This window comes from Eleutherodactylus coqui, chromosome 10 (genome assembly GCF_035609145.1).
Source record: "Eleutherodactylus coqui strain aEleCoq1 chromosome 10, aEleCoq1.hap1, whole genome shotgun sequence".
NCBI classification, from domain to species: Eukaryota; Metazoa; Chordata; class Amphibia; order Anura; family Eleutherodactylidae; genus Eleutherodactylus; species Eleutherodactylus coqui.
In genome coordinates, this window is record NC_089846.1 from 15,936,915 (window position 1) to 16,009,003 (window position 72,089).

A 72,089-nucleotide genomic window follows, 5' to 3' on the forward strand; every position below is an offset into this window, starting at 1 on the left:
CGCCATCTGCGCTGCGTCCTGCGGACAATCCCCTCCCGCGTGAACGCTCCCTTCGAGTGTCTGTAACCTGTGATCTATATTTGGGTGGGGCGGTAGATATGTATGTATTACACATGTACAGTAATGTCGCCCCTCATGAGGAGAAACATCTATGGAGATTCCTGTCACAGATAGAAGCACTGTAGAAACCACAAAAAGGCGCGCAGAGCAGCCGCCCGCAGCAGCCAATCATATGACAGCTTGTTCACAAGTTAACATATGAACCCAGTCATTTGATTGGTTGCTATAGGCAACAGCTGTAGTTGCCGCCAGCACGGGAGTACTGGGAGGTTTACCAAGGGGGCGGATGCTTCTCTTGTGACGTCACCGCATAGCGCCTCCCCTCAGCTGTAGGTTCCCTCCCAGCATGCAGTGCGCTGTTGTGACGTGGTCACCGTGTGCTATTGTCACCATCATCCCTGCTGGAGTCGGCGGGTGACACCGGGCACCGGAGGAGGTGCGGGGCCGCTGTACACCGAGGACAGCCGGAGCGCAGTATGTGTATGCAGGGCACGATTGTTGTTGTACTGCAAGCTATTTTCTCTGTTATCAGCCACAGTTCTCATAGGACGGATTAGTTCTCCCATAAAACAGTCTGAGACTATTACTGGGGAGTGGCTTGTGTTGTTGTTCTCAGTTATCAGCCACTTTCTTTTTTGTTGACATGAAAAGTTTAGTTGTTCGGCAGCGACTGCCCCCCCCCCACCCGGTGGCGTAAGAGGCGCGAGAAGAAAAACCGCAGGTGGGAGGGGCCGATAGAAATCAATGGGCTGTCAGCACCGCGGCTAACGCCCGTGTGGGTGAGCCCTGACGAAAGTGACTGTCAGGCGAGGGATGTACGGCCGCGTCGCCCGGCTTGCGCCATTGTTATCTAAGTGATGCGATCTCTCTGTTGCGGCGGGATGGTCAGAAGTAGCGCAGCAGGCTGCCATTTTTCTGCACTGTTGCGCCAACTTGTGAGTCGCGGCGTGATCGCGTTTCATGATTTGTGATGCCGGCCAGCGATTATTATTTTTTTTTTCCCCGCGACAAAGTAGCCTGTGAAGCCCCGCCTACTGCGGCAGAGGCTGCTATTATAGGGGTCGCCCCGCGACGTTATCCTCTGCATACATGATGGGGGGCCAACTGCTGGGAACCCTACAGATTCCGACAACGGTGGGCAATACAGCTGCGCCATTTCTTTCAAAGGGACCGCTAACCACCGGTCTCTCTCTGGCGGCCCGGGGGAATACATGGAGCGGCGACACACGCAGCCGCCATTGTGTTTATTACAGGACGGCAGAGAGACTGTCAGGATTGGTGGAGGTCTCACGACTCGGACCCCACTGGTCGGCTACTTCCCCCTATCCCAGGGGGCCGGACCCCACCGGTCGGCTAGTCCCCATCCTAGGGGCCGGACCCCACTGGTCGGCTACTTCCCCCTATCCCAGGGGCCGGACCCCACCGGTCGGCTAGTCCCCATCCTAGGGGCCGGACCCCACCGGTCGGCTACTTCCCCCTATCCCAGGGGCCGGACCCCACCGGTCGGCTACTTCCCCCTATCCCAGGGGCCGGACCCCACCGGTCGGCTACTTCCCCCCCATCCCAGGGGTCGGACCCCACCGGTTGGTTAGTCCCCCCCCCCCCCCCCATCTCAGGGTCGGCTAGTAGCGTGCGATGGCGATATACATTTTTTCCCCTTTAACACTCCTATAGAAAATAATCAGCGTTTTTTTTTTTTTTAAGAATTGCAGAAATCTAGGACCTCCGCGACTTTCCCCAGGCCCTGTCACCCCTGCGCTGCGGCTCCGCTCGGCCGTCCCTCTCGCTGCTCCATGTTGGGACCACAGAAATGGAATTAGATGTGATCTAAATGCTCCTCCTCCATCCTGAGTGGGCGGAGCTCCATCTCTGGACCGTGGACTGTATGCGCTATTCTGCATAGTACGCTGCCGTATACAGTGTGACCGCCATGTATCTGATGACTTCTGTTCTCCGCAGGACGCCAGGCGGCCCTTGAAGCATGTAGATTCCATCTTCTAAGACGCACCGATCTGCCGCCGACGTCTCCAGGTTCTGCGCCACAAACTTTGATTCGCTGCCCAAGACGCCTCCAAGATGAGCGCCGTGGAGCCAGACGCTGCGCCGCCACAGACTAACGCCTCTACCACCCCGGCGGCGGATGATGGCATGACATGGTGGTACCGCTTGTTGTGTCGCTTCGCCGGGGTCCTCGGGGGCATATGTAAGTACTGAGGTGTAGACCCCCAGGTACGTGGGTTGGGGGGTCCCTGCGGTTGTGATTCTAAGGTGCCGGGTGAGCTTATTGGCTGATACCATCGAGTAATAGTCTGTATTGATCGCTTCTCTACAGATTGTATCTCTGTGGTGTCAGTCAAAACGGCAAAAGCTCAAGTAGCGCTAGAGGGGCAATTACATAAAAAGGGGGCTACTGGAATAGTAGTTAGCAGATGAGCTATATACAGGTGTGCCAAAAGTCATGGGATAGCAGTGTGTAATTCATGATGAAGTGGGATACATTAGGGGATGCCACCTGTGTAAGTTGTGGGTGAGGGCTCCTACCCACTGGCATTTTTTTTTAATGCTGCGTTTTTTGGGGTTCTTTTTGCGCAAATGTCAGTGGGACTTTCGAATGTTAAAAATCGCAGCAGCACAAACGTGTTAAAAAAACGCAAGTGTGCAGGAGCCTTGAGGATGCACCCTGGGCAGCGTGCCCATGGAGGATGGTGGGCACCAGAGTTGTACAGGCATAAGAAGACCCACCAGATGCCTCTGTCACCACCACAACACCAGACACAGCGCCCCATCTGGGCTAGTAAGGTGTCTACATGGACCTCAGAGGACGGGCAACATGTAGCCTGGTCCGATGAGCCCCAATACCAATTGTTTCGGGCTGATGGTAGGCTTTGGATGTGGCGCAGACCCCATGAAAGCTCGGACCCCAGTTGTCAACAAGGCACTGTGCAGGCTGGTGGTGCCATACTGGTGTGGAGTTCTCATGGCACGGGTTGGGTCCACTGGTCTGCCTAAACCCATCACTGACCGGTGCCCGCTACGTGTCACTGCTTGGTGGCCATTTGCAGCCCCTTATGGACTTCATGTACCCCCAAATGATGGGATAGTCCAGCAGGATAATACATTGTATCATCGGCCCCCAGGTTCCTACCAATGCTGCGTCCTACACGTTCACATGACCTGAGCCCAAATGAGGATTTATGAGATGAGGTGGAGAGGAAGGACTAGTCACACATGACACCCCGCACCTATGTATACCCCGGAGCTGTGGGGGCGGCCATCAGACGGCTCAACCTCCCTCCAGACGTCTTCTGTGCCACGTCAGGTTGCTGGAGGGGTGCTACACAGTATTAGTCGCTGTCCCATCACTTCTGGCACGTCAGTGTATACATAATATACAATATACTTTTCATATATTGGATGTTCAGTAGATCTGCATCCATCTGACTTGCGTATTGTTGGATCATGGGGTTTTCTGTACGAGCGCCTGCATACAAGAGATCCGGGTGGAATCTAGAAGATCCTGTTGTCTGGGATCCCCCAGATGTCCTGAGTGAGGCGGAGTGTATATACCGTGTATCTGCAGCCGCACGTTCCCTCCTGTCATCCGTTGCTCGTCCCGCTATACTAGACACCGGGTGGTGACGTCACTGTTCTGTGGTGACCCTACAACTCCTAGTATGCCGTGGTATCCTGCGGCATGCTGGGAGTCTGGGATTCACCCCCGCCGGAGAGCCGCAGGTGGCAGACTACTGCTTTAAAACCCCGCAGTTTCCCAGGGTGCCACTTTCCCTTTCTATTGGCCGTATCTGCCCTGTTACCACCTGACGGTATGCGGGCGGCTGGCAGCGCTGTGAGCAGCCGCCGCTGCTGGTGATCCGCCTTATCTGATTGTGCACTTGGCTGCCGTCCATCTGTGCCGGGGATTAGAGAAGGTCAGGTAGGATATGTGTCACCGGCCGCGCTGCCCCCCTGTCCCTCCCAATATATTAGTAATGGAGATCTCGTTACTATTATTATTAGGAAGACCCCAGCGGGGGATATTATATTAACCCCTTCATGTTCCAGGAGGTACAGTTGCATCATAGAGGATCAGGGTTTTACGGAGCGGGATCGACTCACAACTGACACCCGCTAGCAACAGCTGATCGCCGCTGTTAACCCTTTAAATGCCATTATCAATTCTGACAGTGGCATTTAAATGCCCTGATCAGAGTTCAGGGGTCCTAAGCGGGCCCCCCTGTGATTAGATCAGAGTGCTATTCGGTAATCATGGCCTTTTAAAGGTTCCCCCAGGACTGCCATATCCGATGCCTGTATAGACTGCCTAAAAACACGTAGAAAAGAGTTTTAAAAAGTTTTATTTTTTTTTACCATTGCTGATCCGCCGGCCCGCTATTGGGCCAGTGGGGCTGGAGGTCCGCATCAGCGGTCGGGATCGGAGTTTTAATAGACTGGTTCACTCCTAGTGAAGTTAATGGGAATGAAGCCACCTATGACACTTCCAGTCCTGACCACCGATGGCTGTCTGGCCCCGCCGCACTGACAGCGGGCCGGAGGATCAGCTGATCATCTGGTATCCCAAGCAGCGGATCCCCACTGATCAGCTATTGATGGCTACAGCCTGAGGATAGGTCATCAATAGTAAAGGCCTGTAATGCCCCTTTAAGACCTCAGTCACATATTTGTATTGTTTTGCGCCACCCGAAAAATAGCATTAAAAAACAGATGCGCCGGATGCAGCACGTCAGAAGTGAGTGGCATCAGATGGTCCCCGTTAACTAGAATGGGATCTGTCGGGCGGCCTTCCATTGCCTGTTTTGTGCCAGATCTGCGACGGGGGCTCCGAATAGACCCTCCAGTGCAGATGTGAGCTTATGATGGTGGAATGACCCGGCATACCCTCTACCACTGTGTGCCAGGATTGTGCCAGTCTACCTCTGACCAGCTTGATTTGAGCCAGATTGGTTGCTATGGACAGACTTCCTAATAACTCAATTTTTGGGTGGGGAACCCCTCTTAACGATTGGTGTGAAGTTGTAAAATCCCGTTTAACCCTTGCAGCCTGCAATAACAGTGCGTCCCCCGTGCCGCGTCTTCCCACGCTCCGCGCCCGCCTCCCCGTGCAGCTGATGTTACACTTGTTAAGAATACCGATCTTTGTTCCCCTGCTGGGTGCTGTCAGCTGAGAAGGGTGGGAGTATCGTATGTAGAGGGGGCCATGCACTATTAATGAGCACGCTGCGGGTCGGCACAGCCATTAGTGTCATTGTCCCCGCGCTCAGCCTGCCGTTAAACTGCATTTATATGCACATAATGATGGCATACCATGTGGGGGCGCTCTGCCCCGTGGATTCTGCATATGTGGGGATGCCTATAAAACCAGACGTTCTTATCAGTTGGCCCTTAAAGGGGTTGTCCAGGTTGTGGAAAGTGCATCTGGACGGTTCGCCATAGTGTAAAATAACCAAGCAGCTCATATTTGCTTCTCCCCGCTCGTCTCCCGCCGGCGGCTCCGGCTCTCCCTGCTGGCGTCATCTGTACAGGCTGCAGTCAGCATGAGCCGTCTCCAAACCAGCTGCTGCAGCCAGTAGCATTCTGCGGTCATCCATGAGAGCTGTCGTTGGCTGCAGCAGCAGGTTTACAGGACGGCTCCTGCAGCAAGGAGACCCGGAGACGAGCGGGGAGAAGGGAGTATCAGATGTTTTATTATTTTAGCGCGTTATGATGCCCTTTATATATCTCGGACAACCCCTTTAATTAAAAAATTAATAAGTTGGCGTCCTACAGTGACATTGCGTCAATCTATAATCTGCAACTTTCTAGGTTACTTTGTGCTTTCCTTTCGCTGTTTTGAAGATCTCTGCTTGCTGTCAGACAATATAAGCATCCTTGTTTGTCTTCCAAGATTGAAATCTTGTGCCGACCCTCCCATACAAGGACTTATGACTGGGTAACGAGCCACCCCTCTGACCTGATTAGGATGGGTTTTTAACCGCTAAATCGGAATAAAGAATGCTCCCGTTCACTGACAGCAAGTGGAGATCTTGAAAATGGTGCGATCTTGGTTCACAAAGTTGCAGAACTTTAAATTTCTAGAATGAATAAAGGGCCGTTCTCATGAATACTGCTGGGGTAAGTTTAGTTCAGCCATACGCTTTCTATGCAGCGCCCACTAGAGGGGAATTATAGTATTACACGCCAACAATTCAAATGACTTGCCATTTGTGTCGTACATGCACAGAGTGGCCTCAGGCTCCCATGGCAAATAAATGGGCCCTCTCGGTCTCATCATGGAGGGGGGACATTCAGGGGACAGAGAGAGCCCTTTGCCTATTAGGCCATTTAAATGCCGCCATCAGTACTAATAGTTGGATCTAAATGGTTGACAGCTGGGATCAGAATGATCTCTGATCCTGGCCGCTGCGGTTGGGTGTCAGCTGTCAAGCACATCCCCCGCCCGGTATGGAGTATACTTGGCTCCTGGGCTCGCTCCATACAAAACCCCTGCACACATCCAATGTACGTGTATGTATGTGTATGTATGCGTTTAAAGGGTTAATTTTCATGAGCTCTTATTTCGTTGGACCGGAGCAGAGGTCCCCAATCTGTGACCCTGCAGGTACTACGGATAGGTGATGAAAGTCAATTTTGGGAATAACCCTCCAGCATGTGTACATTAAGATCCCTGCACTTACCGCATGCTTGCAGACCATTCTGCCGCTGCGGAGCATAAACCTGTCTGTCCATGATGCATAGATGGAAACTGCACTGTAAACGGATGTAATGTGGGACACTGCTGACTGGATATTATATAGAGACTAGAAATTATTAGGAAATTATATAGTACCAGTGTTTCTTGTGACGCAATGCGTGCCGCACACGGCTCTGCTAAATGCACGTGCCGCACACGGCTCTGCTACATGCACGTGCCGCACACGGCTCTGCTACGTGCACGTCCCGCACACGGCTCTGCTACGTGCACGTCCCGCACACGGCTCTGCTACGTGCACGTCCCGCACACGGCTCTGCTACGTGCACGTCCCGCACACGGCTCTGCTACGTGCACGTCCCGCACACGGCTCTGCTACGTGCACGTCCCGCACACGGCTCTGCTACGTGCACGTCCCGCACACGGCTCTGCTACGTGCACGTCCCGCACACGGCTCTGCTACGTGCACGTCCCGCACACGGCTCTGCTACGTGCACGTCCCGCACACGGCTCCGCTACGTGCACGTCCCGCACACGGCTCCGCTACGTGCACGTCCCGCACACGGCTCCGCTACGTGCACGTCCCGCACACGGCTCCGCTACGTGCACGTCCCGCACACGGCTCCGCTACGTGCAAGTCCCGCACACGGCTCCGCTACGTGCACGTCCCGCACACGGCTCCGCTACGTGCACGTGCCGCACACGGCTCCGCTACGTGCACGTGCCGCACACGGCTCCGCTACGTGCACGTGCCGCACACGGCTCCGCTACGTGCACGTGCCGCACACGGCTCCGCTACGTGCACGTGCCGCACACGGCTCCGCTACGTGCACGTGCCGCACACGGCTCCGCTACGTGCATTCTTCATACAACAGGGATTAAAAACGGCACAGCAGAGTCCTGCATACACTGATAACTCCCTGGTCATGTGACTCTGGACTCCTCCCACACAGCTGACTGATCACGTGACGGTGACATAATGACAGGTCCTGTAAGCACACGGCTGCTGTAGGTGTTCATTAGTATTCCATCCCCTACAAACTCCAGTGGCCTCAGTTGCTTTGGAATACTAACGTACACCTAGACGGACCACAGCCATGTACTTACAGGACCTCTGATGACATAATCATGTGATCGAGGGCGGAGCATGTAACTCAGGATGAAGAACCTTTGACGTCATGGGATCAGGGGTGGAGCATGTAACTCGCTCACTCTTGCTCCGCCCCTGATCATCTGGAGTGAATTATATGCTCTGCCCCTAATCACATGACGGTGACGTCATCACAGGTCCTTCATCTGGAGGTCATCCTGAGTGAGCGAGTTATGCATCCCCTGCAAACCCCCACGGCATCAGTTGCTATAGAATAGGACCTGTGATGACATCACTGTCATGTGATCAGGGGCGGAGCTTGTAATTCAATGACTCAGGATGAAGACCCTTTGATGACGTCACCGTCATGTGATCAGGGACGGAGCATGTAACTCACTCACTACACTGTGTGTGTAATGTGTATAGTCAGCATGGATGTATGTCATGTAGCAGAACTGTGTTTGTAACGTGCACATGTCATGTAGCACAGCTGTGTTTGTGACGCACATGTCATGTAGCACAGCTGTGTTTGTGACGCGCATGTCATGTAGCAGAGCTGAGTTTGCAACACAGACAGATGGTTGTTAGTATTTTGAAATGAGCCCTGAGTCTTGTTTGCTCTTATCTTGCAGCATGCGCCATAGCTGGCCTGTGGAACTGCGTCACCATCAACCCAATGAACATTGCAGCCGGAGTCTTCATGATGTGAGTCTATACAGAATCTAATGTGTATAATCCGTATTACAGGCTGCAGCTGCCTTCACAAATCTGCTGGTCGTTTTTGGAAACAGCAAGCGTGTCAGGCAGTTTTTGTAGATTTTTCATGTCATTGAGCTAGTAGAGAATTGTGGAAGGTTTCGGCTATGAAGCGTGCCGAATTATGAATGCAGCTCTGGAGTATAAGAACTATCTCAGGATCTGGGCTGCACCAACTGGGCGCTGAATACTTCCCACTGAACTTTAGAACTCTCCAGCTATGTTTTCGCAATACCTTGGAGTCATACTTAGTCCTGGGTGGAGATAATGGTCTGTTTTCACCCAGCAATTGTCCGGTTGTGCTACATTCCGGTGTGCGGCCCATCATGAGAACAGCCAGCGTCACCTGATTTATTATATTATAGCCGCCCAGCCATGTACAGGTCTGCAGAGTATGAATACTTTTAGTAACAGAAGGGTTAATAGTTTATTTCTGTCAATTAACAAATTGCAAAATGAATGAACAAAAGAGAAATGTAATCCCATCAATATTTGGTGAGGCGCCCTTTACCTTTACACCACTATCAGTTCTTCTAGGGACACTTGCACACAGTTTTTGAAGGAACTCGGCAGAGTTATTCCAGACATCTTGGAGAACTAACACAGATCTTCTGTGGATGTCGGCTCGCTCCAGTCCTTCTGTCTCTTCATGTAATCCCAGACAGACTGGATGATGATGATGATATCAGCACTCTGTGGGAACATATCATCACTTCCAGGACTCCTTGTTCTTCTTTACTCCAAATATAGTTCTTAATGACATTGGCTGGATGTTGGGGGTTGTTGTCCTGGGCAGAATAAATCTGGAGCCAATCGGATGCCTCCCTGCTGGTATCACATGATGGATAAGTATCTGCCTGTATTACTCAGCACTGAGGACACCAATATATCCTGACCAAATCCCCAACTCCATGTGCTGAAATGCAGCCTCAATCTTGCAAGTAGCCTCCACCATTCTTCCCTGTTGCCTGTAGATACTCATTATTATACCGCTCTCCACCATGCTTCACTGCTGCCTGCAGACACTCATTATTGTACCGCTCTCCACCGTGCTTCGCTGCTGCCTGCAGACACTCATTATTGTACCGCTCTCCACCGTGCTTCGCTGCTGCCTGCAGACACTCATTATTGTACCGCTCTCCACCATGGCTTCACTGCTGCCGGCAGACACTCATTATTGTACCGCTCTCCACCAGGGCTTCACTGCTGCCGGCAGACACTCATTATTGTACCGCTCTCCACCAGGGCTTCACTGCTGCCGGCAGACACTCATTATTGTACCGCTCTCCACCAGGGCTTCACTGCTGCCGGCAGACACTCATTATTGTACCGCTCTCCACCATGGCTTCACTGCTGCCGGCAGACACTCATTATTGTACCGCTCTCCACCATGGCTTCACTGCTGCCGGCAGACACTCTTTATTGTACCGCTCCCCAGCCTTTCACCGAACAAACTGCCTTCTGCTACAGCGAAATATTTCACATTTTGACTCCTCAATCCAGAGCATCTGCTGCCAATTTTCTCTACCTTGTTCCTATGTTGTCATGCATAGATCAGTCACTTGGCCTTGTTTCTACGTTGAGGTATGATGGGTTTTTGGTCGCAGTTCTTCCATGAAGACCACTTCTGGACAGACTTATCCGAGCAGTAGATGGGTGTACCTGGGTCCCACTAGTTTCTAAAAGTTCTGATTTGATGGGACTGCTTGACATCTCCCGACTTAGAAGGGAGGTAAGCATTATGTGTTTTTCATTTGCTGCAGTAAGTTTACTACGGTCTTCACCGTTGTCCATTTCTTTGTGCTTCTTCAAAAGAGCTTGAACATCACATCTTGAAACCCCAGTCTGCTGTGAAATGTTTGCCTGGGGGAGACCTCGCTGATGTAGAATTATTACATTGTGTCTTGTTGCTGTGTTAAGTCATGACATGGTATATGCGTTGTGACCTGAAACTGTCTTCCACAACCTCACCTTTGTAGCAGAGTTTGGCTGTTCCTCACCCAGTTTTAAGCCTCCTACATGGCTATTTCTGTTCCGTTAATGACTGTATTTCAACCTACATATGAATGCTGATCATTATCACTGGTATTGGTATAATTGGTTAGTCATACACCTGAGTATAATCCTACAAAATCCCTGACTCTGTACAAGAATAGCTGCTGTTGTATGAAGGTAAAGGGCGTCACACCAAATGCTGATGGGATTTACATGCCTGTTTTGTTCAGTCACTTTGCATTTTGTTAATTGTTGAATATGAACTATTAACACTACTATTTTTGAAAGCGTTCTTACTTTGCAGCATTTTTTTACACACCTGCCTAAAACTTTTACACTACTGTGCATTATGTCATTTCAATTTCTTTTTTTCCCCCTCCCTTTTACCGTATATACCGGCGTATAAGACGACTTTTGAACCCCGAAAAATCTGCTCTGATGTCGGGGGTCGTCTTATACGCCGGTTATACAAAAAAAAAGAAAGTGTCAAAAAAAAAAATCATTACTCGCCTCCCCCGGCGTTCTGCGGCGCTGCTGCAGGCTGTCGCTCCCTCCTGGTCCCCGGCAGAGCATTGCTTTCTGGACGCAGGGCTTGAAATCCCCGCCTCCAGAAAGCTAATACTGTGATTGGCTAACACACACCGTCAGTCAATCACAGCCATTCAATGACATCATTGAATGGCTGTGATTGGCTGAAGGCGCACGTGTGTTTTAGCCAATCATAGCCATTCAATGATGTCATTGAATGGCTGTGATTGACTGACGGCGTGTGTTAGCCAATCACAGTATTAGCTTTCTAGAGGCGGGGATTTCAAGCCCCGCATCCAGAAAGCAATGCTCTGCCGGGGACCAGGAGGGAGCGACAGCCTGCAGCAGCGCCGCAGAACGCCGGGGGAGGTGAGTAATGATTTTTTTTTTTGCTCCACTGTATTCCTGGCGTATAAGATGACAGTTGGGGGGTCGTCTTACACGCCTTGTACGCCGGAATATACGGTACTTCTTGAGACTGCAGTAACCTTGTCTTGACACCGGGTGATGCTGCAAGTCTCCTAATGCATATAGTCTCATGTACAGGCACAACTTTCTTTAGTATCCTCCTTCTGTGTTCTGTTTTATGAGAACCTGAAAGTAGGTATTCAATTCCCCTGCAGACAGCGCCTCTTGAGGCGAAATGATGCATTACACAATTTTTGGGCCACAGTTGGGCCTTCTGTGTGGTGCCAGTTGTAGTTGGCTTCACGATCAGGTGGTTGGGATGTCGCTGGGTAGGCAGAGCTCATGTTTGACCATCATTTTCAGGACTTTTTCACTATAACCTTTATTATTAGACTTATTATAAACCGATTCAGCCGGGCTTAGAGGAGACAAACATACAGATTCTATAAATACCGCAAACTATCCAGTAATGGGCGATATTCCCCATGACCCCACTAGGAATATAGTCAAACTACTAACGACCACTTGTCCGTTAGTATGTATGTATGTATGTATGTATATGAGTGAGTGTTTCTCATGCTCTGCCCCCTAGTGGCATCAGAGCTCAGCACCCTGGCAACATCATAGCAGGTCCTAACACACTGAGAATACAACTAAGCCGTTATTATATCAGACACAACTCAGCGGTCCTGACAGGAGATACCAACCTACTGCCACCACAGATATCCGGCGGGCTGAAGGAACTGTGGTGACGTCACTGCTGTGGGAGGAGCCATTCTGGAGTTTGGTATTACTGTATACTGGATAAGCCAACAGAAACTACCAGGACCTGTGGTGATGTCACTGTCATGTGATCCCCTGTTAGGTGGAGTCAGGGATCACATGCCCAGGGGCTCATCACTGTCTCCCGGAGCTGTGTGTGTCATGTGTACAGTCAGAATAAATGTAGTAGAGCTGCGAGTGGCTGTTTGTCTAACGTACTGTGTGTGTAATGTGTATAGTCAGCATGGATGTATATCATGTAGCAGAACTGTGTTTGTAACGTGCGCATGTCATGTAACACAGCTGTGTTTGTGACGCACGTGTCATGTAGCAGAGCTGAGTTTGCAACATGCACATGTACTGTGGCACAGCTGCGTCTGTCACGCAGATGTCATGTAGCAGAGCTGTGTCTGCTGGGACGCGCACGTCATGTAGCAGAGCTGTGTCTGCTGGGACGCGCACGTCATGTAGCAGAGCTGTGTCTGCTGGGACGTGCACATGTCATGTCTGTCTGGCGCATGTCATGTAGCAGAGCAGAATTTGTAACATGCACATGTACTGTGGCACAGCTGTGTCTGTCACACGCAAGTAATGTAGCAGAGCTGTGTTTGTACCATGCGCATGTCATGTACCAAAGCTGTGTCTGTGACGCGCATGTCATGTAGCAGAGCTGTGTCTGTCAGGCGAATGTTATGTAGTAGAGCTGTGTCTGTGACGGGCATGTCGTGTAGCAGAGCTGTGCCTGTGACGGGCATGTCGTGTAGCAGAGCTGTGCCTGTGACGGGCATGGCGTGTAGCAGGGCTGTGCCTGTGACGGGCATGGCGTGTAGCAGGGCTGTGTCTGTGACGGGCATGACGTGTAGCAGGGCTGTGTCTGTGACGGGCATGGCGTGTAGCAGGGCTGTGCCGTGCATTGCGCCACCAGAAACGCTGGTACTATAATTTCCCAATAAGTGCTAGTCAGATATAAGAGGAGCAGGAACTATTTCTTCACATCAAAAAAATGTAAGGATGCACAAGAAAGCCTATAGTCCGAATCGCTCCAACTAAGTAGTCACCCTAAGGTGGCGGTATATAGAAGGGGGCGAGTAGTGCTTTCCAGATGACCAAAATCTTGAAATGAATTAATCTGAATTAGAATCTATGAACTAATACGGACTTAACCCATCGCAAGATTTTGGTCATCTGGAAAGCACTACTCGCCCCCTTCTATATACCACCACCTTAGGGTGACTACTTAGTTGGAGCGGTTCGGACTATAGGCTTTCTTGTGCATCCTTACATTTTTTTGATGCGAAGACGTAGTTCCTGCTCTTCTTCTATCTGACTATCCATGATCGGGAAGTCAGAATGTTTGTTTTGGGTTTGTTGTCGTCTCCAAAGGGTTTTCTGTGCTCCTCATCCATCGGACTGTTTTAGGTGATAGTTGTACAATAACACTATAGGTACTCACAGAATTTATATATTCCTAGTGGGGTCATTGGGAATATCACCCATTACTGGATGGTTTGCGGTATTTATCTGTGTGGGTCTACATAATCTGTATGTTTGTCTCCTCTAAGCCCGGCTGAATCGGTTTATAATAAGCCTAATAATAAAGGTTCTATGTTAAGAAAAGAATGAAGACAGTGAAGAAGTCCTCAGAGGTTAAAGCTGATTCTTCTGCTAGAGTGAAGCTATCCTCCTCAGGACGGGTGCGGCTCCCAGGGGTTCGGATACCGTCCTTCTATGGGCTAGGAAAACCCTTTTACAGAATGACTAAACTGTTTACACGTCCCAGTGACCTGTCAGAGGTTTTGATCGTTGGGGGTCCAAGTGCTGAGACCCCCACTGATTGCTAAAACAAATGGGCAGAAGCGCTCAGCTGAGTGCTTCTGCATGTTTTAGTGATCCGTGGGGGTCTCTGCACCAGAACCCCCAACGATCAAAACCTCTGACATGTCACTGTGCCGTGTCAAAAGTTTGGAAAAAGTTTAATTACCCCTTAATGAGAGGAAGAACGTACAATTAAAGGGGTTGTCAAACACTTACTTTTTTTTTTTAAAGTAGGGGAATGCTGTAAAATAAAAACAGAGCCTAAACTCATCCATCGCCCCGTTGGTTCAGACCAGCGCTCTGGTCCCTTCCGGGTAGTGCGATCACATGATGTTTTAAGCACATGACCACTGCGGCCAATCGCTGGTCTCAGCAGTACCAACACTGAGGCGAGTGATTGGACACAATGGTCATGTGCTTAGATGGCTAGTGAGCTGTCGGGAGGCGAGCAGCGACCGACGGGGTCTGAAGGGACTGGAGCGGTCAGGGCCCTATGATTCCTCTCTGATTAACACAGTCGTTGCTCCTTGGGCCGTAGGTAGGTGCCGAGTCCATGATGTCTAGTCTTGTTATACTGTATCGTCTCTCTGACTGTTTCTCTGACTGTTTCCCCCCTGCAGGGTGAACGCGCTGGTCCTGTTCCTGTGTGAGGCGCCATTCTGCTGCCAGTTCATCGAGTTTGCAAACACGGTGGCAGATAAAGTTGATAAGTTCAGACCCTGGCAGAAGGCCTTATTCTACTGCGGGTACGGTAATACACTGACACACACTGCAAGGCTTCGCTTTGGGGTATGTTTTACTCCATAGCTGATATTGCTCTCTGTTATCAGCTAAATTGGATTATCGGGGAGGAAATCGTCAATCACTTTGATAGTGTGGGACTATTCGTTCCATCGGCAGTTACAGGCAGATCCTGTACTTACAACACATTGTGCATTTCTTTTCCACAGGATGGCGCTATTTCCCATATTTCTCAGTTTCACTATAACCACCCTCTTTGGCAACGCTATCGCCTTTGCAACCGGAGTGCTGTACGGATTATCCGCCTTGGGGAAGAAGTAAGTTATTACCAAGCTTTTTGTTTCCCCCCGGGAGGCAGGGAATGTGGGGGTGGTAGTATCAGCCGGAGAGCCACGGCTGCTTATTGTTTGTACCGCTGTCTGGGAAAGCTGGGTGACAACCAATATAACTGCTATTACAGCTCATACAAGGCTAGCCACCCAGCTTTTCTAGATTCCTGAATGGCAGATGTGACTAGTAGTGCAGCAGGAGTCATGTCCCTACTTAACCCACGTGAGGACACGGCCTAGTTTGGTACTGAGGGATATTTTTGGATTTTCATTTCCTCTTTTCAAAAGTCATAACTTCTATATTTTTCCCTCGCCATGGCAGTACGAGGGCCGGTCCGCTGCGTGGCGAGCTGAGGTTTATTGGTACAATCTTGGCATAAATATAATCTATTGTATAACTTTTTTTTCAAATTTTTTTTTTGATGGGCGCAGGGTGAAAAAACTCATTCTGCCTTTTTTTTTTTTTTTGCTTATTGCATTTGTTATGACATAACTTCTTTTTTTCTGTGGTGTCAGAGCGATTGCAACATATTCCTTTTAGGTTTTTCCACTTTTTTGCAATAACACTTTTTATTCCTTTAAAAAAAAGTGCTACATTACATGTGTTTGTTTTTTTTTACCATTTTCTTTTGTCCTAGAAGGCGACTTGAACATGCAATTGAATGATCGTTAGGATAATACACTGCAGTACTTCTATAATGCGGTGTATTATCACTATTAATTTACATTGACAGTCGTGGCAGACCCAGAAACCAATGCTAGGCTTCCGTTTGCCATGGCAGCCTATCAGCCTTCTCGGATTTCACAGTGAAGAGTCAATGATGTCAAAGGGAGGTCCTTTTAAAAGGTTGTGACCTGGCACAGCATGTGAGTGGACACAGAGAGAGCTCTGCTATTGGTTGGTTTCCCGACCTATATCGTGATCCCACTAGCTGTCAGCATATCTGGCACTCCAGCTACCACTCTGTGGCAGTTTGGTGCAGCAGTGACCCGTCCCAAGGACAAAATTGGGCGTGCTGCTATTAGGTCCTGGTCCCAAGACAGTGCCATGGCACAGGTGATAAACAAGCTGCTGCAGTCCTCCAACAGGCAGTGTGCGGTGTCTTGAGTGCCTGAAGTGCTTTGCACATACCCCACAGCGGAAACTGATGAGCACCGAGAGAACAATGTGTCAGCAGACACTACCTTCAGTGGGCGCATATTGTTCCTATCTTCAAAAAAAGGGAAGAAGGTGGATCCAGGAAACTACAGGCCTGTGAGCCTGACTTCTGTATCAGGAAAGCTCTCTGAACAAAGAATTTAAAACAGCGTGAATACAAGTCCTTGGATGAGAGTGTAATAATTAACTAGAGCCAGCATGGGATTGTAACAAACAAGTCATGCCAGATGAATCTAATTTCCTTCTATGACAGTATCACTGACTGAGTCGATCAGGGAAATGCGGTGGATATAGTATATCTTGACCTTAGTAAAGCATTTGACAAAGTATCTCATACCATACCTATTGAAAAAATGACCAAATCTGGGATTGACAGGGCAACTGTGAGGTGGATTCACAACTGGCTGAGTGATTGTACTGAAAGAGTGGTCATAAATGGCTGCGCATCTAAGTGGAAGAATGTATCAAGTGGGAACCACAAGGCTCTGTCCTGGGCCCAGTGTTGTTCAACATTTTTATAAATCATCTGGAGGAGGGAATTGATGGGAAACTAATTAAATTTGTAGATAGAAAGCCAGGAAGGATAGCTAACACTGCAAAAGAGAGGGGATTCAAAAACATCAAGAAAGGCTTGCACAGTGGGCGGCGACTAATAGAATGGTATTTAACAAGGAGAAATACAAAGTCCTACATCTGCGCAAAAAAATTAAAAAAGCACATAAAGAATGGGAGGAGTTGGGCTAAGCAGCAGCACATGTGAAAAAGACTTGGGTATACTAATCGATCATAGACTGAACATGAGTCAACAGTGTGATGCAGCAGCCAAAAAGGCAAACACAATTCTGAGAAGCATAGAGTCTAGATCACATGAGGTCATTATCCCCTCTACTCTTCCTTAGTCAGACCTCATCTGGAATACTGTGTCCAGTTCTGGGCACCCATAGTTAAAAAAGACATCGACAAACTGGAGCAAGTTCAGAGAAGAGTTACCAGGATGGTGAGCGGTCTGCAGACCATGTCCTATGAGGAACGGTTAAAGGATCTGGGAACGTTTAGCTAGAAGGCATTGCCATCATACGGCATAACTTGCAAAAAGTAACAGAGCGTACTGGCGAGGTGGAACAAAGCGTGGGCTCATTAGAGGAATAAGTTGCGCAGAACGTTCTAGATGATAAAAACTTGCAAACAATCTCCTCCTTACAGGCAAAAAACAATAATTTGAAGAACCGGCTGCAACAAAATAATATCAAGATAAGTGGGACTTCTAAAAAGTAAGAGGCGCAGATCGTACTTTCTTCAAAAAATGGCTCCTACTTAAATTGGGAAAAGAGACTCTTACCCACTTATTTGCCATTGAGCAAGAACATCATGTACCAACCAGACCAATGCCACCGGGTCATCCAACTCGCCCGGTTCTCATCAAGTTACTACATCATCGCTATAGGGATATCGTCTTACGTAAAGCTTGAACGTGTGCAGATCTTACTAATGGATCTAAAGTTTCTGTATTCCCTGCTGATGGCAGAGGTGGAGAGCAAGGCCTATGGATGTCAAGAAAAGGCTTTGAGGTTCGCATGTAGCTTACTCTATGATGGACCCTGCAAAATTGTGAACAGCTGCTTTGGGAGCGACACATTTCTTTGACAGCCAAAGGCGGCATCGATGTGGCTTGATCAACATGAAGGGGGACGGGAAAGGAACTTGTTATTTGTATAGCGCCAACGTATTCCGCAGCGCTTTCAGGTAATTTATTACCTCCCCCCCACCACCACCACCACCACCAAGCTGGGTACTCATTTTACCGACCTCGGAAGGATGAAAGGTTGAGTCAACTTTGAGTCTGCTATCTGAACCATGTAGGGATTGAACATGCAACCTTCAGGTCGTGAGCGAGAGCTTAGGCTGAAGATGACACTTTCTACGAACGTACAGCCTCTCCAGGACTTCATCATAAGAGGGGCTGCCTTCTAATGTGGGCAGTATAAGCACTTTGTGGGTCTTTTCTTCCTGGCTCTGTGCAGGGTGCCCGATGTGAGATGCCCACTCTCTCGGGGAGAGAGGATGAAGTATTGTATTATGTCAGTTCTCTACTTTTTTAGTTTTTATTGCTTGAGAGGGAGATGACTGTAGAGAGTTGTGAACTATCTTCTTAATGCGGCTCCTGATAGCGCTATGTAGATGTATTTCCACCTTGGCTAAGTCTCTCTAATAAGCTGGAATGTACGGAGGATGGCAGATGCCACACAACATGCTGTATGTCCATATCTGCAGCAGTATCAGCCTGCCTTAATCTGCCTACAGGAGACCCAACTCTCCGCTGACAGAACACATTTACAGCATAGACGCATAGCCGCTGGGTGGAGTACGGAGGCCATGACACTTTCTCCACATACTCCAGAGGTGTGAGTGTCTTAGTCCATAGAAATATTCCATTTCAATGTTTGCAGTGGAGATTGGTGCCAAAGGACAATATACATTCATTGTCAAAAAATATCCATCCCCCAAGAAGGAGTTGTCGGAATGAAACTTTCTATGTGATTGTAAAGTTGATATAAGTAAAGGCCCATTTACATGGAGCGATGAACGCTCAAATGAGAGTTTGAGTGACAGTTTTAAGCGACCATCTTTGCATAACTCTTAAGTAGCTAATTAGCTACTTAAGAGTTAATGCAGGTGAAGCGGGATACTGCCGAGATAGCTCCAAGAACAAAGCGGCTGTTTTGTATATGCAAACAGCTGCATTGTTCTCGGAGCTCTCCGCTAGTGTCCCGCTGAGAACTGCCAGTGGAATACAAGCTGAAAGAATACTAACAGCGCTGCCCGCTGAGAATCTGTGTGCGGCGCTGATGAGAGTCATCAGTGATTTCTAGCTTGCCGGAAATCACCGAAGAATGAACAGTGCACGATGGCAGAGCATTTAGACACAACGATTATCGCTCAAAAGATGGCTTTTGAGCAAATTTTGAGAGATAATCGTTGTGTCTAAATTGGCCTTTATGCATCTTCGGATCTATTCCATTACGCCTGAGGAAGAACCCTGCGTAGGTTTGAAGGTTCGCTATAACCTCATGTCTTTTTGTTAGCCGTTAAAAGGGATCATATCTTCAAGATGACTTGGTTTATCTTGCTGAGAACATTCACACAAAGGCAATACATGTAATAGGCACTATAAGACTAAATGTCCTTCAGACTTGCTGGCCTGTAGGGGGCGTCCTGAGCCCAGTCACCTTGTGTGCCCTCACACATCCCCTGATCCTAACACCCCCTAACAGTCTGGTCAGACGCTTCTCTCTACTGGTGGTCTTTAGGGGGCATCCTGAGCCCCATCAGCTTGTGTGCCCTCATCCACTGGTCCCAACACCTCCTAACAGTCTGTACGGAATGGCCGGTGGGGGCAATTCATGCATACGACCATCCAGCTTCTCCCATCCCAATAATGCGCCTCTCTCAGACTCTGGTAACGGGGTGAAATCTCTTCTCTGCGTCGTAGAGGCGTCTAGTGGTCAACAAGCTCTACAAGCGGAAGAAGAGGTCACTACACACAAGGAGCCTCCGAGAGCCTCTTATAGGCCAAGGGGGGAACCACTTATAGGGCCTCCGGTGACAGACTGTTCATCTAAACGAAAATCAAGAAATGAGCAGCATTTGTGTCTTGTCAGAAGATTTGCGTTGACAGAGACCCCGGCTGGGGTTGAAACGTTGTAATATGTGTCTCTGGAGTCAATAAAGGAGCATCACAACAGATGCAAATCTTCTGACAAGACACTCGGCTATGCTGCTCATTTCTTGATTTTTGTTTGGGGTGATCTTATTTGGACCTAGGAGTCAGGTCTGAACTTTGAGCTTTGCATGGTGACTTCACCTTCCACTAATAGTGGGATCTTCTGGAAGTGCTGCTGCGACAACTTTCTTTGAAAGACCGTCCATCTAATCACCACAAGTCACATCATTTACAGATCTGCCTGAGATGGAACCACATGCTGGGTTCTGTAGCAAAATGACAACTTCTTCTGGGGGCCGGATTTATTTTTTGGCGTAGAGTGTATATTCTTACTATGAAGTGTACAATTTGAGAGTTATCCTTGTCTCCTTTTATATTCCTCTTCATCATCTGAGAAAATCCCTTTGCGGGGATTCTGACCTTTTCAGCAAAAGTGCCAGAACTGCAGTTTCTTATAGAGATTTTAACACTGCCGACTCGAATTGGGACAGACGTAGACCGGATGTTCCCCTGACAGCTGTAGCGTCGACCGAACTTCACCATCCTGGGGAGAGGCAATATTCGTTCTGTTCCCAAACTTACAACTTATTGTCTAGGATAGACCTATTTTTGGGGAATGACTTGATACTTCCCCGAATTACCCAGGTAGAGTATTTAGCGAGATCCCTTCCAGACCATTCCCCTCTAAAAGCCTCATTCGTGTCAGTGAGTTACGCTCTACCTTGTGGAAGCTAAACCCGTTGTGGCTTCAGATATTAATGGGCGAGGGGATATGTCCTTTTATATGAATGTGGGCTCTGTCTCTCCAGACTGTCTGGATAACAATGAAGACATACCTCAGGGGAGTTTCCATACAGTCTATATTAGTAGGGTTAGGTCCAATTCCCGTCAACCCGACTCCAAAGTATTTGCGAGTTTTTGGCGATGCCAGGGCCACTTTCCCAATGTAACCCTAATCAAGATACCCACAGTCCGTTTCTGGCTGCACAAGAAGTAGCTAATGATACTCTATCGCAAGCCGCCTCTCGCTAACCGTTTTCTATGCAGCAGAGATATTTTAGGTGAGGGAAACGCAGAACATTTGTTGTCTTTAATGGCGTGCGCCCATAGGGGGTCCTCTTATGTCTGTGCACTGCGATCCAAGGGCTGGTATTTAGTGTCCGACACCCTTGATATGTTCCAACTTTGAAAAGTTATGTGCCTCCAAAGTAAGCCCAACAGACGAGCACATAGAGGAACATGTGGCAGAGTTGACTATTCCTACATTCTCCTCCAAAGACGTGGAAGTCTTTGATGAGCCATTAACTCTGGAAGAACCCTAGGCACCATGGCTAACGATAGATCCCCTGGCCTGGATGGTCTACCGTCCGAGGTGTACAAACAATGCAAAGTGGTGCATCCCCAGCTATGGAAAGTATGTGAAGACTCTCCACAGTCCGATGCATTGTCCGCCTCTATGTGCGAACTATTATAGCGGTAATTCTAAAACTTGGTAAAATCCCGGAGGCTGCAGATTCCTATTGGCCAATTTTCTTATTAACAGCGGACATAAAACGCTTACCAAAAGTGTTCGTGAACAGGCTGGTCCGTGTGGGCACTTCTTTAATACATCCGAACCCAACCAGATTTATGCCATCTAAGGCGACTTCAATCAATATTCGGCGATTATTTCTTAGTACGCGGGTTATCCTCGCAATGTTTGATTCAGAGCCAGATCCTCGTTGGATGCCGCTAAGGCTTTTGACAGTGTGGAATGGAGATACCTGTGGCACGTCTGGAAAAGTAGGGGTTTTGGGACACTCTTTTCGTCCTGGGTGCAATTGTTCTATACATTCCCCACTGCTCTGATATGGGTAAATGGAGAGCTTTGTAGACCAGTGTTTTTCAACTCCAGTCCTCAGGGACCACCAACAGGTCATGTTTTCAGGATATCCTATAGTAAGAACGCCTGTGGCAATGTCTGAGGCACCGACAATAATTACATCACCTGTGCAACACTGAGGAGATCCTGAAAACATGACCTGTTGGCGGTCCCTGAGGACTGGGGTTGGGGAACACTGTTGTAGACAATGCACACTGTACAGGGGCGCTGGGCAGGGGTGTCCATTGTCACCCTTGCTCTTTGCCATAGCTATAGAATCGCTGGCTACTGCAATCCAGTCTGCCTGAGAGATTATAGGCTTAAAATATGGCAGCAAAGAGGAAAGATTGGCATTATACGCCAGTGCCATGTTGTTATTCCTAGGAGATACGGGACGTTCTTTGGAGGCAACTACCACCCTTATTAGGGATTTACAAGTAATTGGGATAAGTCTGTACTCTCCTTACATCTCTTGTAACCTCCCCCAATAGCAGTTGGACAGGTAATAAAATGTGTCCCGCGGTTCCGATAGTAACATAGGCTAAAATAAGACATAACATACTATGACCATCCAGGTCAGCCTATTACCCCACCCAATGTTGATCCAGAGGAAAGGGGAAAAAAACAATCATGTTGACAACCATTTAGTGGGAAAAAATTGCTTTCTGACTCCAATCTGGCAATTGGAATAATCCGCGGATCAACAACCCTTTTTGAAGTTCTTAATGATACTTGGGGCCCTTTTACATCGGACGGCTTGTTAGCGCAGCTGCCCGACAGGTCATCAGAGCAATGATCGCTCTTGTGCTTCTACACCCGGTCATCGCTAGTGAATGGAGGCGGAGCGGGCTGGGCATCATTCCGGTCCGCCCACCTCCATTCACAACCAACAGGCGGTCATCCATAAGTGAGCAGCTACTTGTTTACACGACCGATCTCTTGTACATGCAGAAAATGAACAACGAACGAGAAGCGAACAAATTCCAATTCATCTTCAGTCGGGACGCGTATTTACGTTACCAGCCTGAGTAAAAGGGCCCTCGGGCGTTGGTGCCCACCTAAATGTGCAACCCTTATAAGGCTCTTTTTAGACGAGCCGATTCTCGTTTGCGCGGGTGAGTGACGTCATCGTTCGTTGGCTCTCGTGCCGCCTGTTTAGACAGGCAGGTACAGCGTTGCTGCGTTCGGATGAGAATTGTTCAGAAGCGTTCATTCGCTGTATAAGTGAATGAGAGGGACTCAACAACGCTGTTTAAATCGAATGATAAGTGAATGAGGCAACAATGGTTTTTATGCTGCTTAAAATGAACAACGAACGAAAAGTGGCCGCTTTCGGTTTGTCGCTCAGTCGTTGGCGGTGTTTAGGCCGATTATCGGTAACTTTCGCTTGTATGAATGATTTTTTCTAATGATCGTTACGTCTAAAAGCACCCTTAGCTGAAGTCCAACAAAAGATGCCTGCCTGGTCTGAACCGATGCTTTCAGTAGGGGGGGCCGGTGAGTCTGATTACAATGGTGCTAATACCCCAACTGCGCTACGAACTCTATAATCTCCCAATATGGCGATTCTTTTTTAAAATCGATTAAACTCCTTATTTAGAGGTTTAGTATGAAACAAGGAACCGCCCTGTATTAAATTTAGAAGCACTCTATAGAGCCAAAGACGATGGAGGTCTGGCATTACCAAACCCCTGGATATTTTTTTCTAGTACCAGTCGCAATCAACATTTCAGGGGTTGGGATGTAACTTAGTATGTTGGGCTGAAGGGAGACATTGTCCATCTAGTTCAGCCTGTTTTCAGCCCCCCCCCCCCCCCCCCACACTTCCTTGTTGATCCAGAGGAAGGCAAAAAACAACACTATGAGGCAGAAGCCAATTAGCCCATTTGGGGGGAAAATTCCTTCCCGACTCCATAATGGCAATCAGAATAATCCCTGGATCAACCTCTGATAGTTCCTACCTAAATGTAAGACCCGGATCAACAACCCGCTGGTCACCTAATATCTATATTCTGTAATATCATAGCGCTCTAGAAAGATCTCTAGTCCCTTCTTGAACTCCTCTATGGATCTTGCCATCCCCACGTCCTCCAGAGACCGGGCTTGGGGAATATTGCTGAAGTATTAGACTTCTAGATTTTTATTTTATCGCATCACACTTAACTGTAAATGAACCAGTGTCAGGCAGCTGCTGCCAAGGCAAGTAGGTTCATGGGGTGCATGAAAAGAGGTCTAGGGGCGCATGATGATAACATTGTTCTTCCTCTTTACAAGTCACTGGTCAGACCACACATGGAATATTGTGGACAGTTTTGGGCACCGGTACCCAACAAGGACATATCAGAGCTTGAGTGGGTACAAAGACCGGCAACTAAAGTAATAAATGGAATCAGTGGACTACAAGACCCAGAGAGGTCATCAAAATTGGGTTTATTCATTTTAGAATAAAGATGGCTGACGGGTGACCTAATAACTACATTAGAGGACAATACAGAGATTTCTCCCATTACTACTTATACCCAGGACTGTAACAAGGGGGCGCTCTCTACATCTAGAGGAAAGAAAGTTTTTACACCAACACAGAGGGGGGTTCTTTACTGTAAGAGCAGTGAGATCATGGAACTCTCTGCCTGAGGGCGTGGTGATGGCGAACTCCAAAAAAGAGTATAAGAGGGTTCTGGACGTCCTTCTGGAGTGCAGTAATATGACCTGTTCTATCACTGATTCTTCAGGAGGGTCGGTGATCCGGGATTATTCTGATTGCCAGATTGAAGTTGGGAAGGAATTTTTCCCCCTAAAATAAAGAAAATTGGCTTCTACCTCCATTGGATTTTTTTTACCTTCCTCTGGATCAACATTCAAGGGGTGATGGGCTGAACTGGATGTCTTTATCAGCTTAAAATACCATGTTCCACTTGATGTGACCTTTTGTAATATGAACCTTGTATTCGGTACTCACTGCTGTGTTCTCTCTTTTTATTTTATTTTTTTTTTTGGGGGGGGGAGGGAGTTTCTTCTTTTCTTTGTTCTATTGAAAAAAAGCATTTAAAAAAATTCCGATTTTAAAAAACATAACCTGGAGATCCCTCCCTCTGTTAACTCCGTACATGCCGCGATCGTGACATAAAGGGGTTAACACAGCGAGCAGCGTTCTCTACGATCCCCGTTGTTGTAGTGGGACCCGGCTGTCAGTCACAGCCGGGGCCTACTGCAGATGGGGGCTCAGCTTCGGGGCCATACATTCACGGGAACTCCGTTCCATCCACGATGAACATGTACAGCAACGGGTGAGAAGAGGGCAGAGGGGTTTGCCTCATCAGCACAGCCCATTATCTTACAATAAAGCGGCCCTGCCAAAAGCCGATGCCTGCTGAAACCCCGTGAAATGCTGATCTCTATGGGGATGGTTGCATCTGGTTGTACGGTTTTCACAGCGGCCGCTACACTACATTGCGTCTGTTCAAATGAGCGGCCGACTTTGTAATAGGTGGCTGGGTCGCACCCGCCAGAGCAGTAGGGGGACTTTTATAAAGTGACTCTCCATTCTGACTGATAGAGGGGGACACCGAGGACCCCACCCCTTAACTTATGACTTCACTATGCTCTAATTGGGTATATGGATATAGGTAAATCGGACAGGTTTGCCATTTTGGAATGTGGGAAAGTCGGGTGAACAGAATTTCCTCTGTCTTGATGGATGACGACCACTTGAGGACCAGGGGTTGTCTTTGGAGGGAGGCAGGCTTAGAGGCGTTGTACCACAATTGACTTATCGCCTATCCATAAAAGTCTGATCGGTGAGGGTCTCCCTTATGAGACCCTCACCAATCCTGAGAACGGGGGTCCCGTGTTTCCCTCTCCTCTTCACTGCAGCCATCCACAGTGGAAATTGGATGGGGCGGTGGATGTGCATGCGCGGGGCTACTGTTCGCTTCAATGCAGCTGATGGACCTAGCCGGGTCCAAGCGCTCGGACGTCTCTGGTGGTCCACTGAAGAGTAATGGAGTGGTACTCTGTATGCCCAACCGCCACTCCAGTCAGTCCCCACGTCCCTGCAGGTTGGTGCATTGAGCCTGCAGTGAGGAGAGAGGACCTGGGACCCCCCCCCCCCCCCCCCAGTCTTGGGAATGATGGGGTCTCAGCGGTAAGACCCCTCCACGGATCAGACTCTTATCAAGTCAATGCCGGCACAATCCTTTGAGAGGGATTTTCATACTAATGAATTTGGTCAATTGATTAATTATCCCTTCTGTCTTCACATTTCAGGGGCGACGGTATCGGTTACGCAAAACTGCAGCAGCAGAAGAAGCAGCCCGATGAAGAGAAGCAGGCCGGGACATAAGGGTCTCCTCGGACGGCAGAACTTTTCTCTTTCTTTTAGTTTTTAACAATTAATTATTTTTTAAATGCTAATTTTTGATGTGAATTTTAAAGACTACAAACGGGCCCGATCCCATCCCATCCGGGCCGCTCAGACTCAGCGGCGACCTCCCTCGGGGGATCGCTGCGTTTAGCGGCGCTCTGCACATACGGGAGCGTTCCGCACAAGAAGGGGAAATCTGTTCTTTACTTCTTACTCTTGGGGCAAAAAAGCTTCAGTTTGAGTAATTTCCTCAGATTACACCGGACTGTCCAATTTATGCCGTTTGCAATACTTTTAGGGTGCGCAGGAGGGGGAGAAATTAGGGAATATTCTAAAGGGCTATTGAGGATAATTTTAAGGGACCCTGATTTTTGTAAAGCCTCCCCACCCTTCTGATCACTACTTGTGTCGCTGAGATCCTGCAAGAACTGTTACATAGATTTGTCTAATACTGCTGCAGGGTCTACACTACTGATTTTAGGGTTACTGGCCCTTTAAATGGGGATTTCCAGCATGTATATTTATGCCATATCACAGATTTGATTGCCTGTTGAGAATGAAGGTTAAGTGGATGGGAATCGGGAAAGCGCATTCGCTTTAATGGAGAGTGGCAGGAATGTGAGAACGGAATAGGGAACCCCGAAGGGTGCGTTCACACATAGCGGAAAATCTGCCGCGACATCCACAGCGTTTCTGCATCAAAAACTGCGTAAAATCTGCCCCAATGATTATTTGATACGGTGGAACCTTTTTGCGGTGCTGTGCCCTTCCGCAGCTGCAGGGGCCTTCAGATGCCTCCTCCATACCAGCATATGTAGCCACTAACGGAGATCTGGGCATAGGACAGGGATGTAGATGGTAAGGTAGAGATGAGCTAACGGTTCCATAGGGACGAGGTCAGGACGGACTTTACCTTGTCGCTTCTCTGCACGGCAAGAACTAAGCGGGCCGCGTCACCAAGACGTAATACACAACCAGAAGTCCCATAAATGGGCCAAAAAGCCAGAAAATCCTGAATTTTACTTGGACTCTGGGGAGACTCACAGTCCGTCCCGGAGGAGCAGCGGAGGTTACACGTCGGGTGCCGACTCCGTACGATGGAACTCGTCTGGACGCACAAGACAACCATTTGGCAATGGATTTTAAAGGGATATTCGTCATTAGCCACGTGGGTGGAAACTGCAAAAAAGTGACTGTTTCCCTTTAAGAAGTACCAGCATGTAAACCTCGGACTATAGTAGAATCAGACGTAAGCGGCTCCTGGGGGCCACTGATTGACTGTTTACATATCTCTTAGATTTCAGGTATTAGAAGAAGCACAGAATCCTATCATACAAGGTAGGGATTGTATTCCCATTACCGGTCACCCCGTCCGAGTGAGGAAGCCATATTGGTTTACTTAAAGGGGCTCTCCTGCAATCGGGGGGGAGGGGGGTTATTACATTTAAAAATATCTCTAGTATGATTTTTTTCCAGAAATGGAGCCGCTCCGGTTCCAGAGTTTGTCTGCTATTGCATGTAGCTCAGCCTCCTTAAAGGTGCAATACCAGTACCAGCCATGGGATAAGAGTGGCGCTGTTTCTTTGTCATATGCAAAGAGTGCAAACCCTTTAAAGGAAAACAGGCAAAACCTATATACTGCTGTGTAGTGCAGGCAGCGTATAGGGAGGGAAGGAGAGGACCGTCTGCTTGAAGCACAGGAAGGAGTTCAAGCTTTTTAACCCTTTCTAATCCACTGTGACGTCTTCAGACATTCTGATTGAAGGCTGTACAGCTCCGATGTCGGAAGACGTCCAGCAGGGTGGTATTGGGCTGGGGTCACACGGGATGTATTCTCAGCGGAAATCTTGCGGTTTTGCCGCAGTGAAAAATGGCGCCGGACTCGGTCAGGACAGGATTCTGCAGACGGATTCCGCACGTCCCATGTGCGCGTACCCCAAGGCTTTATGCACACGAGCATTTTTATGCGGTTATTTAGCTGTGTTTTTACGTCACCTGAAAATTGCGACCATCTGGAGCGTTCGCTGCCGCTGTATTCGTTCAGATGACCGATTTTTAGCCACCTCCAAATGGTGCGCCAGAAAAAAATAGCGCATACACGACCGAAATCACCGAGCTAATTTATACGCTGCCGGAAAAGCTGGGTCTGGTTCTGTCTTTCAACCGATCTAAACACCAGCGGCAGTTTAGTAGCGTCCAACGCCGGGCAGGGCTTACAGGCGCCAGTATTTAGGCGTTTCAAGGATTTATGCCGAGTGAGGGATTTTTGGGCCGCGGCATACTTTTTTTCTAATACGTCGCACCCGGCGTTGTGAGTGGACAAGAAAACCTTAATTAAGCTCGGGACTTGATTGCGTTTTTTCTTCATTGATGCGATTTAATGGCACGTTAATGCTGAGTGACAACCCAATGGTCGCCATCTCTGGTAGGTGTCACCCAGCTCTCCTAGACTCCTGAATGGCAAGCCTACCCAGTTATACAATGGTACATTCCCATTCTCATGCCGGAGAGGACAGCACTGTAATGTCAGCCATATTAGCCGTCGCCCAGCTTTCCCAGAAATGGGTAGAACAGCCGATTTACCAGTCACGGACGAGTCATTCTTGGTATTTTCTGCTATTTTAGGAAATACTCCTATAAAAGGGAAGCGCATCCTGCACCCTCCGGGCCGAGGGGCGGAGGACCGACTTACTTTCCTTTCCTTTTACGTCTTAAAGGAATTTATGAGCTTAGAAAAAAGTCAGCAGCTTTTGTTTCAGAAGTGGCGCCACTCTTGTTTATTGGTCGCATATAGTATTGCAGTTCATCCAAATTCCTGGCTTGCAATACCGGACACAGCCTGTAGAGAAGGATGGCACTGTTTTGGGGGAAAAAAAGAGCTGTTTTTTTTTTGTTTTTTTTTTAAAATCTCCCCAATGTTTGTATTATTTCATGTTGCGGTACTTTAGTTCACACTGTAGCTACACCTTGTACACCATTATAATGTGAACAGAGGACGGGGTATTCTGGATGTCTTACCAGTGGGGTACATTGGGTAATTCTTCATACACTTCAGGGTCTGATCCAGGTCTTTATAACAGTCTGTCGGTGACGCCCGGGGACGTCTCTTCAGCGGTCTCGCTCTTCTGATGGTTTTCTTCCTGTCTATGCAGTGAATAAAGATAATAGCGTTCTACCTCCACCAGCCGCTGCCCTGTTTCTGTGTGTTGCAGTTTGGTTATCATTGGCGCTGCCCTTTAAAACAAACTTTAACAACTTTTCTAAACTGCCCTCAGGGGGGGAGCGGGCACACTTTGTCATCCAGCTTCCCACAGGCTGTGCCCCTCACAGTAATAAGCCCCCTGTGCTGCAATGAGGTTGTCCTACAACTTTAAAGGGAAGCTGTCAGCAGACATTTTGCTCTTCTGCTGCCACCCTAGCGCTATTTGGCATGTTCAGCGCGTTCCTCACGCCACCCAGCATTCTAACTTTTACTCTTCGGCGCCCTGCGTGTAAATGGCCAGCTTTGAGTCATCCAGGCGATGGCTGCAGCTCCCTGAGTCGCCGCATCAGCAGACTAAATACGCCCGTCCTCTCCCCGCTTGCACCAGATGTTGGTCGAGCAGATGTTGTGTGCGCGCTCCATACTGCCCCCTGCTTGCTTCTTCTGCAGTGAAGTATATGCAAATTCACCCATTTTCAATCTGCATGGCTCAGAAGCGATGGCGTCCGGCCCCCTGCTTGCATCTTCATGAGCACGCACAGCCGAGCGAGGTGTATATACTTTGCATCTCTTTTAACCACGCATGTGCCAGAAGACTCGAGCCAAGGTCTGAACATCGCATGCGCACGAGCTCAGCACGACAACTACTGATATCAGGGGGCGGTGGTGGTCGAGTGGATGGGACATGAGTCTGGGTGCTGCAGGCAGCGGACGGGTGATTGGAGACCGGACATTTACAAACTGTTATTCTTAGGCGCCCAGTAAGAATTTGGGAACTCTTATTCTGTGTTTTTAGACAAATACTCAACATGGCAGATAGCGTTATGGGAGCAGCTTAATAGCGACATTTCTGGTGACCGCTTCCCTTTAAATACTTTTTATAAAGGGTCTGAATGCTGTAAAACCTCAAAAAATAGACGCCCTACTTTGCTCTCAGTCTTCCCAATCCTCTGGGTGACGAGCTGCTGGACTTAGCTTACCTCCCCGCAGATGGTTACATGCCGTTTGAGCATGTGACTGCTGAGGCCAATCCTGGGCTTCACTGCTTGTACAATTAGGGTCAAAGATTGGTTTCGACGGTCACAAGCTCTGATAGCGACTGGAGTAGCGGGAAGGGGTAAGTAGGATTTTTTTATGTTACAGCATCTCTCCTCTTTGCATTTCCCACTTTCCTTCCTTACCGGGAGACTTGCCAACTCTGCCAGGAGTGCAGCGGGTCTAATGTTTCTGCGGGAGCCTCCTGGACCCCCCAGGGGCATATGCTTTATTATAACCGTGTTCCTATAATAAGGGAGTTGTTCAGATGTGATCATGTTTGGGCCATTGTGACGCCCTGATTGGTGGCGATGACAGCCGCACCGCTTTCCCCTTGCACTCATTTTCATAACTCTCCCCATGATGGAAGCTGGAGTTTCTCCTTGACAAGTGTGATGTAAACTGTGGTTACCAGACAGTAAGTAAGAGATCCGATTACACCGGGATTCATTTCTTTTATTCAGCAGCTACATTTCCTGTTTTCGCTTTGCCCTTTCTATAATCCAATATTGCAGAGATTTAATAAGGAGTGTCGTCTCCCATGTAGTAATGTCAGCAATGGTGCCACCGCCGGCACAAGAGCAGAGCGAGCCATGATTTCCTGAAAGCCATAAAAATTGTGAAGGAGTGAAAAAACCTTCTCTGTCTGCAATTCCAGGCCCGTCCTAGATAGAACTAGACGCTTCTGGGCTACCATATAATTGCCACCAGGTCTCCGACTTTTACGGATCAGTGAGATGTTTTGGCCTCCTCAGGGTTCACCAAGAAAATGCCCTTGAGTCATTAGTAGTGGACATGACCCCCTTCATGACCATTCTGAATAAAGCTGGAGACTTTGCTGGTTTAATCTTGACTACTTACTGTCCTGCTATCTACATTGATCTACCTGGACTAATGAGTCTATTTGGCATCCAAAATGTAGCGTCTAGTGATTTCTACATGTTGTCAGAGGATAACGCTATGGACCATCTAATCTGACCTTGAAAGACATTAGGTATCGGTTTAGAACCTGGTTAGGGGTCTGCCCAGTAGCGTATTACTGGCCATGACAATGGCTACTTAATGAAGGAGCGCCGACCCGTTCGGAAGTAGGATTCAATTTGTTCTAGAGTCCGTCCCTTAGTTTCTGGGACACAGAAATATGTGAAGATGATGCAACACACACAGATGATGGCGAAGAAGTAGAAGGGTGTTTCCAGATTAAAGGCATTCTGTGAAAAGAAAAGAGAGAAGACTTCCAGTCAACCAACCAGGGCAGAAAGTATTACGGAGATCCAGAGTTGGGGGAATATGACCATACTGACATTACATTGTTGTCCATTATGGTCTTAACTACTCGATGGAGATATATCCTAGTAGGGCCCAATACTGTGGGACCATTAGTTGACTTAGAGTGGGTCACCCTAGTTCTTTACAAGTTAACAACATTGACCATAGTTCAAACCCAACAACCAATGTATCATCCATGGAGCCGATAAGCAACCAAGCTTCTACCTACAGCTAACAGGGACCCCAAGACCTCCCATGATCAGTAAGGTGTTGTCTAAGAGTAGAACTCAATCCAACCACCAGTATAACAGGATTGTGCCTACCCACTTTCGAGAACTAGACATGTAGAACCCATAACTACCTGGCACAAGTTACTGCCCTGGTACTCACCACAACTGGAAGGAAAGCTTCGGTGAGAACAAAGCCGGTGAGCCAGCTGACCATCACACATAGTCCTGAAGCCGTTCCTCTGGCTTTTAATGGTAGGATCTCAGACATGAGAAGCCAGGTAACCGGTCCCCAGCCAAAAGCATAACCTAATGAGGAGATGGTATTAGGACAAGGAAACGGGTACTGAGAATGATGGGAAATCAATAGTACAGAAAGCATGCATTTACAGAAGTGCTGCAGTTTAGAAAACTCATCCTATTAGGGAAGTTCCCTGTCCATGATCCTCATCTCTTGGGCAGGGTGAAGAGCACCTACGAAGGGGTTTTTTGGTTAGATAGCTTGTTGACTGAAATAAGAACTGAGGGAACTTTTCTGCCAGATTTCCCTAAGATAACAGCTGATTGGGAGGTCCTAGCAGGGGACTAGCTTATAATAAGCTTATTATCAAGCTAGGGAGCGTCAAAAGTGAATTACTGCTTTAGAGTAGAGAATATATATACCATGTGATCGAGTGTAAAGAAAAAACATCTTAACCCCTTGAGTGGCGGGTTTCTTACCCCCCTGTCAGACCCACCAGGGCAGGTTTTTTAAAATGGGCTAATCATTTAATTTCAACTCATTTTGCAGTCGCGTTCCAAGAGCCATAACTTTTCCATTTTTCCATTGACACGGCCGTATGAGGGCTTGTTTTTTGCGGGACAAGTTGTACTTTATGGGTATATTTTTGGGTATATATAATGTATTGCATAAGTTTGGTAAAAAAAAATTGTAGGGAGAATAGGGGAAAAAAGAAATTCTGCCATTTGTTTCTGGATTTCATTTTTCTGGCGTTCAGCGTGCGGAATAAATAGTGTGATAACGTTATTCTCTGAGTCACATGATCCCGGCGATACCAAGTTTATACAGTTTTTTGATATTTTGCTATTTTTGTACATTTAAAACATTTTGTTTGCTTTTGTGTCGCCACATTCCAAGAGCCGTATAATTTTTTCCCCCCATTAGGCTAGAGCCCCAGAAGGCCGTGTTTATTGCGGGATGAACTCCAGTCTTCATTTATCTAATTTTTTTGGAACGTGTAAAATTTTGATCGCTTTTTATTCCATTTTTTCTGGTGGCAAGATTAACAAAATCTGTAATTCTGGCATGGTTTTTATTTTTATTTTTCACTGCATTCTCTGAGCCGTATAAATAATATATTAGAGTCATTCTACAGGCCGGTACGATTATGCCAATACCAAATTGTAAGAGTTATTGTTATTTTTCACGACTTTTTCACAGTTTAAAAAAAAAAAAAAAAAGTAATAAAAGTTCAAATCCCCCCCCCCTTTTGCCGAATCTATAATAAAAATCTAAATCATAAAATAAAAATACATATTTGGTATCGCCGCGTCCGTAAATGTCTGATCTATCAAAATAGTGCATTATTTACCCCGCACGGTGAACGTAGACCGGAAAAAAAATAAAGAACGACAGAAATGCACTTTTTCAGTCACCCTGTCTCCCAGAAAAATGCAATAAAAAGCGATCAAAAAGTCGTATGTATTCCGGATTGGTACTAACGTAAACTACAGGACATCCTGCAGAAAATGAGCCCTCACTTAACTACGTCGACGGAAAAAAAGTTATTGCGCGCAGAAGATGCAGCAGAAAATAATTTCAAAAATTAAATGTCTTTGAAAAAAAAATACAAATACTAGAGCAAAAAAAACCTACACAAGTTTGGTATCGTAGTAATCTTACTGACCCATAGAATAAAGTTGTCATGTCGTTTTGTTGCAGTTTGTGCTCCGTAGAAACAAGACGCACTGAAAGATGGCGGAATGTCTTTTTTTTTCTTTTCATTTTACTCCACTTAGAATTTTGTAAAAGTTTTTCAGTACATTATATGGTACTTTAAATAGCACCATTGAAAAATACAACTCGTCCCGCAAAAAACAAGCCCTCATACAACGACGTCGATGGATAAATAAAGGAGTTACGATTTTTTAAACAGGGGAAGGAAAAAAAGAAATGTGGGAAAAAGGGGGACGCATCATTAAGGGGTTAAGTAATGTACCAACCTCCTTCTCTGGGTCATTATGACAGCCCTTTACATGCGGCAGTCACAGACTGCAGCATTTAAAGGGTTAACAGCAGAGATCAGAGGTTTTCTCTGATCTCTGCTGTAAGAGCTGGTACCTAGCTGTCCTCTGACAGCCAAGCATCAACTCTCCCTGCCACAGATACCATCGTCTAGCTTCTGACAAGCCGATGGTCTCTATAGCAACCTGTAAGCAAAGCAGGACTTTGAATGCAGGAGATTGCTGGCAGATCGGCAGTATCTCCCTGCTTCTTATTTCAAAGTCCTGCACTGGTTCTCTGTGGGACTGTGCAGGCAGAACACAATGTCACAGCTTGTGGCATTGTGCTCTGCAGCTCCCATAGTGATACATAGTTGCAATGGAGCTCATCCCGGGAAAATTTCCGGGCATGCCACTCGAGGGGTTAAAGGGACTATCCTCTGTTGCATAACTCTCAGCTGAGATGGACTATTAGGTTCCAATGAGCACTATTTTCATACCGTACCTCAGCAGCACTTTCACACCCCGCTATCTTCCCTATGGGGATGCGCACAAATCCAATATTGTAGGTACCTGGTGGTCTCTAACCTGTAGGACCTCATCCTAGGTGCATCCACAACCCAATGCTCACTACAAGGCCAACTACTCCCCAATGTAGGATTAAAGGTGTGGTCCAGGGTTGGAAAAACATGTCTGCTTTCTTCTAAATACAATGCTCCCTTTGTCCACAGGATTGTGCATTGAAGTAAATGGGAGCTGAGGTGCAATACCAGACACAACCCACGGATAAGTGTGGTGTTGTGTTTGGAAGAAAGCAGCCATGCTATTTTAACCAAGTCAACCCCTTTAAATATATCCATTAACAGAAAACATGGACAGCGCCTGTCCAGGGAAGGTGTATACACAGTTGTGTCACATTATTAAGACCACCTCCTACTTATGACAGTACATAGCCCATGAAGGAAGCGATGTGTCATGGACTGGCTTGGTGGGTATAGAAGGTGTGCAATAGTCTGTCTGCTCACACATCACACGTTGCCATGGGTAAAAGAGGCGATTTATCAGAGTTGCAAAAAGGGATGATAATTGGCTTTTGGGTCGAGGGTGGCGGTATTTCTCAAACAGTGCAGTTTGTGAAGTGTTTGCGTGTGGCTGTAGGGAAAGTGTATCGTGATTAGTCAAATGGCACCATTGGGAATAACCAACGTGGAAACTGTGCAGCACCACGTGCCATTAATGTGGGAGGTGAACGTTAGCTACGAAGGTGTCTGAGGGATCACCGATAAGCTACAGTGGAGAAGGTCGCCATGAATATGAACCAGGGGGCTACCAGACTGTGTAAAACAGCAGTTCAGTGAACCCAACTAGGTTGGGGGCTCCGAAGCAGACGGATGGTCCCTGCACTCATGCTAACAAAGGTGCTTCAAAAGAAAAGGCTTCAATTTGCACGTCAATATCGGAATTGGACCACCATTGATTGGCAAAGGGTTGCCTTCTCCGATGAGTCAAGCTTTCTGCTTCATCAAATGGATAGACATTGTTGTGTCAGGCGAGAAACAGAGAACAAGCACCCTGCAACCATTGCTGGAAGAACACAAGCTGGTGGGGCAGCGTTATGGTCTGGGGGATTCTTTTGGTGGCGTTCTCTGAGTCCGGTCAACCATGTGGAAGGCACTCTGAGCCGATCTGGTTATGAATCCATCCTTGCAGATCACGTACATCCATACATGCTGCTTGTCTTCCCTGGGGCAGATGGCATCTTTTAGCAAGACAATGTCTGACAGTGGTTGGAAGAACACGACCAAAACTTCCAAGTATTTCCCTGGCCCCCTAATTCCCCAGACTTGAACCCAATTGGGCATCTGTGGGACCACCTCGATCGCTGTGTTCGCTCTATGGATTTTCCCCCACGCAGCCTCCACAACTGTAGGGGAGACACCAGTCAGCACACGGCGGTTACCCTGGTGGACATAATAATGTGACTTGATTCCGTAGTTGAAAGTATGTATGAAACCTCCTTGCCTCCTTGTCACTTACCTAAAATATATAACATTATACACACAAGAGGGATGACTCCTAAATAGTTAGTAGGATCGACGTGGTCAAACGGGTCATTTGCAGTAAAGGTCAGGTTGGTGGAATTTCTCTTTACGTCTACTGTGAAATGAACATACAAGCCCATGGCGAGAGAGGACGCGAACATCAGAGAACCTGTGAGATAAGGTAAAAGTGACGGGTGAGAAGGGACAATGGGTGGAGTTCACGAAAAAGCGTCAATGGGGTTCAGATACTTACTGGATGTGAAAAGGAGAATCTTCCTGCCCGCTTTATCCATGACCACAGCTGCCACAAGCACAGAGACCAATCTCACAAGCCCGACCAAGGCAGCGTCATAGCCGCCTTTCTAGAAGAAGACGCCACAGGTTAGGGATCACCTACCTTACGACCCGCGCCGTGCCAAAAGCAGCAAGTAAAGCTTTTGTGCTGTTGAAAGCTGGGTGCCCCGTTATCACTAAGTAGCTTGCTGAGTTTGAGATACCACTAGTTTACTACAGGTAAGGGTGGCTTTACACGGGACAACTACAGTCCAAGCGATAGAGGGCGAAGGTAAGCGACAATTGTTCCACCAACCGGGTGACGAGACTACAACACCGAGTGTTCACTCGAAGACTGCTCGCGTTTATTCATGGGTGGTCAGTGGATTCATCAACCAATGAGCGTGCGTTGGGGAGGGGTCAGATATTCAAATACATGCCCGCTACACTCTGTCTCCTGCTCTGCACAGATCTATATGGCGGTAATATGTTGACACTGTATGGCGGTATTATTTGGGCATTGAATGAAAATATTGTTTTGGTGTTGTCGGGCAGTTTTATTTAGGCACCGTGTGGCGGTATTATTTTATATGTGGTTAGAACAGTCAGTGGTAAGAGCTGCAGAAGAATAAGTAGAGGTAGGTACATCATAGGTAATCTCAAGGTACAGTTGACCTCTCACAATGCGTTAGTGCAGCAGGATGAATGTGAGACAACATGTAACACACGTCAAGCTACAGGGACTTCTACCTAATTGTACCCATCGTGGCGTCAGACTTGGCCAGGGAATTTGGATATAGGGATATGGACAGTGCCATCATTAGGCTAGATGCCACCCAAGTTGAGGTTTTTGGTGCCCCCCCCCCCCCTCGTTTCAATGAACCATGAATGTGAATCAGGAAATAAAAAATATTTTTTGTAATGAGTCATAGCGGAGTTTTTGATTGTTTTACCAGTAATAGCCTCAATAGTGATACAGTCGGACTTTGTCTAGTTTTTGTTTAACAGATAACTGGAGCTATCCTGAGATCTTTAGGTGGGACAGACTTAAGGCCCATTTACACGCAAAGACAATCTTTCAAACGATTAAAAGATTGACAGTTTTAGTGATCGTTTTGCGTAAAGTGCTAATGGACACTAATGTCAGTAATATCATCTTCATTTGCGTGTAAATGAGCCTTTCGGGAGCTGCTTGCAGAACACAGCAGGTGGTCTGAACTCTGCAATCAGCTCCATTGTCCTCGCATGGGCTGCTGGAAGAATGCAAAGTAATCTCCTGCTCCCGTGGAGAACACAGCGGGCGGTCTGAACTATGGATTTTAAGCTCGCCTAAAAATCATCGTTCAGACGAAAAGTGCACGATGGTAGCATTTACACGCAACAATTATCGCTCATATGCTATCATGTGAACGAATTTTGAGTGATAATAGATGCGTGTAAACGGGCCTTTACTCCTTGACTTGTGAAATTTCGCACTTGCTCCTATCACTAAACAGGTCTGTTCCGGCTACTACTTGAGCACTCTTGTAGGGATTTATCTTTTCCCCTGGTACTTGTGTCCCTTCCTGATGTCTTATTGGGTATCTGCGTGGATTCGAGTGTGATTCATGTAATTTGGGTGTCTACCTTTGAAGTGTCTATACTGTGAAGGCCGATCAGGATCACTAATAGACCGTGAAACTATAGTGTGATATAGGAGCAGTGTCACAACTAGACAGCGCCATCATTCAGGAGGTAATGGCGTCCATATTGGTTGTCGCCTAGCTCTGGATATAATAGAGAAACGGTTGCATAGAAGTTTAAGACTCAAGGACTTGTAAGCACTGGAGATGTAAGTTAGCAGGAGGCACTGAAGGCCCCCAGTCCTCACCAGGATGACTTTGGTCTTGTTAAAGATGGGCTCCAGGTAGGTCAGTATGGGGTTGATGCCGGACAGTTGCTGTAGGCACCTCATGAAGACGGCGATGAGGATGGGCTTGTAGTAGTACGGGTCCGAGAGCTCGGCGCAGGTCAGAGAACGGTTCTGAAATGGTACCAGGAGTTAGATTTCCACGATCACCCCGATCACGACTCCCACCATTCACGCCCCCGAGGGGATCTTACCGCCTTCAGGACGCTTTCCTTAATCCTCTGGAACTCCCCTCTGTACGCCGTGTTGGGACCCCGGAGCCAGACCAGCGCCTGAAGCGCCTTTTCATCTTTGCCCTTAGATATTAGGAAGCGTGGCGAGTCGGGCATGAAGCAGAGGAGGAGCAGCATCAGGCATATGGGCACTTCACCGGCTACCGCTAGCCACCGCCATGGCAGGATCAGCCCTTAGAGGAGGGGGTGGATGGAATATATTAATACACCAGAGATCTGAGGATTAAAGGGTTGTTCCAAAGTCATAACCTATCATGGAGATTTGTTATAAATCTCTGATTGTGGGGATCCCACCGATCACATGATTGGGGGGGGGGGGGGGCTATGTTACCTGCTTGAATGGAGTAGCAGTCACGTATGCTCGCAGCTGCTCTGTTCAAAGTCTATGGGACTTATGGGGATAGCTGAGCTCTGGACTCAGCTATTTCATAGACCTTGCATAGGAGGAGGGGACATGGGACCCCCATTCTCATGATCAGCGGGGGTTCCCACCGATGGGACCCTTCGTGATACTACATCTTTCACCTATCGTGTTGCAACGCCCGCGGTCGGAGATAAAGTGTGTAGCAAACACATGACCGGAACAAACCAGGAACAATATTAGTTCATATTGCATGACAGCAAGCGGAGATACAATACAAACGTAATGAGAAACATATGTCTGAATGGCCAATGTAAATCAATGGGCTTTTAGGACTGCGTATTACCAGCGTGCAAAATGCGCACGTAATACGCAGCCGCCATATGCACGTGTGAGTAAACCCTCAACCGGATCACCCCTTTAAGCTGGACTGGTTTCCATACACTAATAGCAAGCAGAGATCTTGAACACAGTAAAGAATGAAAGCCCAAAGTACAGACCTACCCAATGCGTAAAGAGCCAGCGCCCCGCAGACTGCCATCAGTTGGGGACAAGCCCCCAGTGTCCCCCGCACTCCAGCATGAGAGATTTCAGATATATAAACCTAAAACATACAAAATATCACATCGGTCAGTGTCATCACCAGAGCTGTTCATCCCAAGCTTCCTGATTCATGAATAGCATGCCAGAACTGCAGTGAAGACTGACAAATAATTGGGAATTTAAGGAAAACTGGATGGTGTCCTCACTGTGTGGTGAAAAGCAAGAGGACTTGTGTGGGACTCAGAACATTAAGCTTCTTTGAATCCTTCATAAAGTTTACTTACACTTATGACAAAAAGGAGCCGTCACCCCAACCCTGCCGCACATTTGTATTAGCCATATCCAAAGTAAACAGGGTGGGTGGGTGATTTTGGGAAGGGGCATCTGATATGTCATTCTGTGAGTTTATAGGACGGGATGATTTCTAGGGAAGGTACCAGGTGGATGGAGGCTGGGGGAATCGGCCTCCTAAGGTCCGCCTGGCCAGATAGTCTTCTTCTTCTGTGGGGCAGCCTCATGTGATGCTACATTAACCGTCATCCTTCTGGCTTTGTCTCCTTCTGAGGTTCCAAAGCGCTGCTGTCAGCCTATTGGTACCCCGCAACAGAATTGCTTAGTTCTGCTATTGTACTTATGTTATGAGCTTGCCACTGGTACTGTATTTATGTTCTGAGCTTGTTTCTGGTGTTGTATTTATGCTATGGTTTTGTTACTGTATGTTATGATATAAGCTTGGTTCTAGTGCTGTACGTATGTACTGATCTTGATTCTACAGCTGTATCTATGTACTGAGCTTGATTATGTTGCTGCATGTGTGTTATGAGCTTGGTTCTAGTGCTGTATTTCTGCTATGAGCTTGGTTCTGGGGCTGTATTTATGTAGTGAGCTTGGTTCTAGTGCTGTATTTCTGCTATGAGCTTGGTTCTAGTGCTGTATTTCTGCTATGAGCTTGGTTCTGGTGCTGCATTTATGTAGTGAGCTTGGTTCTGGTGCTGCATTTATGTAGTGAGCTTGGTTCTGGTGCTGCATTTATGTAGTGAGCTTGGTTCTGGGGCTGTATTTATGTACTGAGCTTGGTTCTGGTACAGTATTTATTCTCTGAGCTGTTCTGGTGCCGGTGTGCTGCTATCTTGCTACTTTCTTTATAAGCAGAGTACAGGCAGACTGACTATCAGCACTACATATATCTTCGTTTCCTCATGAAGGGTGGGAAGCATAAAACATTCCGCACAAGACGCCAGCTAACCTACGGCGGCCCTGGTGGTTTCCTTCTGGGTATTTCTGACATACTCATTCCTTTCTCTTCCTCTTTCTCTCACATCACAGAAACATTTCCCTCCTTGGTTAATATATTATTACATGTGGAGCCCCGGGTGGTCCAGGTATGGCGGCCTTACTGTGGTCTTCCATGATGACGGCCAAGCTGTCAGCCGTGACTGTTGTCGGAGCTCATCTGCAATCAGGGGCAGACTGGTTGCTATGGGCGGGCAGACTGGTTGCTGTGGGCACGCATCCTGGCATCTCTGTAGTACTGTGTCCATAGTAAGCAGTCATGTCATTCATCTTTGGAGTCTATGCTGCCAGGCCCCTCACCCGGCCCTGTCTGACTGTCACCCAGGGGCGTAACTATAGGGGATGCGGTTGCACCCGGGCCCAGGAGCCTTAGGGGGCCCATAAGGCCTCTCTTCTCCATATAGGGAGCCCAGTACTATGAATAAAGCATTATAGTTGGGGGCCCTGTTACAGGTTTTCCTTTGGGGTCCAGGAGTTTCAAGTTACGCCTCTGGTCTCTCCTTCTTTGACGCCAACACCCGGGGGCCGCTGTGACCAATACAAACATTTTTGAATACCTTTTGGTACTAGATGGATGATGGAACCCGAGAGGCTCCTTCCGTGGCGGCAGCAAGCGCTGGCACGGGGTCACATGATTGGCAGGCGGTGAAGCTGACGGCTCCCCTCCTCCCCAACATCTTTATGGCTCACCAGCATACAAGAGCTGAGCGCCACCGGGCGGAGGAAACCACAGCAGGCCTCCGGAGCGCCATCAGGAGGCAGAGCCAGAGGGAGCAACATGGGCGGCTGTGTGCCTCAGGATGGAGGTGGGCGAGAGTCAGGGGGACTACAGAGCTCAGCAGACACTGGTTTTTTCTTCCCCTTTTCTGTCTGTTTTCTTCTCTCTTTTTTTCCTCTGTCTCTTTATTCTCCTCTCTTCAGCTATTTTTTCCAGCTCTTTTTTCGCACTCTCCATCTTTTTCATCTTTCTTACTCTCTCTCTTTTTACATTCTGCCTCTTTTTTCTGTTCTGTCTCTTTTTTACCCCGCTCTCCCCATCATTTTTTCTGTCCTCTCTCCCTCTTATTCTCTCTCATTTTCTTTCACTTTCATTCATTGTGTTTCCTTTCTTTTTTCATTTGCTCTTTTTTTCGTTCCCTTTTGTTTTCTCTCTCCTTTAGGGCTTATTCACACGAACGATATTGTCGCGCGTGTTTTGCGCGATGCACACTAATCTCACACATACGTGAAATCCATTATTTTGAATGGATTCATCCCACAAACGACTATTTTCCTCGCAGCACACTCTATCTTTTGGCGTTCACTCTGGACGCCTCGCCCGTTATTTCCAATGGGACCTTAAAAGGCATCCCATGGCGCTCTCATGGCTTGCGATGTGACTGTAATGCAATGTTTCCCATTGAAGTCAACGGAAAACACTTGCGATCCAATCACAAGCGCGAGGATCACAATTTCACAAAAATGCTTTGACGTGAAAATTGCGTATTGGCAAGCGCGATATCCAGCGGAGTTTCTCTGCCTAATATCGTGCTCGCCCGTGTGAATGTAGACTCATTCCCTTCATTTTCATTCTCCCCCTCTGGTTCTCTCATTCCCTCTCATTCTCATGTATTCTCTCTCCTTTCTGTTCACTCTATTTTTAGTTTTCTCTTTCATTCTCTTTTTTTGTTTGATCTTTTTTTTTTGTTCGCTCCCCATTTCTTCCCTTTTATAAGCCCCACCCATAAAGGCCACGCCCACCTTTCACCTTGACCCAGGAATCACCCAGTGATAGGCTCTCCCAGGGTGACATCCCTGCAGTAAACACTGGAACGTGCCACAACACTGAAGACACACTGAGATATGGAATGGCCCCATAAGTAGTGTGCAGGGTCCATACCAATCCAATCCATAACATGGGCATGGGTCCTAGTTCTGGGAAGGCCACGGGTACTTTGGCAGCGATCACACTAAGACTTTTCCTTCTCTCCCTGCGTGAGTAATCAGATTTTCCTTTAGCCACTGCCCCTTTAAGACAGGTCCACTTACTGGTATAGATGACGACGTCAGTCCTCCAGCCAGACCCGTTAGGATCCTGCCCAAAAGCAGCATTGAGACGTGTTGGGCGCTGCCCATGAGCAGGAAGCCCACCGCGGCAGGAAGAGCCGAGAACATGATACTCAGTTTACGTCCAAGGCGGTCATTCAGAACCATTGAGCTTATCCCTCCAACGCAGCAGCCGAGAGCGAAGACGGACTGAGCGAGCAAAAAGAAACAGCAATTTAAAAGAATTTTCCAGGCTTAGAAAAAGATGGCTGCTATCTTCTACAAAAGCAGTGCCACCCCTGTCCACAGGTTGTGTGTGGTATTGCAGCTCATCTCAATTCTTCAGTGGATTTGAGCCAGGAGCATGACGATCGTGGTCGCAGGGTGTCCCCAGGCGAGCTCTGCTTTTTAACTGGACTGGCGTCTAGAGGATGGCGATCCAGTTGAAGAGTAAGTGATGGCAGCAGAGCCTTCAGAACTTGGGATTTCTCCTTGTGGGGACGGGTGTTAATTGTTTTTAGTTTAAATGGCACAAAAGGGCACTGTTAGCATTCAGGGATATTGCGGGGCCTCTATTACTACATGGACCACTATGGGAATCAGAATTACTATATGGAGGCCACTATTACTATGAAGAGGGATTATGGGGGCCACTATTACTATGTATAGAGGTTATTGGGAGCACTGTTTCTATATGGGGGCCGCTATAATTATATGGGGGCACTATGAAGGCTACTGTTACTATATAGCGACATTATGGTGACCAGTATTGTTATATGGGGGTACTATGAGGGTCATTATTGATATAGGGGGTAGCACTATGAGGGCCACTATTACAGTACGGTATGGGGCCGTTTTTACTGTATTGTGGTACAATGGGGGATAAAACAGTTATTTCTATATTGGGAACACTATAGAGCTATTGTTACTGTGTGGGGCTACAATGGAAGCATTATTACTGTATGGTGGCAGAAATGGGGCACTATTGTTGTAGGAAGCAAAGAGGAGACACTATTGTTGTATTGGAGAACAGACCAGGCACTGTTTCTGTATCGAGTCACTATAACTGTGTGGAGTCACAAAGGGGGCACTGTTATTGTTTGGGGCCACAAAGGGGGTACTATTAGTGTGTGGGGCTTAACGGGGGCACTGTTACTGTTTGAAGAGCACTTTTACTTTACAGGGTAGAAAATAGGCATTATTACCATCTGGGGCATGAGGGGTGGAGGGCTTGTGTAGACATGTAGATGTGCTGAAAAAGTGAGGAGCCAAAGGCGTCTGTGTGCTAAATTCTGCAGAAATGAGTCATGGCTGAAAGAAGTTGTCATAGTGGTCTGGGCCAGATGGAGAAGAAAAGTAAGAATAAATTACTGAAATTACAGATTATGTCACCTGTTAGCAACTGCTTTTAATTTTATTATAATTATAAGGTCTGCATATTATATATACATTTTCCCTGCGACCAATTCAACCCTATTTACTCTCCTGATCTGAGCTGAAATACCAACAACCCATGGGCAGGTTCAAATAAGAGAGAAGATGCAAAAACAGAAAAGATCTTTACCCCAAACCATGACTTTTCTGCATCTGTAATATGTAAAACTGGATCAGCATCTCCTTCCAGAGCTGGCAGTACAGGTGAGGGGTACACCAGGCCATAGCCGAATGAGAAGTTGCCAAGAACTGCGGAAAAGGCAGCCAAGAAGAGCCTTCTGTTTTCTAGTGTTCTGTATGGAATAAGGTAAGGTAAAGTAAGAACAATATCAATATAGCACCCCCATTTTAGTGCTTGCCATCACATCACCTGTCCCCCCCAACCATTACTAGACCAAAATTTTTTGAGCCCCCCCCCTTCCCCCTACACACACACACACACACACACACATACACACTTCTAAGCCACTGGAGAAGCAAAACAGGTACGTCTCTCAGGGCTTGGATCATACCACCCATGAGGAAGGTGGGTATGGCTTCTGATCATCTCCAGATTTATGGTGGGGCACTTATCTTTGTGAGGGTTACTAGGGGTGCGGCTAAAAATGTCTTGCAATTTTGGGCACTTATCTCTGTTGCACTCCTGATGGAAACGGGCTGTTTAGTTTACTAAAGGGCGTCCTGTATTATGCTGTTGGACTAGCAGAGCAAAAGTGCTCCGAAAGGCAGACTCTGATCGTAAAAGTATATCATGGACTTTCTCTACATTGTCTACATATGAAGATCTTAACAGGCCATCATACAAAGGGTGCCGAACGTCCAGCACCATCTACCACCCATATACACAGACTGGACATGCCCAAAGACAAATCTGGACAAGTGCGATCCCCCGGGGCACAGAGAAGGGACTTCCTTCCACAAACACTTATTTCTACTACGTTTTTGCCATCTGCTGTGTTGTAACGCCTGCGGAAAACCAGAAGTGACTACGACTGTATCCTGTCTGCAGCTACAGTGAAGCAATGGTCTCATTGACTCTAGCGGAACGTAAGATTGCACAGTAAGACACATATACACAGGGAAAGGCTCCCAGCATATACCTTAGACATATCCAGAGACCTGGCAGAGGCCAAAAATGTGTTTGTCCGGCCCGTATGCATTTATATACCATTCTTCAACAGTAAAGGAAAAGTAAAGGATACAGACTGAGCCTTCCTATACAGAGGAACAGACAAGAACGTAAACGGCATGCTATATATTGGGGACTCTATAAGTAACATACCGCTGTACCTCCAGCAAAAGCCAAACTCCTTCCTAGAGGGACACACGTAGCCAAGGCCAGAGTAACACTGCAGGCCACCTGGGACACCCCTAGGATAGGGAATGCCTAATAAACAGGAGAACAGGGGTTGTAGGTGTCACGCGTGACGCCACCATTCCTACACACACCGGTATGACTTTCGGCTGGTAATAAATTCAGTCACAGACAGTTTTAAGTACCACGGGTCTCTAGGAATGGTTAGAGCCTGCTATCAACTTTACTTGCATCTTGAAAATAGATAATTCAAGGCATTTTAGTGGTAGACTTTACAGTGCAGGCAAATGACTTCAGAACCTAGTACCTACACACAGCTCTCATAAGCTCAAAGACGCACATGTGTGAACACAGATTATTTATCTTGCAGTATCTCCACCCCGACTTGGAGACGCGGGGGTGTGAAAAATAAAGGGTGTACCTCTACGCGGTGATCCAGACCTCAGACCGCCGCATAGGAAAATTAGAGGATCAGATAGTACCTCCGCACTGGCCTTGAAAGAAAGTTCTTGCTCACAGAAGCTCTCTCTTATTCCTGGGAGCTCACTCCATTAACATCCAATCTCAGGCAAAATGGGAAATCTCTCCTCCTCTTCCATATTCACCACAGGAAGGCTGAAGGTGCCTCCATGTGGCTCTGTTTTAGGTGGAAGCCAGGTAACAAACAATATGGAAGACCTCTACCCCGGAAGATGGAACTCCTTTCCCGCTTTCAATCACTCACATTTATACCTTCTCTCATACCACGTGATATGACAGACTTGATACATTTACATGCAGGCTTTGGATTTTATTAAACACTTAAAGCTTATAGCGCTGTAGCTGTGCAGCACACATACTGGAAATAACAAGACAGGTTTGCACAGTGTATCAACATAAGACAAACATGTATGACATTTATGGAGGGGGCCAGGATGAAGTACTGGGTCATTACAGATAGATAGATAGATAGATAGATAGATAGATAGATAGATAGATAGATAGATAGATAGATAGATAGATAGATAGTTATGGGATAGAGAGATTGATATGAGATAGATAGTTAGATGTGAGAAAGGTAGATAGATAGATAGGAGATAGATAGATAGATAGATAGGAGGGAGATAGATAGATAGATATGAGATAGATAGATAGATAGATAGATAGATAGATATGAGATAGATAGATAGATAGATAGATAGATAGATAGATAGGAGATAGATAGATATGAGATAGATAGATAGATAGATAGATAGATAGATAGATAGATAGATAGATAGATAGATAGATAGATAGATAGGAGGGAGATAGATAGATAGGAGGGAGATAGATAGATATGAGATAGATAGATAGATATGAGATAGATAGATAGATAGATAGATAGATAGATAGATAGATAGATAGGAGATAGATAGATAAATATATAGATAGGAGATAGATAGATATGAGATAGATAGATAGATAGGAGATAGATAGATAGATAGATAGATAGATAGATAGATAGATAGATAGGAGATAGATAGATAGATATGGGATAGATAGATAGATAGATAGATATGAGATAGATAGATAGATAGATAGATAGATAGATAGATAGATAGATAGATAGATAGATATGAGATAGATAGATAGATAGATAGATAGAGGATAGATAGATAGATAAATGTTGCTATCACTCACTTTATGTATTTCTTCTCGGCTTCTCTCAGTGCTTTCCCCACAGACTGATAGTTAGATTTTTCGGGGTCGCTCAGGAGGGGTTTTCTGTCCATAGTTTGATGTTTTTGGTCTTGAGGCGTCTTCAGTAGTTACTTCATGCTGCTGTGGTCCTTTCTGCCTTGTGCTGAGGGGAGGACTGAAGCCTCTCAGCATCAGAGGTGGCTTCCCATCAGTAGGGAGGGTCAGCGTCATCCCTCATCATTGTGCAATATAGGAAATCTGCACTTGTCACATACAGAGTCATACGGCTCCTGGGTGAAAGTACGAAAATACATCAGCAGCACAGCCTGAAGCCTCCTTCACACAGCATCGCTGGGACAAAAATGAAAGTAAAACGTGGCAAGGCGCCACAATTTAAATTGCGGCACTTTCAGCAATGCCTGTGTGAGGGAGGCCTTAAAGTCATATATGGCGAGGCGATATTACTGCAAAGCCAGAGCGGCATCTGAGAGAAAGCAAGGGGAGGGGAGACCATGGGTAAACAAGATGAATGTCATGGGTGGCTCTGCGATCTCTTCCGACAGTGGCAGAAACGTGGCCCAGCTCAGCCACGCGCAGTGCAAAGGAACAGGCAAACGTAAATGATGAATGTCCTTAGCGGCGTTGTCACGTGACGCCAGTACCTCTGGACGAACAATCGGTCGCTCGCTTTGAAATAAAGAGTTCACCAACGAAAAGATACTTTTTTAAAACCGGAGGTACACGGTTTTCTCTTTACTCATATACTCCACTTCGTCCTCCTTGAGTAATATAGTATTGCAGCGTCTGAGAAGCGGGCCACAGCCTAGGAGACAGCGGCGTAGAGTTTGGGCCTTCTTACGGCGGCTCTACCATCTCCCACCCGGGGGACACATCCAAGGGCCGAGGGCAGGTTAATAAATAGGGAAACCCAGGAATGGATTACCTTAGTCTCTTTTGTCACGGGTGACGCCACTGTTTCTTCTGCAGCAGGGAATTCAGAGGTGTCGGAGTAAATTCACACACACACACAGGTACTTTTTAAGACACAGCCTTAACCCCTTCCCGCCCAATGACGTAAGGGTACGCCATGGCAGGCTGGTACTTTGCGCAAAATGACGTACCCTTACGTCATCAGGATAGCGTGAGATCATGACTGACCTCACGCTATCCCGCTGTCTGTCAGTCACAGCCGGCGTCCCGCTGCAACAGCGTGCGGGGGGGGGGGGGGGGGGGGCGCATGCGCCCCCCGCTGTTAACCCCTTCCCTGCCGCGATCTATGTAGATCTATAAGTGCTGTGCTGCAAGTCCTCAGAGGGACTCAAATAGTGTAAAAAAAAAGAAAAAAAATGTAAAAAAAAGAAAAATGTAAAAAAACCCCTTTTTTGTGCTTTTCCTAATATTAGCATAAAAAAGGTCAAAAAATTAAAACCCCACATATTTGGTATTGACGCATCCGTAACGACGTGTACAAAAAGTTGAAGATGCTTTTTATTTTGTAAGGCAAAAATCGTAAAATTTTTAGTATTTTGCCTCCCAAAAAATGCAATAAAAGTGATTTAAAAAGCCGTACATTCCCCAAAATGGTACCAATAAAAACTACAGCTCGTCTCGCAAACAATAAGCCTTTATAGAGCTCCGTACATAGAAAAATAAAAAAGTTACAGGACTTTGAATGCAGCTATAGAGAAAAAAAAAAGATTTCCAAAAAAAAAGGTTTTTTATTGCAAAAAAGGGTAAAAACCTAAAAAAAATCTAAGAATTTTGGTATCGTTGTAACCGTACCGACCCGCAGAAAAAATGGATTGCGTCATTTATGCTGCATGATTAACGCTGTAAAAAAAAATTGATGGCAGAATTGATGCGTTTTCTCTCCCTGTTATCATTAAAAAAAATAATAAAAGTTTTACGATATAGTCAAAAGTGGCACCGATAAAAACTACAGTTCGCCACGCAAAAAATAAGCCCTTATACGGCCGCGTCGACGGAAAAATAAAACAGTTATGGCTTTTGAAAAATGGAGATGGAAAAATACCAAAAAATTGCTTGGTCCTCAACGCCAAAATAGGACATGTCATTAATGGGTTAAACACGTCTGGCAGGCTCCTTTCAACTCCCCTCGGTTACACACAAGCTTCTTAGGAGTGACTCTTCTTCCCGCATTCTAGGTTTATCTTCAGTCTAAGTTATCTGACAGATGATCCCGGGGTACTCTCTTGACATGGTGGGAACTCCCAACTCTGCCTTTCTTAATTGCTAGTTAGTCCTCTTCACCTTATGACAGTGGAAACCATCCACTCCAAGCTTCAGTCCCCAGAGGAAATATATACCACGGCAAATGAGATAAGCCCGTGGCTCTGCACAGGCGGAAGCATAGCAAGCCTCAGCCTCCTACTGACACGTCCTCCTCCACCGACTACACCTCTGCAATTCTCTCTCACTCTCCTCAAAACTCTGCCCCCAACTTCTACATACCTAGCATTACGTCACACACATAAAGTTAGACGAAGTTAGTTAGACTCCAGACATTGACTCTTTAGTGACCTATAGACATAGCCAGAGACTCGTGATTACGCAGCTTGTTCGCATTAACATAGAATCACAGGAGTACAAAAGACAACTCACATAAAACAGACATATATACACTCCTAAGACACCCCAAATCTGGGCCACTACACCAACGTGCGGCCCAAATCAAGGTTCCAAAATAATATCCACAGGAAACACCTTACTGTATAATATACTATGTATATCGTGGAGGAATACAAAGATTTGTGGACATTATTACACAACCTTTGCTGCCACGTATGTGTTTCATATGACTCAGAGGTGTCACATGGAGGTCCTGACCAGACTGGGTGAAATGCCATCATGCAGGGCATAACAGCCCTGCCACCTGGTCACAGGGCTCTGAGGGAGAGGGGTGCTGCAAGTGGGCATCAGCAGGTAGAAAATGTTTACCCTGCACAGATTGTCCTACAGAGTGCGTACACTGTGCATGGAAACTGTCAGTAAGCTGCTGCTGGTGGATCAGTTTGTTTTAGGCCTATAACCTCCCAATTCTCAAAGGAAAAAGGGACAATCCTCATATTGCACACTGCAGAAAAACTTTTAATATTAAACCATGCCTCTAACCTCACCCAATCCTACTTAGTGGCCTATCTGCCACCATATAGTAATAGTGCCCTCCTTTGTGTATCACACAATAATAGTGCGCTCTCACAGTAATCGGCCCTCCTTAGTGCCCCAGCACAGTAAGGATTCCCCTTAGTCCCCCCCCCCCCCACACACACAATAACAGTAAAGGTGCTCTCTCAGAGTGATACCTCCACAGTGAAGAGCCCCCCTTACTGCCCCCATATATAAAAAGTGCCCCTAGTGATGCCCGCTGAGTGCTTAAAACAACAAAATGAAACTCACCAATCCTCATTCAAGTAGTAGGAACACCTAGAAGTAGTCTGACTCAAATCTCTGTGTGATTGTAACGTTGATATCAGTAAGTGATTACAGTATCAGAGCAAAGGCATCATTTATTGTGGAGAACTGACTCCTTGTAGGGAAGCTCTAGTACCCTGTTGTACCGCCTCTAGCTTGGATACAAGATGTGATACAGGTGGGCATGGAGGCTCTAGTACCCTGTTGTATCGCCTCTAGCTTGGATATAAGATGTGATACAGACGGGCATGGAGGCTCTAGTACCCTGTTGTACCACCTCTAATTTGGAAATAAGATGTGATACAGACGGGCATGGAGGCTTTAGTGCCCTGTTGTAACGCCTCTAGCTTGGGTACAAGATATGATACAGGTGGGCATGGAGGCTCTAGTACCCTGCTGTACCGCTTCTAGCTTGGATACAAGATGTGATACAGGTGGGCATGGAGGCTCTAGTACCCTGTTGTACCGCCTCTAGCTTGGATACAAGATGTGATATGGGCAGGCATGGAGGCTCTATTACCCTGTTGTACCGCCTCTAGCTTGGATACAAGATGTGATACGGGTGAGCATGGAGGCTCTAGTACCCTGTTGTACCCCCTTGCCTGGATACAAGATGTGATACAGGTGGGCATAGAGGCTCTAGTACCCGGTTGTACCTCCTCTAGCTTGGATATAAGATGTAATACGGGCAGGCATGGAGGCTCTAGTACCCTGTTGTACCACCTCTAGCTTTGATACAAGATGTGATATGGGCAGGCATGGAGGCTCTATTACCCTGTTGTACCTCCTCCAGTTTGGATAAAAGATGTGATACGGGCGAGCATGGAGGCTCTAGTACCCTGTTGTACCGCCTCTAGCTTGGATACAAGATGTGATACGGGTGAGCATGGAGGCTCTAGTACCCTGTTGTACCCCCTTGCCTGGATACAAGATGTGATACAGGTGGGCATGAAGGCTCTAGTACCCTGTTGTACCACCTCTAGCTTTGATACAAGATGTGATATGGGCAGGCATGGAGGCTCTAGTACCCTGTTGTACCTCCTCCAGTTTGGATAAAAGATGTGATACGGGCGGGCATGGAGACTCTAGTTCCCTGTTGTACCGCCTCTAGCTTTGATACAAGATGTGATACAATCAGGCATGGAGGCCCTAGGACCCTGTTGTACCGCCTCTAGCTTGGATACAAGATGTGATACGGCTGGGCTTAGAGGCTGTAGTACCCTGTTGAGCCGCCTCTAGCTTGGATACAAGATGTGATATGGGTGGGCATTGAGGCTCTAGTACCCTGTTGTACCGCCTCTGGCTTGGATACAAGATGTGATAGAGAAAGGCACGAGAAGCGTGAATGTTGGCCGATAGAGTGTTGGAGAGAGAGTCGCTGGGAGCGGGATCACAGAAAACTAGGACTGTGGATTGTCCGGATTACCCTGAGAGTCCTCCCTGTCACAACACCTTTTCTGAGTGACAAACCATTGTTGTAAAGCGGACTTGGCTAAAGTTATAGTAAATGGATATTACCGACTGTTCCCAGTTTTGTCCAGAACGTTTTCCCTGTGTGGGGATTACTTTATTCTACCGTCAAGATTCACCACAGAGGACGGAACGGTGGCGTCATGAGTGACAAAGAAGACTACAGGTTACCTCTGGTTACTTTTCCCTGTGATCACCCTTAGCTGTGACTTGGTCAGATCCAGAGCTACCCTCAGGGGAGGAGATGGTAGAGCCATCCGTGACAAAATCCTTATCTACCCCGCCATCTCCTCGGCTTAGGGTCCGATCCTCGGATGCTGCATGTCCACAGCTTGTGTGTTGCATTGCAGTTCAGTTCCATTGAAGTGAATGTAGCGGAGCAGTAATACCACACACAACCTGTGAAGAGTCGTGGCGCTATTTCTGGAAGAAGGGGACCATATTTTCTAATCCTAGAAGCACCGTTAAGGACTTATAAACTGCAGTTTTTTTTTTTTACTTAAAGTAGAAATGTTCTGCAAAAAACTCTGTGCCACCTACCAACGAATCAAGTGTTCATGGCTGCATAGTGACTGCCGGACACCGGCGCCCCGACTAATGGATTCCACGAAGATAACGAATTTTATATTATTTACTGTATATGGAAATTCTTCCTGATTATCTCGCTGTGTTTAGATGAAGTGACACTTCTCGCTGGGCACACAACCTCCTCTTAGTTCCTCTGGAAAGTGGCATGCATGTTCTCCCCAGCCAGTAGAAGAGGGGCAGCCGTGGCGGGGGGCCGCTGCGGTGCGTGCCCGCCATTAGAGTATGTGGAAAAATAATATATTTACATGTTTCATTTTCCGCATGATTTGCTTGTTGTCCGTTTGGCCTCCTAACAAGCAGTGATTGATCTCATGGACAATTGTGCAACTTCTTGGAATTCTCCACTTCCCCTTTCATGGTAAAGGCCTGCAGATGAGGATTGTAAAGCTCATGTTCTGGTTAACCCCTTAGGGACACGGCCTTTTTTTTCAACATTTTCATTTTTTCCTCCCCTATTTACTGTATCTTAAAATGGACTGAAAATCGTAAAAATCCTAAATAGACTGAAATAGAAAAAGAACACAATTCCACCATCTTTGGGGGGGGGTCTTGTTTCTGACATGATAACGGGATTCTTTCGGTTGGTACTTTTACTACAACACCAGATTTCTACTTTTTTTTTCTGTACTACTTTTGAAAAAAAAAATCTTCAGAAAAAAAACAACTTATTTTCTGCCGCCATCTTCTGACCACCATAACGTTTTTATTTTTCGTTGGCACACTTGTGTGGGGGCTCGTTTTTTGCGGGATGTACTGTAGTTTCCATTGGAACAATTTTGGGGACCTTGAGAAGGCCCGACACCCCGAACTCCAATCAGGGAATGTAAAAGGTTAACAGCCATGATTAGTTATAGTGTTGATTGCAGCTGTTGTGGGTGGGTGACAGCTGGGAGAAATATCCGACACCCGCAATGTATGGAACGGGAACAGCTGCGAATCCTGCTCCATATAAACACTAAACCTGCACGATGTAACTGTACATCCTGGAGCATTAGGGGTTAAAGGGGTTTTCCAGGCAGCGTCTGGTGTATCCTATCTGCAACAGCAGGTGCTGGCTCAAAAACCCCTTTAAGTTCTTACTTATAGTTTCATTTCATATATCTATAAAAGGTTTATTTTCTCTCATCTATCTATCTATCTAATATCTATCTATCTCAATCTCATATCTATCTATCTCATATCTATCTATCTATCTATCTATCTCATATCTATCTATCTATCTATCTATCTATCTATCTATCTATCTATCTATCTATCTATCTAATATCTATCTATCTCCTATCTATCTCAATCTCATATCTATCTATCTCATATCTATCTATCTATCTATCTATCTATCTATCTATCTATCTATCTATCTATCTATCTATCTATCTCATATCTATCTATCTCACTCTCATATCTATCTATTTATCTATCTATCTATCTCATATCTATCTATCTATCTATCTCATATCTATCTATCTCATATCTATCTATATATCTATCTAATATCTATCTATCTCATATCTTTCTATCTATCTCCTATCTATCTATCTATCTATCTATCTATCTATCTATCTATCTATCTATCTATCTATCTATCTATCTATCTATCTATCTATCTCACTCTCATATCTATCTATCTATCTATCTATCTATCTATCTATCTATCTATCTATCTATCTATCTATCTCATATCTATCTATCTATCTATCTATCTATGTATCTATCTATCTCATATCTATCTATCCCATATCTATCTCGTATCTATCTATCTGTCTATCTCCTATCTATCTATCTCATATCTATCTATCTATCTCATATCTATCTATATATCTTTCTATCTATCTCCTATCTATCTATCTAATATCTATCTATCTCCTATCTATCTCAATCTCATATCTATCTATCTATCTATCTCATATCTATCTATCTATCTATCTATCTATCTATCTATCTCATATCTATCTATATATCTATCTAATATCTATCTATCTCATATCTTTCTATCTATCTCCTATCTATCTATCTATCTATCTATCTATCTATCTATCTCACTCTCATATCTATCTATCTATCTATCTATCTATCTATCTATCTATCTATCTATCTATCTATCTATCTATCTCATATCTATCTATCTATCTATCTCATATCTATCTATCCCATATCTATCTATCTCGTATCTATCTATCTATCTATCTATCTATCTATCTATCTATCTATCTATCTATCTATCTATCTGTCTATCTCCTATCTATCTATCTCATATCTATCTATATATCTATCTATCTATCTCCTATCTATCTATCTATCTATCTATCTATCTATCTATCTATCTATCTATCTATCTATCTATCTCACTCTAATATCTATCTATCTATCTATCTATCTATCTATCTATCTATCTATCTCATATCTATCTATATATCTATCTATCTATCCCATATCTATCTATCCATCTCATATCTAATTATCTATCTCATATCTATCTATCTCATATCTATCTATCTATCTCATATCTTTCTATCTATCTCCTATCTATCTATCTATCTATCTATCTCACTCTCATATCTATCTATCTATCTATCTCATATCTATCTATCTATCTATCCCATATCTATCTATCTATCTATCTATCTATCTATCTATCTATCTATCTATCTATCTCATATCTAATTATCTATCTCATATCTATCTATCTATCTCATATCTATCTATCTATCTATCTATCTAATATCTGTCTATCTATCTTCTATCTATCTATCTATCTATCTCATATCTATCTATCTAATATATATCTATCTCAACTCTATCTATCTTCCATCTATCTATCTATCTATCTATCTATCTATCTCACTCTCATATCTATCTATCTATCTATCTATCTATCTATCTATCTATCTCATATCTAACTTTCTATCTCATATCTATCTATCTCCTATCTATCTATCTATCTATCTATCTATCCCATATCTATCTATCTATCCCATATGTATCTATCTATCTATCCCATATCTATTTATCTATCTATCTATCTCATATCTAATTATCTATCTCATATCTATCTATCTATCTATCTATCTATCTATCTATCTATCTCATATCTATCTATCTTCTATCTATCTCCTATCTATCTATCTCACTCTCATATCTATCTATCTATCTATCTATCTATCTATCTATCTATCTATCTATCTCATATCTATCTATCTATCTATCTATCTCATATCTATCTATCTATCTATCTATCTATCTATCTATCTATCTATCTATCTATCTCACTCTCATATCTATCTATCTATCTATCTCATATCTATCTATCTATCTATCTATCTATCTATCTATCTATCTCACTCTCATATCTATCTATCTATCTATCTATCTATCTCATATCTATCTATCTATCTCATATCTATCTATCTATCTATCTATCTCATATCTATCTATCTATCTATCTATCTATCTATCTATCTATCTATCTCATATCTATATAATATATATCTATCTGTCTATCTCATATCTATCTATTAGAGATGAGCGAACGTACTTGTCCGAGCTTGATACTCGTTCGAGTGTTAGCGTGTTCGAAATGCTTGTTTATTGAGGCGAGCACCACGCGATGTTAGAGTTACTTTCACTTTCACCTCTGAGACGTTAGCGCGCTTTTCTGGCCAATAGAAAGACAGGGAAGGCATTACAACTTTCCCCTGCGACGTGCAAGCCCTATACCACCCCCCTGCAGTGAGTGGCTGGCGAGATCAGGTGTCACCCGAGTATTTAAATCGGCCCCTCCCACGGCTCGCCACAGATGCATTCTGACATAGATCAGGGAAAGTGCTGCTGATGCTGGAGCTGCTATAGGGAGAGCGTTAGGAGTTATTTTAGGCTTCAAGAACCCCAACGGTCCTTCTTAGGGCCACATCTGACCGTCTGCAGTAGTGTTGAGGCTGCTTTTAGCAGTGCTGCACTTTTTTTTTTTTTTTTGTATATCGGCTGTGCAGAGCATTGCGTCCTCAGTCTGCAGTAATTTTACATAGTATAGGGCCAGTAGTGGTGAGGCAGGGACAGTGGGAAAGGTGAAAGAGATATACTGTCTATATAGGCAGTGGGCTTTTTCAAAAAAATTTGGGAAGTCAGCCTCCAACCACAGGCCAATAAGCGGCACATTTAACTACAGCGTTCTGTTTCTGCACTACTCGTAATACACCATGCTGAGGGGTAGGGGTAGGCCTAGAGGACGTGGACGCGGGCGAGGACGCGGTGGCCCAAGTCAGGGTGTGGGCACAGGCCGAGCTCCTGGTCCAGGTGTATCGCAGCCGACTGCTGCGGGATTAGGAGAGAGGCACGTTTCTGGCATCCCAGGATTAATCTCACAATTAATGGGTCCACGCGGTAGACCTTTGTTAGAAAATGAGCAGTGTGAGCAGGTCCTGTCGTGGATGGCAGAAAGTGCATCCAGCAATCTATCGACCACCCAGAGTTCTGCGCCGTCCACTGCTGCAACTCTGAATCCTCTGGCTGCTGGTCCTCCTTCCTCCCAGCCCCCTCACTCCATTACAATGACACATTCTGAGGAGCAAGCAGACTCCCAGGAACTGTTCTCGGGCCCCTGCCCAGAATGGGCAGCAATGGTTCCTATCCCACCGGAGGAGTTTGTCGTGACCGATGCCCAACCTTTGGAAAGTTCCCGGGGTCCGGGGGATGAGGCTGGGGACTTCCGGCAACTGTCTCAAGAGCTTTCAGTGGGTGAGGAGGACGACGACGATGAGACACAGTTGTCTATCACTCAGGTAGTAGTAATTGCAGTAAGTCCGAGGGAGGAGCGCACAGAGGATTCGGAGGAAGAGCAGCAGGACGATGAGGTGACTGACCCCACCTGGTTTGCTAAGCCTACTGAGGACAGTTCTTCAGAGGGGGAGGCAAGTGCAGCAGCAGGGCAGGTTGGAAGAGGCAGTGCGGTGGCCAGGGGTAGAGGCAGGGCCAGACCGAATAATCCACCAACTGTTTCCCAAAGCGCCCCCTCGCGCCATGCCACCCTGCAGAGGCCGAGGTGCTCAAAGGTCTGGCAGTTTTTCACTGAGAGTGCAGACGACCGACGAACAGTGGTGTGCAACCTTTGTTGCGCCAAGATCAGCTGGGGAGCCACCACCACCAACATGCGCAGACATATGATGGCCAAGCACCCCACAAGGTGGGACGATGCCCGTTCACCGCCTCCGGTTTGCACCACTGCCTCTCCCCCTGTGCCCCAACCTGCCACTGAGATCCAACCCCCCTCTCAGGACACAGGCACTACCTTCTCCTGGCCTGCACCCACACCCTCACCTCCGCTGTCCTCGGCCCCATCCAGCAATGTCTGTCAGCGCACCGTCCAGTCGTCGCTAGCGCAAGTGTTTGAGCGCAAGCGCAAGTACGCCGCCACGCACCCGCATGCTCAAGCGTTAAACGTGCACATAGCCAAATTGATCAGCCTGGAGATGCTGCCGTATAGGCTTGTGGAAACGGAGGCTTTCAAAAGCATGATGGCGGCGGCGGCCCTGCGCTACTCGGTTCCCAGTGGCCACTACTTTTCCCGATGTGCCGTCCCAGCCCTGCACGACCACAGCTCCCGCAACATTGTACGCGCCCTCACCAATGCGGTTACTGCCAAGGTCCACTTAACAACGGACACGTGGACAAGCACAGGCGGGCAGGGCCACTATATCTCCCTGACAGCACATTGGGTGAATTTAGTGGAGGCTGGGACCGAGTCAGAGCCTGGGACAGCTCACGTCCTACCCACCCCCAGAATTGCGGGCCCCAGCTCGGTGGTGGTATCTGTGGCGGTGTATGCTTCCTCCACTAAACCCTCCTCCTCCTCCTCCTCCTACGCAACCTCTGTCTCGCAATCAAGATGTGTCAGCAGCAGCACGTCGCCAGCAGTCGGTGTCGCGCGGCGTGGCAGCACAGCGGTGGGCAAGCGTCAGCAGGCCGTGCTGAAACTACTCAGCTTAGGAGAGAAGAGGCAGACGGCCCACGAACTGCTGCAGGGTCTGACAGAGCAGACCGACCGCTGGCTTGCGCCGCTGAGCCTCCAATCGGGCATGGTGTGACAACAGCCGTAACCTGGTGGCGGCTCTGCAGCTCGGCAGCCTCACGCACGTGCCATGCCTGGCCCACGTCTTTAATTTGGTGGTTCAGCGCTTTCTGAAAAGCTACCCACGCTTGTCAGACCTGCTCGGAAAGGTGCGCCGGCTCAGCGCACATTTCCGCAAGTCCCACACGGACGCTGCCACCCTGCGCACCCTGCAACATCACTTTAAGCTGCCAGTGCACCGACTGCTGTGCGACGTGCCCACACGGTGGAACTCTACGCTCCACATGTTGGCCAGGCTCTATGAGCACCGTAGAGCTATAGTGGAATACCAACTCCAACATGGGCGGCGTAGTGGGAGTCAGCCTCCTCAATTCTTTACAGAAGAGTGGGCCTGGTTGGCAGACATCTGCCAGGTCCTTGGAAACTTTGAGGAGTCTACCCAGATGGTGAGCGGCGATGCTGCAATCATTAGCGTCACCATTCCTCTGCTATGCCTCTTCAGAAGTTCCCTGCAAAGCATAAAGGCAGACTCTTTGCGCTCGGAAATGGAGGCGGGGGAAGACAGTATGTCGCTGGATAGTCAGAGCACCCTCCTGTCTATATCTCAGCGTGCTGAGGAGGAGGAGGTGGAGGAGCATGAGGAGGAGGGGGAAGAGACAGCTTGGCCCACTGCTGAGGGTACCCATGCTGCTTGCCTGTCGTCCTTTCAGCGTGTATGGCCTGAGGAGGAGGAGAAGGATCCTGAAAGTGATCTTCCTAGTGAGGACAGCCATGTGTTGCGTACAGGTACCCTGGCACACATGGCTGACTTCATGTTAGGATGCCTTTCTCGTGACCCTCGCGTTACACGCATTCTGGCCACTACGGATTACTGGGTGTACACACTGCTCGACCCACGGTATAAGGAGAACATTTCCACTCTCATACCCGAAGAGGAAAGGGGTTCGAGAGTGATGCTATACCACAGGACCCTGGCAGACAAACTGATGGTAAAATTCCCATCCGACAGCGCTAGTGGCAGAAGGCGCAGTTCCAAGGGCCAGGTAGCAGGGGAGGCATGGAGATCAGGCAGCATGTACAGCACAGGCAGGGGAGCACTCTCCAAGGCCTTTGACAGCTTTATGGCTCCCCAGCAAGACTGTGTCACCGCTCCCCAGTCAAGGCTAAGTCGGCGGGAGCACTGTAAAAGGATGGTAAGGGAGTACGTAGCCGATCGCACGACCGTCCTCCGTGATGCCTCTGCCCCCTACAACTACTGGGTGTCGAAGCTGGACACGTGGCCTGAACTCGCGCTGTATGCCCTGGAGGTGCTTGCTTGTCTTGTGGCTAGCGTCTTGTCAGAGAGGGTGTTTAGTGCGGCTGGGGGAATCATCACGGATAAACGTACCCGCCTGTCAACCGACAGTGCCGACAGGCTTACAATCATAAAGATGAACAAAGCCTGGATTTCCCCAGACTTCTCTTCTCCACCAGCGGACAGCAGCGGAACCTAAACAATACGTAGGCTGCACCCGCGGATGGAAGCATTGTTCTCTATCACCATCAAAAACGTGGACCTTTTAGCTTCATCAATCTGTGTATAATATTCATCCTCCTCCTCCTGCTCCTCCTCCTGAAACCTCATGTAATCACGCTGAACGGGCAATTTTTCTTAGGCCCACAAGGCTCAGTCATATAATTTTTGTAAACAATTTTTATACGTTTCAATGCTCTTAAAAGAGTTGAAACTTTCGCCTGAACCAATTTTTATTTTAACTGGGCTGCCTCCAGGCCTAGTTACAAATTAAGCCACATTAACCAAAGCGATTAATGGGTTTCACCTGCCCTCTTGGTTGCGCATGGGCAATTTTTCTGAGGTACAGTACATTAGAACTGTTGGTACACCAATTTTTTGGGGCCCTCGCCTACAGTGTAATCCAATTAATTTTTAGCCCACCTGCATTAAACCTGACATTACCTCAGCTGTGTTGGGCACTGCAATGGGATATATTTATGTACCGCCGGTGGCTTCCTGGCACCCACCCATGCTGTCGGTCCACACGGAGTTGTAACTGCATGTGTCCACTTCTAAAGAACCCCAGTCTGACTGGGGCATACAGTGTGGGCCGAAGCCCACCTGCATTAAACATGACATTACCTCAGCTAGGTATAATGAAAACAAAGATCTGGTACCGTGTTAGCCAGTAGAGCAAAATGTGATTGTTCTCAGCAAGAGAAACGACGTAATCTTGTAGATATGATACCTTTTAATGGCTAACAAAAATACATGATGTAATAATTGCGAGCTTTCGTACCAACGCAGGGTACTTCTTCCGGCTTAAATGGATTGGATCTGAAGAGGCATGCATATTTATACACACTTATAACATACATACTTATGACAAGGCACAGATATGGATGTGATTGGTTCGCACTTAAAAGGAACTCTGCAAACCAGAAAACAAACTTTTTTTGTCTAGGCACTGATAGCGGAGTGAAAGTTTTATGGTCCCTAAATTACTGTTGGAGGGGGGGAAAAGGTCAACAGGCTTGAATTGTTATAAGAGATACACAAACATTTTTAGCTAAATACTGATAAGGGAGTGAAAGTTTATGGTCCCTGAATTACTGTTGATGGGGGTCTTATCTGTGCAATCAAGTCTCACACTTCCCATTCACGCATAAATCCTGGGGAATAATTTAACCCAGTATTCAGCGTGTCAAAGGTTGTTATCAATTTATATTCCCAAATTCTTCTGTGGTTTTGTGACTTGAAACCACCCTTCAATATCAAAACTCTCATATCTCCTATGTCATGTCCATGGTTAGAGAAGTGTTCGGCCACAGGTAATTCTCTTCTTCTGTGTTCAATCGTGTGGCGATGAGATCTCATCCTGGCTTTGAGTTTCTGTCCTGTTTCTCCAACATAAAGACCCCCAACAGGACATTTACTGCACATGATCAGGTACACAACATTGGACGAGGAACATGTGAATGTCCCCTGGATCTTATAGTCCTGCTGTGTGTTGGGGATCCGTATCCTGTCCGCAGTCAGTACATGTGAGCAGGTCTTACAGCTCCTTACATTACAGGGATAAGTTCCTTTTTGTGTGTCAGAGGGTAATGCACTCCTGATTATAAAGTTCCTCAAGTTAGGAGGTTGCCTGTAACACAGAAGCGGAGGGTCCGGGAATATGGTTTTCAGACGGTCATCCTTGTGCAGGGTATGGTGGAGTTTTCTTGCGGTTTTCCTTAGTACCTCTAGTTGCGGATTGTAGGTCACTACTAGAGGCACACGATTGTTTCTTTCCTTCTCCTTGTATTGGAGTAGTTGACTTCTGGGTATCCTGGTGGCTCTGGTGATTTGGTCATCAATTGAGGTGGGATGGTAGCCCTGATTTATAAATGTTCTTTTAAGATGGTACAAATGTTCCTCTCTGTCTGTTGGGTTGGAGCAGATCCGGTTGTATCTGATGGCCTGGCTGTAGACAATGGACTTTTTGATGTGACATTAAACTACTCGCATACAGAAATCAACTTTTTGGACACCACCATAAAGATTTCAAATAACTCAATACAGACATCCCTGTACCGAAAACCGATTGATCGGCCCACATACCTCAGATGGGACAGTTTCCATCCTAAACACATCAAAAAGTCCATTGTCTACAGCCAGGCCATCAGATACAACCGGATCTGCTCCAACCCAACAGACAGAGAGGAACATTTGTACCATCTTAAAAGAACATTTATAAATCAGGGCTACCATCCCACCTCAATTGATGACCAAATCACCAGAGCCACCAGGATACCCAGAAGTCAACTACTCCAATACAAGGAGAAGGAAAGAAACAATCGTGTGCCTCTAGTAGTGACCTACAATCCGCAACTAGAGGTACTAAGGAAAACCGCAAGAAAACTCCACCATACCCTGCACAAGGATGACCGTCTGAAAACCATATTCCCGGACCCTCCGCTTCTGTGTTACAGGCAACCTCCTAACTTGAGGAACTTTATAATCAGGAGTGCATTACCCTCTGACACACAAAAAGGAACTTATCCCTGTAATGTAAGGAGCTGTAAGATCTGCTCACATGTACTGACTGCGGACAGGATACGGATCCCCAACACACAGCAGGACTATAAGATCCAGGGGACATTCACATGTTCCACGTCCAATGTTGTGTACCTGATCATGTGCAGTAAATGTCCTGTTGGGGGTCTTTATGTTGGAGAAACAGGACAGAAACTCAAAGCCAGGATGAGATCTCATTGCCACACGATTGAACACAGAAGAAGAGAATTATCTGTGGCCGAACACTTCTCTAACCATGGACATGACATAGGAGATATGAGAGTTTTGATATTGAAGGGTGGTTTCAAGTCACAAAACCACAGAAGAATTTGGGAGTATAAATTGATAACAACCTTTGACACGCTGAATAGGGGGTTAAATTATTCCCCAGGATTTATGCGTGAATGGGAAGTGTGATACATTTATTGCACAGATAATACCCCCATCAACAGTAATTCAGGGACCATAAACTTTCACTCCCTTATCAGTATTTAGCTAAAAATGTTTGTGTATCTCTTATAACAATTCAAGCCTGTTGACCTTTTCCCCCCCTCCAACAGTAATTTAGGGACCATAAAACTTTCACTCCGCTATCAGTGCCTAGACAAAAAAAGTTTGTTTTCTGGTTTGCAGAATTCCTTTTAAGTGCGAACCAATCACATCCATATCTGTGCCTTGTCATAAGTATGTATGTTATAAGTGTGTATAAATATGCATGCCTCTTCAGATCCAATCCATTTAAGCCGGAAGAAGTACCCTGCGTTGGTACGAAAGCTCGCAATTATTACATCATGTATTTTTGTTAGCCATTAAAAGGTATCATATCTACAAGATTACGTCGTTTCTCTTGCTGAGAACAATCACATTACCTCAGCTGTGCTGGGCACTGCAATGGGATATATTTATGTACCACCGGTGGCTTCCTGGGACCCACCCATGCTGTCGGTCCACACGGAGTTGTAACTGCATGTGTCCACTTCTAAAGAACCCCAGTCTGACTGGGGCATGCAGTGTGGGCCGAAGCCCACCTGCATTAAGCACGACATTACCTCAGCTGTGATGGGCACTGCAATGGGATACATTTATGTACAGCTGGTGGGTTCCAGGGAGCCACCCATGCTGTGGGTGCACACGGAATTCCCATTGCGGAGTTGTACCTGCCTGTGACTATTTATAAAAAACCCCGGTCTGACTGGGGCATGCAGACACCTTGACAGAATGAATAGTGTGTGGCACATAGGTTCCCCATTGCTATGCCCACGTGTGCAGCTCGAGATGGAGGTGGCACAGGATTGGATTTCTCATTGCTTCTGTACAGCATTATGGGATATCGCCCCGCCCCTTTTAAAGAGGGTCGCTGCCTGGCCGTGCCAACCCTCTGCAGTGTGTGCCTGCGGTTCCTCCTTATGGCAGACGCGCTTATAAATAGACATGAGGGTGGTGTGGCATGAGGGCAGCTGAAGGCTGCGCAGGGACAATTTGGTGTGCGCTGTGGACACTGGGTCGTGCCGGGGGGGGGGGGGGGGGGGTTGGGCAGCATGTTACCCAGGAGAAGTGGCAGCGGAGTGTCATCCAGGCAGTGATTGTGCTTTGTTGGAGGTAGTGTGGTGCTTAGCTAAGGTATGCATTGCTAATGAGGGTTTTTCAGAAGTAAAAATTGTTGGGGGGGGGGGGCACTCTTGCCGCTATTGTGGCTTAATAGTGGGACCTGGGAACTTGACATGCAGCCCAACATGTAGCCCCTCGCCTGCTCTATCCGTTGCTGTGTCGTTCCCATCACTTTCTTGAATTGCCCAGATTTTCACAAATGGAAACCTTAGCGAGCATCGGCGATATACAAAAATGCTCGGGTCGCCCATTGACTTCAATGGGGTTCGTTACTCGAAATGAACCCTCGAGCATCGCGGAATTTTTGTCCCGAGTAACGAGCACCCGAGCATTTTGGTGCTCGCTCATCTCTACTATCTATCTATCTCATATCTATCTATCTCATATCTATCTATCTATCTACCTCATATCTATCTATCTATCTCATATCTATCTATCTAATATCTATCTATCTCAACTCTATCTATCTTCTATCTATCTCCTATCTATCTATCTTCTATCTCCTATCTAATTATCTATCTATCTCACTCTCATATCTATCTATCTATCTATCTCATATCTATCTATCTATCTATCTATCTATCCCATATCTATCTATCTATCTATCTATCTATCTATCTATCTATCTATCTATCTATCTATCCATCTATCTATCTATCTCATATCTAATTATCTATCTCATATCTATCTATCGTCTATCTATCTCCTATCTATCTATCTATCTATCTATCTATCTGTCTATCTCACTCTCATATCTATCTATCTCATATCTATCTATCGTCTATCTATCTCCTATCTATCTATCTCACTCTCATATCTATCTATCTATCTATCTCATATCTATCTATCTATCTCATATCTATCTAATATCTATCTATCTATCTATCTATCTATCTATCTCATATCTATCTATCTATCTATCTCATATCTATCTATCTCATATCTATCTATCTATCTATCTATCTATCTATCTATCTATCTATCTAATATCTATCTATCTCAACTCTATCTATCTTCTATCTATCTCCTATCTATCTATCTTCTATCTAATTATCTATCTATCTAGCTCATATCTATCTATCTAGCTCATATCTATCTATCTATCTATCTATGTATCTATCTTCTATCTATCTCCTATCTATCTATCTCATATCTATCTATCTATCTCATATCGATCTATCCCATATCTATATATCTCATATCTATCTATCTATCTATCCTATATCTATCTATCTATCTATCTATCTATCTATCTATCTATCTCATATCTATCTATCTATCTATCTATCTATCTATCTATCCCATATCTATCTATCTATCTATCTATCTATCTCATATCTATCTATCTATCTATCTCATATCCATCTATCTATCTATCTATCTCATATCTATCTATCTATCTCATATCTATCCCATATCTATCTATCTATCTATCTATCTATCTCCTATCTATCTATCTATCTCATATCTATCTATCTATCTATCTCATATCCATCTATCTATCTATCTCATATCTATCTATCTATCTATCTATCTATCTATCTATCTATCTATCTATCTATCTATCTATCTATCTATCTATCTCATATCTATCTATCTATCTATCTATCTGTCTCATATCTATGGGCCCGGTTGCTGGGCCACCACCCTCATCTATACCTAAACTGTGCTGCAAAATGAATTTTCTAACATCATCTAGCTCCTTGGCGTAAATTTTCTAAACATGACTCATTTCTTGGACTACATGAAAATTTGTTTGTAGCCCCTTAGGCTAGCTTCACAAAGTGGCGAGACAGGGAGGAAATCATGAATTGACCGAAGAATTTACAGTCCTTATCTGTAGGGTTCTGGTCCCGGTAACAACTCCTTTTACTCTCTCCAGCTCTTTACCAGTCGGCACTCACATTTGGCAGGCACTCTACTCTGCAATGGCGGTATCACTCTCTTTCTGTTCATCAGTGTCTTAGGACACCACTAGCATCTTCTGGGAAGACTGAGGATACCTCTCAGCCGTGTCCATCCTTAGTCACACAGAACTGAAGGTGTCTGTTCAGCTCACTTGCAGTTCTGCGCACGCTCCTCACACTTGCAAGTGCAGAACGGATCTCTTTGCAGACCATCCTGCATTCACATGAAGCACGATCACGTGAGAAACAACAAGATACATTTCTCAGACATCTCACATACCGGACAGTTAACTCATTCAGTGCTGCAGTTATGCAATACACATTGTATTCATGCAACATGAAAGACACTGACAACACATAGGCACGAGACAAATGCATTCATACATTATGGAGGGGCCCCGTTAACTCTGGGCCACTACACGACCACGATATGGAGCTTTGAATCTTGCCCTGACATTGTGCTTCGGCTGTTTCTCCCATTGCTTTCAATGGGGTTGGCGGTGCTGCGATGTGAGATCATGTAGGAAGATAGAACATGCTGCAATTTGTTTCCCGCATAGCGTCACATCGCAGCGCCATGCAGGAAAAGAATGGGGTTCATATTTGTGCGTCTCAAAATGCACAAATCTTCTGTGATTTTATCGCCGGCCTTGGGCTGTGCTCATGTTTTTTGTTGTATTTTTGATCCACAATTAGAATCACATCAAAAAATTGCATGCAGGTTTTTGATGCGTTTTTTAATTGTGTATAAAGTGTGCAATCATATACAGGAAATACCCAGGTTATACAAGCCTGCTCCATATCACTATATACAGGAGATGTATAACTTATACCAGCTGTACATATATAATTATATACAGGAAATACCCAGGTTATACCAGCTTGCTCCATATCACTATATATAGGAGATATATAACTTATACCAGCTGTACATATATAATTATATACAGGAGATATCCAGGTTATACCAGCATGCTCCATATCACTATATACAGCAGATGTATAACTTATACCAGTTGTACATATATAATTATATACAGGAGATACCCAGGTTATACCAACATGCTCCATATCACTATATACAGGAGATGTATAACTTATACCAGCTGCACATATATAATTATATACAGGAAATACCCAGGTTATACCAGCTTGCTCCATATCACTATATATAGGAGATATATAACTTATACCAGCTGTACATATATAATTATATACAGGAGATATCCAGGTTATACCAACATGCTCCATATCACTATATACAGGAGATGTATAACTTATACCAGCTGTACATATATAATTATATACAGGAGATATCCAGGTTATACCAGCATGCTCCATATCACTATATACAGCAGATGTATAACTTATACCAGTTGTACATATATAATTATATACAGGAGATACCCAGGTTATACCAACATGCTCCATATCACTATATACAGGAGATGTATAACTTATACCAGCTGCACATATATAATTATATACAGGAAATACCCAGGTTATACCAGCTTGCTCCATATCACTATATATAGGAGATATATAACTTATACCAGCTGTACATATATAATTATATACAGGAGATATCCAGGTTATACCAACATGCTCCATATCACTATATACAGGAGATGTATAACTTATACCAGCTGTACATATATAATTATATACAGGAGATACCCAGGTTATACCAGCCTGCTCCATATCGCTATATACAGGAGATGTATAACTTATACCAGCTGTACATATATTTATATACAGGAGATACCCAGGTTATAGCAGCATGGTCCATATCAATATATACAGGAGATGTATAACTTATACCAGCTGTACATATATAATTATATACAGGAGATCCCCAGGTTATACCAGCATGCTCCATATCACTATATACAGGAGATGTATAACTTATACCAGCTGTACATATATAATTATATACAGGAGATCCCCAGGTTATACCAGCATGCTCCATATCACTATATACTGGAGATATTTAACTTATACCAGCTGTACATATATAATTATATACAGGAAATACCCAGGTTATACCAGCATGCTACATATAACTATATATAGGAGATATATAACTTATACCAGCTGTACATATATAATTATATACAGGAGATACCCAGGTTATACCAGCCTGCTCCATATCACTATATACAGGAGATGTCTAACTTATACCAGCTGCACATATAAAATTATATACAGGAAATACCCAGGTTATACCAGCTTGCTCCATATCACTATATATAGGAGATATATAACTTATACCAGCTGTACATATATAATTATATACAGGAGATATCCAGGTTATACCAACATGCTCCATATCACTATATACAGGAGATGTATAACTTATACCAGCTGTACATATATAATTATATACAGGAGATATCCAGGTTATACCAGCATGGTCCATATCACTATATACAGGAGATGTATAACTTATATCAGCTGTACATATATTTATATACAGGAGATACCCAGGTTATACCAGCATGCTCCATATCACTATATACAGGAGATGTATAACTTATACCAGCTGTACATATATAATTATATACAGGAGATACGCAGATTATACCAGCATGCTTCATATCCCTATTTACAGGGAAACGTATATACATCTCCGGTATACAGTGATATCGACCATGCTGGTGTAAAACCGGTTTCACATCCGTGTTGGAGATTTCATCGCAGATGCAGCTCAAAATACTGGAAGAAAAAGCAGTGCATGCAGCACCTTTTCTTCCGTCCAAAAGCCGGTAGGTGGGCAGAAAGCGGACGGACCCCATTATAGTCGATGAAGGCCGTCCGTGCTGTTCACTTCTGTCCAGACACTAGGCTGTTTGTCTGTGGTGATTCCCCTTTCCTGCTCCCCGAACGCAGCAGAAAAGCGGAATCCCTGACAGAGGTGTCAAACTGCCGTGGCCCGAACTGGTGTGGTGTGGACGTATGTGAATGATTGTTGTGTGTGCCCCTTTAACTGCTGAGTGATGTGGTTGAACGACTTGGGTAGTTGAGGAGCGGAGTTTAGAGAAAGGGAGTTGAGAAAATGTAGTCGGAGGTGGTGGAGGTTCCTGCGCAGGGTTAGGCGTAGAGTAACGGGTCTTCTGCAACAACAAAAAGAAGGGAAGTGTCAGGACTGGGGGCTCTCAGGGTCTCCGTGCCCACACCGCCGGGCCTACCGCCTGGGCTGCGGGGGTGCGGTGCTGGGGAGCCCCAGTCTTTGTGACGTCCCCTGGCCACTGTAATCCTGGACACCGGCTCCAGGCGCACACTCCCGTGCTCAGGGAGCAGGCGCTTAGATAGCCAGGTTGCTGGGGACACAGCGGGTGCCGTACCGCAGTGCGTCCCCGTTGCCATGACACCCTGGCACGCTTGCTCTGTCTCTGCCTGTCTTTAGCAGGCGCCGGGGGCTGTTCACTCCCGGCGTCCTGTGATTGGGTCCTGCTGCTGTCAGGCTCCCCGCAGCAGTTCTGACAGCACTTAAACTGCTCAGCTTCCCTCTGACCTGTTTGGTCTCCAGCTACACCCGCGTTACCCTGAACTGATGCCCTGTTTTGAAAGTCCCATTGACAATCGCGTAAAAAAACCTCAGCGTTAAAAAAACACAAGTGTGTGGGAGCCCTGAGTCTGACTCTGCCCCGCATGCCTAGTGAGCCTAGGGACTGTCGCCCAGTTGTCGCCCTAGGGCCTAGCCTAGGGGGGCGAGTAGGTAGGGACAGGGGTTGCGGGTAGGACAAGGGACTTCCACCTGCCCGGACTCCAGTCGTGACAGGAAGCAACTTAAGAAGCCTGAGAACCAAATGGAAAACTTGAGTGAATGTCAGGAGTGCAGACCCCACGGACGGTCTATTAGATAACTGGGACTGAAGACGTCTAGAGTTCAGAGGGAAGAGTGTCTCCTAGTAAGCCTGTAATATTGAGAGTGCGGAAGAGAAGTGAAAATCTGTAAAGAGGATTGTTATTTCTGCACAATTTACTACTTGTTGAAGAATAAAAGATGGAAAGTTGTAAGTTGTTTGTCTTCCGGATAACTCGTTATTGGACTGTGGATAAATAGCGGCCTAGAAGAGGTGCTGGCGTCACGTGACATTCCTGTTCTTTAATGCTACCTTTCTGTTCACTTTGAGTGACTGAGCTAGGCCAAGCTGGCGCCGCTGGTGGGAGAGCCACCCGTGACATCCATCTTGTTTCCCCGTGGTCTCCCCCGTCATGGCGGGCCTCCCACTTGGGTCGCTGCAAAACCACCCTAACCTGGGTATCTACTGTATATATTTATACATGTACAGCTGGTATAAGCTATGCAAACTGTATATACTGATATCAACCATGCTGGTATACCTTGGGCCAGGTTATACCAGCATGGTACATATCACTATATACAGGATGTATAGCTTATACCAGCTGAACATATATAATTATATACAGGAGATACTCAGGTTATACCAGTATGGTCCATATCACTATATACAGGATGGTTGCACCAGGAGACTTTACTAGCAAGACTCGTGTGGCACAGAGTGTTAGGGCAGCAGAAATGCAGCAAATACATTTGCTCAATATGGGTGATACGCCAATATGGGTCTAAGCCAATCACGGGTGATACATCTGCTGAGCTGTTGTATCTAAGCAGATCCTGTGTGGTATGTAAGCTGAGCAAATGTATCACACAGGACCAGCTTAGATACATCAGCTCGGCAGACAGTATCACACAGGATAGTTGCCCCAACAGTAGAAGTGCCCCCCCCCCCTGCAGTTTTCCCAGCAGTAATACTGAACCCCAGTAGTTGCTCCGGTAGTAATACTGACCTCCAGTAGTTGCCACACCTAAAAAAGTAACCCCCCACAGTTGCTCCAGTAGTAATAGTGATCCGCCCACAGTTGCCCCAGCAGTAAAAGTGATGACCAGTAGTTGTCCCAGCAGTAATTGTGACCCTAGTAATGGCCCCAGCAGTAATGGTGACCCCAGTAGTTGCCCCAGCAGTAGTGGTGACCCCCAGTAGTTGCCACAGCACAAATAGTGACCCTCAATAGTTGCCCCAGCACAAATAATGACCCCAAATAGTTGCCCCAGCACAAATAGTGACCCCCAATAGTTGCCCCAGCAGTAATAGTAAAACTCAATAATTGCCCCAGAAAAAAAAATAGTGACACCCAATTATTGCCCCAGCAGTAATACTGACCCCCAATAATTGCCCTATTAGTAATACTGCCCCCGAATAGTTGCCCAAGAAGTAATACTGACTCCTAACAGTTGCCCTAGCAGAAATAGTGATCCCCTAATAATTGCCGTAGCAGTGATAATGACCACCAATAGTTGCTGCAGCAGTAATAGTGATCCCCAATAGTTGCACCAACAGTAATAGTGACCCCCCCAATAATTACCCCAGCAGTAAAAGTGACCCCCAATAGTTGCCCCAGCAATAATAGTGACCCTCAATAGTTACCCCAGTAGTAATAGTGGTCCCCAATAATTGCCCCAGCAGTAATGGTGACCCCCAATAGTTGCCTCAGCAGTAATAGTGACACTCAATAGTTGCTCCGGCAGTAACAGTGGCTCCCAATAATTGCCCCAGCAGTGATAGTGACCCCCCATAATTGTCCCAGCAGTAATAGTGACTCCCAA

General features: G+C 46.2%; 2 protein-coding genes across 2 annotated transcripts; one reads left to right on the top strand and one right to left on the bottom strand.

The window, feature by feature from the left end:
- Window positions 1–399: 399 nt before the first annotated feature.
- On the top strand, window positions 400–29,475 carry CACFD1 (calcium channel flower domain containing 1). Its single transcript, XM_066580378.1, has 6 exons — window positions 400–534; window positions 2,020–2,263; window positions 8,489–8,561; window positions 14,741–14,866; window positions 15,071–15,178; window positions 26,198–29,475. The coding sequence occupies exons 2-6, from the start codon at window positions 2,137–2,139 to the stop codon at window positions 26,271–26,273; spliced, it is 510 nt and encodes a 169-aa protein (XP_066436475.1). The 5' UTR covers window positions 400–534; window positions 2,020–2,136; the 3' UTR covers window positions 26,274–29,475.
- A 1,491-nt stretch (window positions 29,476–30,966) lies between these two features.
- SLC2A6 (solute carrier family 2 member 6) lies at window positions 30,967–47,609 on the bottom strand. The gene is made up of 10 exons (XM_066580379.1): window positions 47,338–47,609; window positions 44,494–44,656; window positions 42,933–43,139; window positions 39,573–39,672; window positions 38,669–38,880; window positions 38,436–38,588; window positions 36,546–36,654; window positions 36,288–36,461; window positions 32,191–32,336; window positions 30,967–31,742 (listed from the first exon to the last, which is right to left on the bottom strand). Exons 1-10 carry the CDS (start codon window positions 47,427–47,429, stop codon window positions 31,587–31,589), a joined length of 1,512 nt encoding a protein of 503 aa, XP_066436476.1. The 5' UTR covers window positions 47,430–47,609; the 3' UTR covers window positions 30,967–31,586.
- Window positions 47,610–72,089: the final 24,480 nt, after the last annotated feature.

Coding starts and splice junctions, on each gene's coding strand:
- CACFD1 (XM_066580378.1), top strand. CDS start 2,137: ATGAGCGCCGTGGAGCCAGACGCTGCGCCGCCACAGACTAACGCCTCT. Junction 8,562..14,740: donor GCAGCCGGAGTCTTCATGAT/GTGAGTCTATAC, acceptor TCCCCCCTGCAG/GGTGAACGCGCTGGTCCTGT. Junction 14,867..15,070: donor AAGGCCTTATTCTACTGCGG/GTACGGTAATAC, acceptor TCTTTTCCACAG/GATGGCGCTATTTCCCATAT.
- SLC2A6 (XM_066580379.1), bottom strand. CDS start 47,429: ATGGACAGAAAACCCCTCCTGAGCGACCCCGAAAAATCTAACTATCAG. Junction 44,657..47,337: donor GCCGAGAAGAAATACATAAA/GTGAGTGATAGC, acceptor TATTCCATACAG/AACACTAGAAAACAGAAGGC. Junction 38,881..39,572: donor GCTGGCTCTTTACGCATTGG/GTAGGTCTGTAC, acceptor CCCTCCTCTAAG/GGCTGATCCTGCCATGGCGG.